The 53,957-nt window shown below is 44.8% G+C and overlaps 4 protein-coding genes across 5 annotated transcripts; all 4 read right to left on the reverse strand.

The window, feature by feature from the left end:
* Positions 1–878: 878 nt before the first annotated feature.
* On the reverse strand, positions 879–35,193 carry LOC121618215 (signal-induced proliferation-associated 1-like protein 1). Its single transcript, XM_041953575.1, has 21 exons — positions 35,030–35,193; positions 16,360–18,078; positions 16,124–16,254; positions 14,855–15,043; positions 14,513–14,687; positions 13,500–13,603; positions 13,064–13,221; positions 9,000–9,579; positions 7,667–7,941; positions 7,302–7,559; positions 7,050–7,193; positions 6,815–6,957; positions 6,649–6,731; positions 6,103–6,521; positions 4,934–5,158; positions 4,460–4,622; positions 3,655–3,856; positions 3,212–3,361; positions 2,897–3,014; positions 2,529–2,607; positions 879–2,315 (listed from the first exon to the last, which is right to left on the reverse strand). The coding sequence occupies exons 2-21, from the start codon at positions 17,849–17,851 to the stop codon at positions 2,172–2,174; spliced, it is 5,232 nt and encodes a 1,743-aa protein (XP_041809509.1). The 5' UTR covers positions 17,852–18,078; positions 35,030–35,193; the 3' UTR covers positions 879–2,171.
* Positions 35,194–37,222: 2,029 nt separating this feature from the next.
* Positions 37,223–38,405, reverse strand: gpx2 (glutathione peroxidase 2). Its single transcript, XM_041953343.1, has 2 exons — positions 38,184–38,405; positions 37,223–37,576 (listed from the first exon to the last, which is right to left on the reverse strand). The coding sequence occupies exons 1-2, from the start codon at positions 38,403–38,405 to the stop codon at positions 37,223–37,225; spliced, it is 576 nt and encodes a 191-aa protein (XP_041809277.1).
* A 619-nt stretch (positions 38,406–39,024) lies between these two features.
* On the reverse strand, positions 39,025–44,298 carry LOC121618705 (ras-related protein Rab-15-like). Its single transcript, XM_041954266.1, has 7 exons — positions 44,124–44,298; positions 41,280–41,340; positions 41,132–41,192; positions 40,960–41,037; positions 40,680–40,769; positions 40,019–40,084; positions 39,025–39,916 (listed from the first exon to the last, which is right to left on the reverse strand). The coding sequence occupies exons 1-7, from the start codon at positions 44,245–44,247 to the stop codon at positions 39,758–39,760; spliced, it is 639 nt and encodes a 212-aa protein (XP_041810200.1). The 5' UTR covers positions 44,248–44,298; the 3' UTR covers positions 39,025–39,757.
* A 1,502-nt stretch (positions 44,299–45,800) lies between these two features.
* On the reverse strand, positions 45,801–50,756 carry LOC121618181 (protein max-like). Of its 2 annotated transcripts, none has more exons than XM_041953523.1 (4): positions 50,600–50,756; positions 47,805–47,912; positions 47,163–47,286; positions 45,801–47,044 (listed from the first exon to the last, which is right to left on the reverse strand). In XM_041953523.1, the coding sequence occupies exons 1-4, from the start codon at positions 50,633–50,635 to the stop codon at positions 46,860–46,862; spliced, it is 453 nt and encodes a 150-aa protein (XP_041809457.1). In that variant the 5' UTR covers positions 50,636–50,756; the 3' UTR covers positions 45,801–46,859. The 2 variants fall into 2 exon arrangements, with proteins under 2 accessions (XP_041809457.1, XP_041809456.1); XM_041953522.1 differs by having other exon boundaries at positions 47,163–47,301.
* Positions 50,757–53,957: the final 3,201 nt, after the last annotated feature.

Below are 53,957 nucleotides of genomic sequence, written 5' to 3' on the forward strand. Positions count from 1 at the left end.
AACTATGCCAGACAACACGCTCCAGCCACATCTTGGATCCGTAATCGTCCACGTCTTCACCCTGGCGTCTCGCAGGTTATCCTCATCAATCAATCTGTCTGGTCTAGGCTCGTGTCTGTCTGGGCGGCTGCCTTGTGTAATCATGCCTAAGTGGAAAAACAGCAGTTCTCCGTTAATCGCAATAGAGCAGCAGGCGGCCATCTCCTGCCAGGCCGCTGACAGGTATCCATTTACTCTTAAAGCCACCTCAGAGGGCCCCTGCAGTTGCATTACTTTTCCTGCGTTTGTCTTGTTAAAACACACACAGGAAGTATTCACGGTGTGTCCAAAGACCACTCTGTGAGACCGAGTGTAATTCAACAAAATATCTTTAATAGATATAAACATTTTTACACATCACAGCTCAATGGAAACAGAATCACATGCTGTCACACATGTTAAGAATGAAGGTGCAGGGGCGGTCTGCTGTGCTAGGGGCCTGGGACCCGGTCTTTGTCCCTCCTTATCCCCTGTTTATCTTTCTCATCGGTCCTGTCACTCTCCACTATATCCTAGCCGACAAAGCAGAAATACATCAAAAATAATCTTAGAAAAAAAGAATGAAGGTGCAAATTCTGATGAATATCAAATTCTCTTTATATACAGTTGCACAGTATCGAGTACAAAAGGAAACATTTACGAGGCTTAAATACGGACTTTAAATTTAGGCCGGGCTTACGAGCAGATTTACACTCTGCAGAAAACTCTGCAGCTGAAATTTCAGGATCTACATTATCTTACCATGTAATCATATGTGGAAAAGTACCGATTGAATCTATCGAGAGAATCGAGGATCTGATTGAGGCCTTTGAGCATGCTATGGATGGAGGAGGGGGTCAGTTCCATGTAGCATTTTACATGTTGTCAACACTAGGTGGCACTGTCAGTCAATCCACTGCAGCAGGAGAAACGGTGACGTCTTTCAAAAACACATGATAAGAATTAGTATTTTGGATCAAAAGTTAGCGTCGTCCTGATTTAAAGGATATAATATATTCTCTCATATAGGAGACTGATCACAATAAGTACATGCAGATCTCTAACTGCATACGGCTGTTTTTTTCTTTTCTTGGCCATCATCTTTGTCATAAATACTCTTTGCATACATATCATATTCAGGGCAGAGGTGAGAAAATAAATGTTCACATCATATATTTACAATAATCTGAATAAATGACACTGAACTGTCAATCTCTATCTTTACGGCACCCATATTGTTATGTGTTTTTTTTTTTTTACAATATAGATTCTTTTAATCAGCTGTGACCAGTAGTCCTATACAAGTTTTACTTGCTTTTAACCCCTTGAGTAACTTGCACAATCTTATTACATAGGCAGTACAGACAGGCACTTGACCTTACAGTGTTTACAGTTATGTGCTACGCAAAGAGTCTCTCTGTCTGTGTCTGCTGCTACTGGAAAAGCATCATGTCCTGTGGGGGATTACATCTCCCATCGTCTCGTATAGCTTCTTTTCTTTTGGTTAGTAATGGAAAATAATCAGTGTTGTTATCGCTGAATGATTTGGAAAAACGGAAGAATAAGTAAACAAGCAACTAACTAAACACACGTCGCTTAATTCTTAGAGAGAGTCGACCTCTGTCAGAGGAATACGGGACTGTTTTCATCAGCTCCTGCATAATATGAACACGCTTTAAATCGTGTTGGAGCTTTTTAATTGGAAATCTGCTCACTCGTAATTAGGTTAGCTCGGGAGCTAAAAGGGGACAGTAACTTCCAATCCCTTTAGGTTAGTTTCAACATCTTGCTGTCTCCGACATGCAGGGATACCAACAATCCATTCAACTGGAAACAAAGCATATTTGTGATTTTAAAGGAAGGGAGAGCATGCTGATCAAAACTGACAGTCGCACCACTGCTCTCTCTCTTCCATTCTCCTGTTCTTTGCCAAAAATGATGCAGTTTTTCATGGTGTTTGTACCACAGATCCACGAGGCTGAGGGAGGGTGACATCTGAGTCCAGGTTGGCACTGGTTTGTAAAAGCCCAAGAGAAGCAGTTCATGTTGGGGGTTAGTTTTTCCGATGTATGTGCAAAACTGAACAACCAAGTTTCAGGTCAGTTTGAGTAGTGGTCAAACTCCTAAAGTAGAGCAGTCAGCGGCTGCGTGCGTCAGTTCATGTCGATGGTGTTAAAGACCCACTCTGTGAACTTCTTGAGCTTGGCTGAGGCGCTGTAGGACTCCTCCAGGAGACGCTGGTTGTCCTCTCTCAGGCTCTGGATCTGAGCCTGCAGTGACGCCTTGGCATCCTTCTCCTGGTGGCGACAACGACTTTGTGAGCAGTCTGATCTTAGATCTTAACATTAAGACAATTTAAAAGGTTGATTTATCACATACTGTCAATCTAAAGCTGTGTGTTTGTTATATAGGTTTCGTGTAATTCAATTTTACGTTGCGTTCAATGTTCAGAGCTTCTCCCTCGTCTGAGCCTGCACTGCATCCATCTGAGAAGCTCTGCCGTTACTCACCTTCTTCAAGTCCTCCTGCAGCAGCTTCACCATTGACTCCAGCTGGCTGACCTTCCCCATCAGGCAGGCCGGAGTCTCTCTTTAAATAAAAAGGAAAACCAGGACATTAGCTGGAACAAACACTGAAACTTTAGAGTGAAGCAATGGTTAAAGCTCAGTCAGAAGTTTCCTTTTTCAAGCCCTAATGTTTTTACTTCACTGAAACACTGTAGTTGAGGATGTTACTCAACCAGAGGGGAGGATGACTTTGTGGTATCAGCTGCAGTCATGTTTAATTAAACTGGAGTCTGCAGGGTCTTCCCTGGCACAGTGCTGGACACTGAATTACAGCAAGCACTGGTCCCAGGCCATGACCCGAGGCCTCTTACCCAGGCGATGGCTGTCTCAGCGGAGCTGCCTGAGGCTCAGCCTGCTGGGGGCTGGTGGCTGCTGCGCTCTCGGCCATGGAGCTCTCCTCTTGGGCTGCTAGGAAGACCAGCCTCTGCTCTGAATAAGAAACAATTAAAAGACGTCTCATTAGACCTGGAGAGAGAACAAATACAGGCTAACAGTGCCCCCTTCTGGTGACAATAAAGATGGCAGTTGGGTCTTTTTGCCACACCTTTTAACTGAAAAGTATACAAGCAATTAACCTTCACTTCCAATGATTTCAAGGAGGAAATTAAAGAACGATGTGTGCCTACCCTCAAAGGCCTTGGCAGCGTCTACCAGGTGGGCCCAGTCCAGTGGGCCATCTGCCCCAGTGTCAGGCAGGGGCATGAGCACGGGGTCCTGCAGCTGCTGCCTGTTCCTCTCCTGCTCCAGCTCTGAGCTCTCTGGGGCTGACAGGTCTCCTGGGAAGGGGAACAGCAAAGTAAAACACTGCACAGTTTGTGTATCTGTTCTCCCATGACAGAAAAATACAGACATTTTGCAACCATAAAAATTTAATTGAAGGTAATATATATTTCAAGCATCTATTACAGATGAAGATTACAAACCTTATTATCTGGAGATTTACTGTGTATTGCAACTCAAATGATCCTCCTTTACTACTTTTGTTATAACTGCAGACAAAAGGTCCACAAAACCATATGTATCACACTCCCACCTCCTCTGTGATTAGTTATAAATACTGAAGATTCACCCAGAGATTTATGTGACGCTCGCCGGTTTGGTCCATGGCGAGTGGTGGGTGAGCGTGGCATGGTGGAGCAGCTGAACAGAAGGTCGGTGGGCGTGTCACGCTGTCCGCTGGACGATGGCTCCCTCTGACCTCCATAAATGCTCTCATCTGACAGGGTTCTCTGGAGGGAGCGACGAGTGGGCGGCGGACCCGGAAACAATGGCTTCAGATACGGAGGGAAGCAGACGGGACTCAGGTAAGACAAAGGGGGAAACACTGCACATGGCATTTAACTGGAAGAATCACTTTCAAACAAACGCTAACTAAACAAGAATATTATTATGGTATGTCAGTGGCAGCAAACTTTTTTCTAAGACTGACCACACAGCCCTGGTTGACCTCAATCGACTCTATTGTCATGTTCCAAATAGCTTCTTATCAATGGATCATGAACACATGCCTGCTTTACACTATCAACTATATAAAACTGGATAATCTTACAATATTTTATCTACCTATATCAACTGTTTATCCATTAGTTTTAACACAGTTTAAAGTATTTATTCATTAATTTTAGCTGACTATCTTAAAACTGTTTATCCATTATTTCTAGCTAGTATTTCAACGTCTGTGTTACCAGTGACTCATCTTATTGTAAATATAGTAAAGATCAGCATCACACCAATTTGTAATCCCCTTAACACTCATGTGTGGATTTATTTTTTTAATCAAATCCTAATGGGGTGCACCTGCTCAGGAATCAATGCACTGTTACGGGTGTTACTAGCATTAGTAAAGACATTCAGGCTGACGTCTTCCTCAGTACCTTCTCTTCACTCGTAGTGGGCGGAGGGCTGTCAAGTGTGATGAGCTTCTTCAAGTCTTCTTCCAGGCTGGACTTGGCTGTGTGCCGTTGGGGCGACTGGGAGCCCCGGAGATTAGCCCTGAGCTGCGGCTGACCACCCAGCAGACCGTCACTCTGGTGTCGTCTGGAGTAAAAACGAGGTTTCACTTAATCCAAGTAACACACATTACATATATATAAAATCAGGAAGCAAACCCAGCAGCACCACATGGTGGCAGTGTTGGCCAGATTAGCATAAACCCTGACATTAGGCGAGCAGGCAGCAGGCCAAAATATGACAAATATTCATTCCTCTCTCTAGTCTCTGAAACATCAACACCACTGACAGCAGGACACATTTCTATACTGGATGATCATTTTCACAACATGCAGCGCTGCAGGAGACACAGTCCTAAACATTCACAGATGTTTAATAAAAACTGTTCCCCATCTTACTTGCGAGTGCTGCCAAAGTCCACAGAGTTGACGGTTCCCCCTGGTTTCCTCCAGCCAATCAGATACTTGGAGGTGGCTCCTTGACGCGGGTAGAAACTCTTGCCCCCTGGGGACTGGCAGTTCTGGGACGTGGGTGAGGTGGCTGCAGCACCGGCCTCGTCCTGCGGTGACGTGGAGCTGCAGCCCTGGCCCATCGGACTCCCTGAGTGGCCAGAACTGAGTGTGCTGGAGGAAGGAGGAGGGAGGTGAGACATGCGTATGGTTTAAAGAAGGCTATTTATGTAATAATAAAATATACAAGCAGAAAGAGCAGATTAAGTGCCTGAAAAAGTGGCAGTACAGTACTATTCATTTTGTTGTTTTAATTGCATTTTGTTCTTTGTTCAATTAACATGACTGATGATGCATCACTATGTGTAATTTGACTGAAAATGAATTCCCCCAGATGGCCACTTTCCTTCTAGTTCAAAGTGTCAACATATTTTAGCAGTTGCATTGAGACTGTTTGCATAAATAAACTGAGCATAAACACATTAGTTAACCTGTTCCATCACTACATATCCTTCTGTCTCTGCAGACGGGATCAACTGATGAATTTATAGATTAAAAAATAGGACACAGTGTCCTTGCTCTCCATTTCTTCAAATAACATTCCTCCGTAGTTTGACATAAAAGCTCGAATTTTCAAACAGCAAGTTTCGTGTCTGTGTGCAAGCGCACAGGCGCGTGCACATGCTATAAAACAAAGCTGCCAATGTACAGGTCTGGTGGAGCTGAGTTATTTCTGGTTGAGTGAAGAAGAGAGGGAGGAAAGCTTCAGTTGATTCAAAGGAAGAGGGATTTAGAAGAGGGGAAACAGTGCTGAGCTCACAGTCTGCATTTCTAGCAACTTCAAGCACTTCTTTTCTATCATGGGCACCCGGAGATGGAGATACATACAAATGGAAACCTCCACCCCTTCCCCCCACACACACACGCGCACACACAGTTATTTCATTCTTCCTCTCTCCTTTGTTAATGCCAAACCGCAGAGCTTTGGACTTTTCCATCTGGGATGGTACAGGATATATCTGGACTACAATGAATCACTGTCTGTTTAATGAAACACTGATGCCGGGGCATAAATTCCTCAGCTGCCTACAGCTGACTATAACAGAACAGCAGCACACCTGGAGTGGGAGGCGCCATCACTCAGGCTGTAGGAGCCGCTATCAGGAACTAAAGGAAAGGCTGACGGGCTCTTTGCTGGGATCTCACTGCCTCCAGTGGCCACAAGAGAGTCTGGAGGTGGAGGTGGAGTGTCTGTGGCCCTCTGGCTGCCTGCTGGGTCATCCTGCCATGGGATTTTGTCTTTAGCCCCGAAGGCGCCAGTGGAGGAAGCCGTGCTGCTTTGCGTGGCAGTGAAGGAGGCAGCGTCGATGCCACTGTCGGTGGAGGTGCCCTGAAGATAGCCGTTGAGCTCAAGATCACTTCGCACTCCCGACCGCGAGCCCACTTCGTACCACTTCTCATCGCTGTGGGCGGAGCTGGAGGCGTTGCTCGAGAGCGTGTTGCTGCTTGACTGGCTGGATGAATACGGAGCATCCGGCTATTCAGAGATGAGGACTCACATTAGCACCGTCACCAAGTTTTCACAGAGCATATTCCACAAAAGCACGATCGTAACTTGCCATCAAATAGGAGTGAGGAAAATGATTCGCAACATCCCGACTCACCTTCGTGCTTTTGTTGGGAGACATGTGGCTGCTCTGCTCTGACGGCTGGAGTCGAGGCATCACCGCCTTGGAAACCACAGTGTCTGCAGGAAGCACAGCGGCACAGTATTTGTCATGTTTTACTCAATGCTTTGACCACAAGAACAGAGTTTGGAGTTCCTCTTACCTGCGTTGGTTTTAGCCGATTCCCCCTCCCCAGTTCGGGACCATCCCACACCCGATCCCACACCGGCTTTGATCCCATTTAGCCCCTCACCAGCCACCTGCCGCGCAGATGACACAGGGGACTGGCAGTTGTTGTTATTAAACCTAGAGGGGGGATGAGGAGGATCACCTATGTATCCAGGTAGTGCAGCGGGCCAATTTAGCCTATGTAACTCATAGTGAGGGGCAGAACTTACCCATCAGGCATGGACTTCTGCCTCCAGTGGCCGGAGCTCATGGTGTCTGTATAGGAGAGGCTGGAAGGGGAGCTTGTGTTGTGCAGCGTGCGGCCCATCACAATGGAGCAGGCGAGGGCGTAGTTGTCGTTCCCTGGTGAATATCTGCGATACAAAAGTACGTCATGAAAGACAGACCGTATACTGCAGCCTGACAGCGGCGTGTTGAGTGTGTCTGCAGGTTTCATAGCAGCATTATGTCTATTTTGTGACCTTTTGGGATTGAGGGGCCGCCCGTCGCTGGACACACTTCGGGGAATAGCAGAAGAGTTGCGGTCACTGAAGTCTGGAGGCGGGGCCTTGATCAGCGTTCCCCCTGTGCCAGCAGGGCGTGTTTGAGGGCTGGATGAGGTGCGTGGCCACTTGGTATTGTTGTTGGTGGGGCGGAAGGGGAACTTTAACTCGTAGGGCATGCCCTCCTTGTGGTTCTTGTAATCCACTAGCGGCATGTGGTAGATTTCTGAGCAGCCTCTGTTGGCACATGAAGCGTTCACACTCAGAATGTAAAAAAAGCCACAATAAAAAGCAAAGAGCATGAAGTTTCCCTTACAGCTGTTGATCATCTATATCCACTCTACCTGCGTGGTGTGGAGTCCTCGTGAGGGGGAATGATGACCACCTTGACAGTAACAGAGGTTCTGAGCAGGTCGATCATCTGCTCGTGAGACAGAGAGGCCACAGCCACCTTGCAAATCTCCACCAATCGGCTGCCCTGCCTGAGCCCGGCCTGCCAGGCGTAACCATAGGGCTCCACCTCAGCAACAATGCCCTCAAAGTTGACATGGAAGCCCAGCTGGCCAAGGGCGTTACGGCGCAGGGTCATCTCCGTGGTAAGACTGCCCTTGGTCAACAGCTACAGAACAGGTAGAGTGAGGAAAAATTGCATAATCAATAAAACAAACAATTCCTTGAGATTAAAAAAAAAACAGGTAAACTAATACAGTATATATCTTTTAAAATGCATCTGACACAAGATCTAATCCCAGCCAGGCGGAGGCACATATTTCAATCACATTCTATGAATACTAAGCACTTTTTTTTCGGTAAGCTTCCGTGATAACAGACACCCTGTCTAGCTCTTCCTCCACCTCTGGGAAGTTAATTGAAAAGTAAATAGTAGTTAGTTGAGCACCCGGAGCAAATCCCAGAAGAACAGAGCTCCAATTAGCCACAGAACTGAAACACGTCATGATGCCCACAACAAAAGCCACGGAAGAAAAACACATGCCTGCTTTACAGCGAAGGCCACGTGCCAGAACTGGTAGCAGGCAACAGTAAATCTTTACTTCTTCACTGTTTACCACCAACCAGAACTGCAAAGTCACAAGAAGGATCAAATGGCCAAACAAAAGGCACTGCCTTACCGCCACATATACACCACACTGAAACCCTCAGTAATGATATCATGTCACAAATTACCATGTATTATGCTTAGCATGACTTATAATGATAGAGTCAACACAACAGCTGTGGCTTTTTAGTGACTGTGTAATTTGAGGCTTTACCCTTATGCTGCTATAATAACATCAACAATACATAGATCTTATTTTTTTCTGTTGTCATGGAAGTGGACAGATGGAATATTATGGCCTGGCAGTCACTGGTAACAATACTGAAAAACTTCACTAAGCACCTTTTAGCTACATACTTGATCACTGGGGATATTCCAAAAGGCCTTGACCTTTGATTTAGACATGTGTGTTTACTCTGCTGTTTCAGTCAGTGTTATCTATATTGGATAAGTTTTCCAGATAATGCATTCAGAGAGTCACATGTGCACGCACTGCAGCATTCATTACGAGCTGTTTGTCAGAGATGGGGTGTTTGGCTCAGTGTAACCTCTGATAGCTACAGCAGATGGCGTGTGCTAATGAGATGTACTGTTGTAGACAGTCGTGGTGCCCCACTGACCTCCAGTCTTTTGACAACCTCTCCAAAGTCTTCTGTGTTGTTATTGATGGAGCGCAGTGATACACTCTCACCACGCTCGTAGTAGATCTTCATGGAGACGGGGCTCCCCGTTGACCAACCAATCACATCGCGCGTGGCGCAGTTAAACACGACCGCCTTGGCCTCCTGATCCAACAGGATGATGAAGTCATTTGAAATGGCCAACAGGCATTCGCGTTCAGCGCCAGCGACCTGATCTTCGGCGTGAACCTGCCAGGTCACGGCCCCCAGGCTCCGAAGCTCCGCCCCGCTGTATGGACGCACCTTCTCCCGTCGTTTATGCGCCAATGAAATGAAGGGAAACTTCCCGGTGGGTTCTACTGGAGTGCTGGTCACATGACGCTCCGCCAAGTCCCGCAGATACTCCTGCCGTGTGCGTGTGGCCATGGCGCCAAACTTATCTGACTTGTGGGCTGCGTTCTCAGCGTTGATGACTTTGCCCAACAGGAAGTCCCTGAAGACAGTGGACTTGGGGAAGGTCACGCCCTTGGGGATCGGCGGGCCAAAGGAGGGAACGTCCTGGGAACGGGTGACAGCCACACTGCGGACAGAAAAAAAGACAGGAAGCGTTTGAGGTCACTGCTATAGTATGAAAAAACACATCGATCCATAACTGTAAACCACTGAACATACGGTTTGTTTGACTCTGTCCTAAAACAACATAAACATAAATTCTTGCAGAAATAAAGAGGAAAACAAAAAAAGATTCAGCACAGTATGGGATATGTGTATATGTGAAGGCAAATACAAATAAAATGAAACAAGTAAGATGTTATTCATAAAACTAAAAGATACACCTAAAACAGAATTTTTTGTGCCAGGATGGTCCTTTAACTGGGAAAAAAAGAAGCTACATTACAAGGTCAAACAGCACATGGGCTTGTAAAAAAAAAAAAAAAAAAAAAAAGCACAGTGGTCTCCACTGTTTTTCTTTCCATAGTCTCCTCTGAGGTATTGTTGCCTTTGACCCGTTTCACTTGTAAGTATAAAGGAGGGCGTCAGGATTCCTACAGGCAAGCCTCTCCTATTGTTACCCTCTACTGCTCCTATTCCATTTGAACACAATGGCTGCCCTTGAGTTGAATTACTAGAAATTAGTGACAAGGTGCAGGTGATGCTGTCTCATACCTGTTGTTCATGAGAAAATGGGCTCACTGTAAAACAAATTCAGCAAAGTGTGCTTTCCAACACGCTGGGATTAATTTAACATGCAGAAAGAACTGCTTGGTTTGTCAGATCAGTTGGTAGCATATTTGCACCTGCTCGGCTGTGCAATGTCTGCTGTGAAGCATGAAGGTTATATGGAGGTTATACATGCATATATACATACAGTCAGTTGCGTATACACTAAAAGCCCATGAGAGTGAGAAAACAGAGACATGGTGTGGGATAAGCTGAAGTGACAGTTCTGACAAGTCTCCATCCAGTCCATTAAACAGATAACACAACCATCGCCTGTAGCAGAAATGTTGCAAACCATGCCTGACTAAACCCAGCGTATAAATACTATACATCCAATCACAGCTGACGGGCCCGCTCCCAGTGCTGACACCCTGCCTCTCTCTGCTACACCACGGTATGGAGAGGCAGTGCTGCGGCCAGAGCTAGCAAGCACAAGCGGCTATGCTTCCTAAACAAAGGTCTAGTTATGCAATCTGCCTTGCTGGCCCCGTGTGACTTTGAGGCAGCGGTTGAAAGCAGCAGATTAGCACCCCGCTGGCCCCAGGCCACTTACTCCTCTAATGCTCCAGTCTGGCTCAATATGACCTGAGAAGCATTATCCAAATCTCAGCAGCAGGCAACAACAGGCTATTAATAACTGGATGACTCAACAAATCATAACATGCTCTTTATTAATAGAGATTAGAGAAGTAAAGACACCCCATTATTGACATAGTTTTTGTTAAGACAGTCACATGAAATGATGACAAAGATCAAAACAAACAATCTCTTCGTGGGAAATGAAGTTTCGAGCTAGCATCTGCATGTGCGTAACAATCTGTGTGATGTGTGTTTATGTTTGCACATGTGTCACTAGCGATCATCTGAAATCCACAGAGCTTGGCATCCGAGTCAAACCACTCTGCGTGGTTTTCACTAAACCGACAAACCACAGCTGCAAACATCAAACAGAACATGTAACGTACCTCCTGGTTTCACCAAAAAGAAGCCATGCCCTTCAGAGCACTGCTGCACAGCATCCTGAATTTGAATTTGTTGCGATCAATGCAAAGCGACAAAGATTTCCCGAGTCAAAGATAACTCGATTCTGTTCTGTAGTTACAATCCGACACTCGAGATATACCGCCCAGAGTGGTGCAGCCGATCCTCGTATCCTGTGTTCTCTTGTCTGGAACCAGAATTTTTTCCAAACCATCAGGGAAAAGCATCCATGGAAAGACTTGTGACCAACAGTCAGGAGTGAAGTCTTAGCATATGGTGCTTCAATCCACAGAACATGAGTAGGAGCCAAAGGCTGGGAGTGTGTGAGTGTCTCTGGGTGGGGTAGCTAGATTGTCCTCAAGGATTCTGGGTCCCGCTCCTCTCCATTTCATCCATAAGGCAAACCAGCAACACCAGCATTTCACCCTTTCACCTCTCCCACAGCATAAACAAAAAAAATGCCCCCTTTAGGCGAAAAGCAAGCTTTACGGTGTCCACTAGCCGACAGGGACGGAGTAGCCGGTCAGAAAAAAAGGAACTTGCCAAAGAGACGAACAGAAGGGCTAGAAATAAATGAGCCCAAATCTGACGCGGGTGTGAGCTGAGAGACAGAAGGCTGGCCTGACCCGTCCGCTCCTGAGGTGGACTCTGTGAGCTCTGAGCGAGTCTCTCAGCCCTCAACAATCCTCCCTGCTCACATGCATGTCCGGGTGAAGAGAGCACTTCATGTGCATGGCGCTAACTCCTTCAGACCATTCCGGCTCACGCTGCCCAAAGGCAAAGTGGCAGGCAGGGAGAGGAGGAGGAGGAGTAGGAGGAGGAGGAGGGGGGAGGCTTGTGTTATATGAGTGTGTGAAGAGTGAGCCTTTGAGTGAATTAGTGTGCACGGGGAAAAAGTGCACGTATGTGTGCGTAACTGTGCGCAAGTGAGCATGAGAAAGAGGTAAAAAAAAAAGAATGAGAGTGACAGCGAGCAACTATGTGTGTATAATATCTGTGTATGCAGAGCAGGGAGAGTGTGTGTGCAGCGGGGTAGCGATGCAGAAATGTGAACTGTGCCACAGAGTTGCAGCCTGATCATCTTGAGGCCAAGACTCAGCCAGCGGAGGGGAAGAGGAGATCTCCCATCAGCTCGACAGCTACTGCAGGGCTAATCTATTCTATGTGAGCGTAATCAAACAAATTCATACTCGCGCAGACATGCCGAAGACACGAACGCACACAATCCAGAAAAAAAGTCACGGTCACGCAACAGGCTTTTATGTTTGACCCATGCCTTCCAGTCAGTGCTTTTGTCTTAATGCTGCTGTGGCTACCTGCATTAAAACAACACCGCTGGTAACAGTGAGAGTGGTGCGGAGCTTTTAAGGGGACCCGTAAAAAGGGTCCAGTTCTGTACTGAGATGAGAACTTAAAACAAGATTTCTATTCAACATTCCTGCTGGGTTTGGTCAGTCTGGCCTACTTAAAATTATAATGAGTCTCCGTAGTCTCCAGATACGGTCATATATATTCATAGCTGGTGGGCTAACCTTAACCTCAGTGTCAGTTGCAGTTACACACTCAATTCTCTGACTGTAAACTGGAAGCCTTTCCAAGGCCTCTGGTAGGATGTCAGATTTTTCAAAACCTGTACTTATCCAGGAAGAGGTTTTATTCGGCACACATGCCACATGCACCACCCCTGCTTTTTCTTCCTTCCTTCCTTTATTTGACAAACACAAACCGCATAGTATGTATACATGTGTAGAAGAAGAAGAAGAAAAAAAAAAAAGACTTCCTCTGTGGTTTTCACACATTTACTGCACGCCTCCAAGCACAATCTGCTGTGTTATCTCTGCTGGTCAAATCCAAAGACCCACCTGTAGCACGTGCTGTCGGAGCAGGGATTGTGCACCCGTACGATGATGAAGACGTGCTGAAAGTGAGAGCGGATGGCCTTCGGCGTGAAGGGGTGAGCACCGGGCTCCTGGAACACGATGGTCACTATGTCGTTCCCTATGTGGCGCTTCCTCAGCAGCTAGTTGGGAAACAGTTTTAATTAGAGACATATAGGAATCTGAAAGCAAAGTCATACCCTGCACACGGTACGTTCCATTTAATAACAAAACATTGCACTTGGGATGAAAGTTGGATGGAAGTCAAATCTGATACCTGATACAAGTCATATCCTGCACTCTAAATTATACACCCTCCCCTTAAGGTTTTCTTTGGTGCATCTGTTTCCAAACCAAGAAGTTTTTCATTTCCGGATACATAACTAATGGTCTACCCAAAGGCTGGGCTCTCCATCTTTACCTGCTGTTTGTTGTTGGGTGTGTAAGGCAGCAGAGTTGACACATGGAACATGATCTCATAGTCCTTGTACGTCGTGTATAGGGAGTGAGTCCCTGTGGAATCCGCTGCAGGAGAAATAGCAAGACCCATTGTACAATCACTGCCATCCATCTCTCTCACATGTGTATACTGTGTGCAAGACAGGATGCAATTTCACTGTAGCCCAAACAACGAGACAATAGTGGACTGTGGATCAATGTCAGCCTGGATAAGATGACTGTCCAAACCAATACTCAATCAACTGTTTTAGTCAAGTGTCATCCTGTAAGGGGAGCCGTTTGCACTTTCCAGCACAACGGACGGTGTCTAAAATAGACTTTCATTCTGTGTTTCTTTGTGGTTAAGGCCATAAACCAGAGATGATTGATTTTTTTATTCAACGTCCAAATCTTTGTTTTAGTCAAGACAGAGTCCCGAAAGATTGATGCAATTACAGTAAATCTGTGCGCTCATTAGTACTGAGTGGACACACCAAATGAAAGTGTCACCAGGACAAAGCTGGTGGGAAAATATAAAGTCCAGCACAAGGAAATATTTGACCAAAAGCAAGACAAAGGAGAAAGTACAGGAACAATAAAGTAAAATGCAATTTGAAGCAGGGGAAACCCACAATGCAAACCAGGACCTGCTTTTAAAAGTCAAGCCCTTTCTTTCATTGCAAAAACTAAAGAAAAACTAACTTACAGTGCAGTAATGAAATGTTGAGGCTTCTAGATTGTATAGAGTTAAGATTAAAAGTGCTTAAATTTGTTTATTTCTGTTGGGGGACCTGTACACCCTGAAAAAAGGTCCCAATTATAAAATAATTCAAGTTTGTTTATATTACTGAATTTCTAGTATTTATCACAATGTCAAACCCCGCAAAAACAGATACATCACAATCTGGTTCACTAATGAATAAAAGCATAAATCCTGTGTGTGTGTGTGTGTGTGTGTGTGTGTGTGTGTGATCAAGAGGTGTGTTTAGTTGTTACTTTTGGTGTCCAGCTGGGCTCTGTACTTGGTGAAGCCTTTGAGGCGAACCTTGTCCCCCAGCAGTTGGAGGAACTCTTCCAGGGCAGGACCAGCCATCTCGTTGTTGTACATCTCCTCCTCGGTGCTCTGGCCGGCTCGACAGTACATCACCCCCACCTTCACTTGAAAACTCAGCTGGGGAGCAGCACAGAAGCAAATCCCAACATTTCTTTAACAGGTCACGTCAGGACAGAGGATTTCACGGAAATGTACGAAACACGAATTCCATTTCTGTACAAACTCAGATAAGTAGTTTCACAGAGGTGCAAAACGTTCTGAGAAATCCTGCTTTCTCCTCCTACCCCTTGTTCATCCAGTTTCATCAGCTGCTCGGTGACTTTGGGCGTGTTGAGGGCAAGTCTGAGGCAGGACAGATCCAGCTCAGGGAGGAGGTATTCCAGCACCTCTTTGATGGGCAGCCCTCGGGTGGTGCCGTGCTTCGAGGTGGAAGGCACAGCATCCTCCAGGACAGAACCTCGAAGGGTTGTCAGCTGAGTGGACGGAGATTACAGAGAGGAGTGTGAGAACTGAAAGAATGCATCTCAGGAATCCCTGATGTGCTTTGAACTTGCTCTTGGAGATGGAACACAGTGATAGCAAAAGACATCAAGAAAAAAAGAAGCAAGTCGCTGCAGGTTTTAAAGTAACACCATCCTCTTATCGTACTCTCACAAAAGCTGACATAAAACAGGACAATTATTAGGCCTTGGGTAAACAGAAAGTAGAAGTGAGGAAGAGGAGGTGGGAGGCTTGTCCGAGTATTCTGTGTACACAGAGTGTGCATTGTGCTGGGCTCTGGGAGTGAACTCACTCACTCGGCTATCATAAGCAGCTGGAACGAGCCAAGACTTTCTCTCCTACAAGCTTGAGGCTGTGCAGGGACCGTGTTTACAATGGACCTGTGTTCCCCATGTTTGGAAGGTAGGATATGGGGTGGGGGTCTTGTGGTGCTTTGGTCTAAAGTGCGGGGGTTTAATCATATGCACCTGTCCTACTTCAGCCCACAACAAACAGCCTCAGGCAGGTGCCTTAACCTCTGTCTGGGAATGTCCGTCCATATAATAAATCCTAAACCAAACACAGAAGACTGGGAGCCAACATTGCAACTGAATGTGACATGTCTGTCTATTTTTTACTGAAACACAGAAGTAAAGCTCTCCGCACAGTGGTTTGAGGTTGTTGGGCACTGACAGGCCTTGGAGGCTGGAAGATGAGTGCACTTCCTGAAGTTTCCTCACACACTGCTGATATTGGGAGACAGCTGAATGGCCCAAGGGCTGGTTGCATAACAGGAAAAGAGGGCTGAGACTGGTTTTACCTCGAGCTGGTCTTTCTAGTATTGAACTATACACACCTTCTATGCAGATAAACAGGATATAGGATCCAAGCAAGCGTGTCCAACTGTCTCATAACACAGAAGCGACAACAAAATGAATGTCTTTTCTCATCAAAATCAAAATCCCAAATTTGTGAGTGCAAAAATAATAACTGCATCGCGAGCAGAAGGATTTATGTGATGTGGTGCTAAAGTTGAGGTTGTGGTCTTGGAGGGACAGGACACTATGGCTAACCTCGCTGGTTCTGAAGATGAGACGGTAATTATACTGCTGGCCGTGCTCCTTGTCCTCCTCCAGCTTCTCCCTGCGCAAGCTCACTGCCACTGGACCCAGCGCCTCGTCTATCCCAAAGTAGTTCCAGTGCTCTGAGGTGGAGGAGAAATGTGCAGAATGAAAAAAAAAAACATCTTTTGGGGAATATCAAACATTCATATGCTAATAAGTACAGAAGTACAAAAAAATATTCTTACCCCTTAGGTAGAAGAACTTTCTATAGTAGTAGGCTCCCAGGTCCACATGCTCCACAATGTATTGTTTGCCCTTTTCGCTGAGCGTACTTGGGCCTTCCTTTGGTCCCTCTAGCACCGCTACTCCAGCATTTGTGCAGTGCGTGCTCACAGATGTTTCATACATGTTAACTTGCCCACTCAGGGTCCCTGAGCCACCGTTGCCTGCTCCATCACTCACAAGCCCATGATACCCTGCCCCACCCGCTCCCAGTCTGCGCCTCCCATTGCCATCGGCACCTATCTCATTGCGGAAGCAGGGGCAACTTAGTAGCATTTCGTTGCTCTGCTCATCCCCGGCGTCCAGACCAGGACTGTCCCTAGAGTTTAGCTCTTCCTGGCTGCCACTCGGGGAGCTGTAAGGCAGGCTGTGTGTGGACGAGAGGGTGGAGGTAGCCGAGGCTACAGCAGCAGCAGATGCCCCTGTGGTGGTGTTTTTCCTCTTGCCTGCAATCTGCCGCAACTGAGCAACTTCGTTGAGGTCAAACAGCATGCTTTGAACATCATAGTGGGCGAAGCCTTTCTGACACACCCAGGGCTTGAGAGGTGGGCCCATGTCGTCTGTCCGACTGTCCTCTATGTCAGACCCCGCTCTGGGGGAGTCCGACTCACCTCGCACGTTCCGAAGTTTACGGAATATAGACTCACCCCCCGTCTCAGATTTAGTTCTCCTCTTTGGGGGCTTATCTCTGTCCTTGGCTTTAGGAAGCTGGCTGTCTGTGGCTTCCTCCTGAAGATCAGTGCTGGCCTGCTTGGACCCAACATTCAGCATGTCCTCCAGTTTCTCTGGAGCAGGACTACGCTGGTCAACTTTGTCCCCCTGGTAGCCTTTAAGCATTTCAAAGAAGCTCTCTCCATATGCTCCGTGCTGATCTATTGAGGAGGTGCTACCATATTCGCGATGAAGAGGGGACAGTTTGGCTCCCGACGGTGGACCCCAGTCTTCTCCACTGTCTCCACTGCCTTCCATCTCGCTGATAGTCATGTCACTGTTGCTGCGCTGACGGATGCGTCTCTGTCGTGGGTTTCTGTGTGCGGGACCTCGGTAGTCTCCTGGGGCTAGGTAACGGGTGTCCGGGCTGTAGTTGTTAGCCGGGGCCTGGGTTCGATTCTTGAGAGTGTTGTGGATGTTACGCAGCATTGACGAGTCCTGAGGGCTCATTATGGAGCCTAACTTAATGTGACTTTTCCCGGCAGAGGGCATACTCGCGTTCTCAGGCTCTGTAGTTGAGTTCCACACAACCCCCGCAATGTCTTTTCTTGGGGGCCAGTCAGCCACCCGAGCCCGTACACCCATTTTAGGCACTCCTGTGCTCACAGTGGCGTGGACATTGTCTGTGCGGGTTGGCACAGCCCCTCCATTGGCCATACGGAGGTGGCGGGTGTAAAGCCCATCAGTGGTGGGGATGGAACCCCCAACAGTGCGCTCCATGGATGGGCGCTTCAGGCTGGTCATGACACCAGTGCCAAAGGCTAAAGGCACTCAGCAGGGAGACATGTTTGCCTCTGGGATGAGATGCTGCTCCCTGACTTCATTAGCAGGTTGATTGTCTGGATCAACAAATGAAGAGGCAAAAAAAGGGAAGGGGCAAGCCCACCTCTTCAGCACTCAAGCCTGCATACTGCTTCCTCAACTGTGTCGACACTGCCGCTTGGCACTTCTCTTACTCTGGACGTACAGTTCTGAAAAGAAAAGAAACATCAGTTAGTACATACAGTGATAGCACGCAATCACAAACACATCTGTTTCCGGACTCACCCAACTTTCCCTTACACAAGTAAGACATAAATAAGAGAAACCAAGATGGTAGCAGGTCTTCAATTAATGAGTTGTTGAAATAAGATCCTGAATATAGGAATACCAGATGACTTTACACTTGATTGGCTTTGATCAGTGCCACTCCCCTTGACATGGAAGAAAGCACAAAGGTAATTACATTGTCACTTCTTATTCTTAATCTATATAAGTAAATATATTTACTTTTTTTTTTACTACTCCTAAAATCCTTCATATTTAATACACATCTAGCACATCTAAAATTGCAAGAGCGATTAAACAATGTGGGTTTAAGGCATCTAGTAAAAAAAACTATGGTATCTGTCTCCCAACAGCAGGTAGAACCTCTCCTATGAAAATGTGTGAGGCCATCTTTACAAATATGCAAACGCTTACTCTCTGTAGAAAGTGAGAGATATATAGATGGAAACCAGAATGTGTGTGATTTTTCTTCCTCTGACAGCTTTTCATGAGCCAGTGAAAAGTCACTGACATGTTCAATTTCAGATAAGGGGCCTACTTTTCAAACCAATTTCAGAATAAGCATAGAGGGGCAAACATGAAAGCTCAGCCAAACTCAAAATGAGTTCAACAATGTGTGTCCAAACAACACAATGCTTTTGCCCGAATCAGTTAAATTATGTGAGAGGTAAAGATGACCTAATTGGCAATTTAATAAACCTGTTCAGGACTTATGTCATGACTAAGATTACATAAAAGTAAGGAGCAAATCATCTGTATCTATGAACTTCAATCTCTGCAGCTGGCATGCCTCTAAACAGCCCTCTGTCGCTGACTCTTGACCTGTCTGACGTCTCTTCGTGTGCCCCATGAGCAGGCAACATTAGTGAATCGTGGTGCCAAGTTGCAGTTTTCCTGGTCAAACATCCCAAGTTGCACATCAAAAAGCAAAGTGGCCCTTTGAAAGTCATCTGAGAAGTGAGTGATGATCCTCTGCCTGACAAATCGGGCCAATTTGGCAGTGAGACACTGGGGGAGATTAAGGCTCCACTCTCAGTCAGCCCCGCCTGGCTGTGGCTGTGATCACATTAGCCACAAGCAATCAGTGCAGTGTGACAGGCCTACAGCACAGGCACCTTCACACTACATCCCAACACCAGGCCCGACTTTTTGCTAAATAAGAAAGAGGACATTCACCTTTGCTCTAAACAAGAAAAGTAATCATGGATCGAGGATTTTTTTAAGTTAGAAAAATGCAAAGGAGTGCACAATACCACGCGACCAACAACATTACCACAGTGACACAGTCAACTGAGAGATGGGTCAAATGTTCCGTCGACAATGCAGTTTGTTTGATAAAATCAACATCAATATACAAGTCAGGAAAAGCGTGCAAATGTGTGTAAAATCTCAAGGCTCTGGAGATGATTCAGTTTACAGAGTGCCTGAGGCAAAGTATCCCTAGTCAGCTTTTCTTCAACAAACCTCCAAACCTTTGTAGATTATGCAGCAGAGACTCTCTCTGCCAGCCCAATACTGAGCAAAAGCAAGCAGCAGAAGATCTTGCAGGCAAAAGTTGGGATGCTGCATAACATGTAAATAAAAACAGAATGCAATTTTTTGCAAACAAACTGTGTTTACTGACAGCAGTTTTATGAAGTGTTCCTGAGCCCAATATCATCATACCAATCATGATACTACTACTTTCCCAGTCTTTTATTGCTGCTGTCCCAACTTGTTTGAAACATGTTGCTGCATCAAATTCAGAATAAGCAGATATTTACAAAAATCAATGAAGTCAATGAGGTAAAACATTAAAAATATTGTCTTTATACTGTTCAATTGAGAACATGTCAAAGAGGATTAGCAAAGTATCATATCCTGTTGCACACAGCATACCAACTTTTTAGGAATCGGGGTTGCAGTCCAATAGTGTGTTGAGCTGTTATTTGGTTTGCAGTAAAATTATGCTCCTACTTACGCCACTTTTCTGAACCACAAACATACAGCAGTAGTGAACAAGGTCCACAAGAAATTAATTTTAGTGGGTGTCATATGGAGTCTAATATCTTAACAACAGTCTGATAATAAACTGATAGGAGCAAAATGACACCATCAAATGAAATGGACTGGACAATCTTCAGATTTAAATCCAGGATCTAACCACTTCATGGCTACATGATAGGAACTCTTCAGCCAGAGGAAATTTAAATAAGATGAAAGCAAATATTTCCACTGTGATCTTTCATCTGTCACATAGGGAAGGTTTCCAACTACACACTCCTCTAATGAATGGGCACTTATTCTTCAGGGCATGGGAGTGAAGTGTGTGGAGCAGATTAATAAAAACTCATTAAGTAATTAAAAAAAATCCCGTAATTTGTGTCCTACTAATGTCCTGAATATAAGAGAAAATAGTCAGGGAATGTCATTAAACTTCAGGTCCTGTCCCTGAGTGTTGGGCCTCATTCCCACATGCTGCTGAGTGTCCACAGGGACTGACAGAAGAATAGAAGTAACACACATGCACACAAACACACACACACGCACGTCCCAGAAAACAGGCCTCCAAGCCGGTCTCTGACAGACATGCAGGCGGACGACCGGCTTCAGGATAAAGAGTGTGGCACAGAGACTGAAGCGGTGCATCTTGTGTACGTTTGTGTGACTGAGACAAGCTGAAAGTGCAGGAGACACTCAGGGGCAAGCTAGGAAAGGCATAATAAAAGACCCACAGTAACCCAGTTTTTTTCTATCCTCAACTGCAGAATTAAACAGAGCATTTTTTTTATTAGTCTGTGAGACATGTCCAGACAGCTTGAGCCTGTTGACTAAATGAGGTTAACTTCCTGTAATTGGGGCTCTGACCTCCCAGCTGGTTGGTCAGGCCTGCCGAGAGATGAGCAAGGTGGCGGCACGGACGCAGACGGAGGCCTGCTGGTATCAGGGCACACCCCGAAGGTGCTGCAATTTGTTGTTCTGGTAGTGGGGACGAGTCTAGACACAGAGCACTGCGCTCTGACAGAGCAACATGCACCTGTGACAACTCAGCCTGCGTGTGTTACAGGTGACTCAGACAACACAGCCCTTCCGGATCTTGTAACAGAACGCACACACATACACAGACATGGAATTACAGGTGGAAGACAGACAGCAGTCAGTCAGCAGGATGACGAATCAGAAACATGAACACGAGCCTTTTAAAATCTGACTCACGAAAATCAGAGCGACTAAAAGAAAAAGTCCTGAGTCATCATCAAGAGGCAGCATGGAGGGGACGCACTGTTGCTGAGCTGGCTTGGCTTGCTGTTGTCCCAGAGAGAAAGGACGGCACGCTGGAGTTGAAAGACTCTTCGGCCCGGGTCTCCAAACAGAGGGGGAATGAAGTTTCCCAGTAGACTGGGCAAGTGTCTCCAAAATCGAGACAAAGGAGCCGAAGGATTGCCCTACGAGCTTGTAATTACTGCGTGCTTCAATGGGGCTGAGGGGCTGTTTGGCTGACACTACTGGCTTTCAAACAGGCACCCTACCATTTAGCCCATTGGCTCTCCCTGTCTCCTAATCTCTCCCTGTTCTAAGGGCTGACTGGGCTGTTGGGCAGCAGGCACAAAGGTCCCTCTGTCCTGGCTTGGGCAAGACTGGGGCCTCATTCCAACATAGGGAAGTCTTTGAAAACTGTCTGGCAAGGGAACCTCACTATGGCTGTGTACATGAGGCCTGCCAGAAAAACCAAATTAATTAGATGCAAAGGGAACTGGAGAACAGATGAAGCAAACACTGAACCAGAATTTGGAAACAAGGGACAACAGAAGCATCAAAGAACTAGAGGGATACATTTGTGATGAGGACAGGAAGGCAGAGGAACGGCTCAACGGGACAGGGAGAGGCTTACAACAAAAACCAGAAAACGATCAGTGTTGAATGTGTCTGTAAGAGAATTATATCAGGATCATTTGTCTGTTCTGTAATCCATGGACTCACCGTTGCAACACATATCTGAGTCATAAACCTGACAGATGACAGAGATTAGGGGAAGTAACACGGGAAACCCCTTGTTTTTTCTGCAGAAGTGTGTATACACGACAAGAAAGCAGCAACCAAAGATGGCAGTTCAACCTCAAACTCTTCCACAGTGGGTGAACTTTCTGACAAAGCTGCTCGCCATCATTTTGAGCAGTGAGGGGGTAAACTGGGGTCCCTGAACATCCACAGAGGTGTAGCCAAACCATGGCTGCTTTTAGGAACAGCAGATGCACAGGAAGCACAACCCTGATTCCAAAAAAGCTGGGACGCTGTGCAAAATATACAAAAAACAGAATGCAGTCATTTGAAAACAAACTCGTGTTCACTGACAACTGTTTCACAATTTGTTCCTGAGCCCATGAAGTAACATCCCTTATACGATCATGTGTTGACAAAGTGTTGAACCTCGCTCCGTCCTCGCTCGTGAACGACTGAGCCTTTCGATGATGCTCCTTTCATACCCAATCAATCGTTACATTAAATATGTTTGCCTTGTACTGTTTTCAGTATCTGTCCAAATGGATCAACAAGTTGTCACATTCTGTTTTTATGTTACACAGCATCCGGACGTTTTTGGAATCCGGCTTGTGAAAAAGCATCTCTACCACTCCCATGCCTCCGTGCCCGTTGTTTTTAGTCTTTCCCCGTCTGCTCCCTCCTCCTGTATGTGCATCTGGCTGTAAACCAGGCACAAACCTGCCCGTCTGATTGAGCAAACCTGAGAACCTGACACCTTCAGAGACAAACAGGCAGGCCTGCTGGCAGACAAACGATACCAGCGCCACCCAACCGCGAGCCGAGATCCTGGAATTCCACCAATTTCAGCGAAGGAAGTGATGAACGTCTGAGGAGGGGGGGGAGAGAAGTAGGGCATGTTCAGGCAAACTCTTTGAGAGAAGTGCAACACTGACTGCCCAAGTGATAGTCTGTTATAAAACACTTTAATGTCTGCTGTGACTTCACAACTACTGGCTTGTCTTCTGTATTTGCAGTCAACTTCTACTGGGAGCTGTTATCTCTGAAATACCAGCTCTGGATCAAGTGGCATACCACGACGACACGAGAGCTGAACCGACGGATTGCTCAGCTGACCGCACATGCAATGCAAACGCCACGTGTGGTTGGAGCACTTCAAAAACCGGTGGCAGCGCATCGACATCCATCATCACCATTGTTGTGTGATGTGCTGCCGCTCTGCCCTATCTCTGGGGCCCCTCGCTATCACTGCAGCACAGTTCAGTGAGTAATGGGCATAGCTAACCACTGGCAAAGTGAATTTCACTCCCAGCCTTACACAAGAAGACAGTTCTGGACGAGCGCCAGTATATATTCATTGCCATTATCTCCAGCGGGGTGTCCTCGGTCCTTCCTCGCTCCTTATCTAGAACGTACTCCGCCAGGATTTCACATATTACGTGGGAGAGAAAGCAGGATAAATAGACACTTGAAACACTTGACATAGTTTAGTTAGCAGTGGTAAACCCATTCCTATTCCCAGTGTCATTATCTGGGTGGGCTGTGAGTTTGACAATGAGCCTTTCTCCAACTCCATGAGGGCCATTTACCTCCAAAAGAAAAAAAATACTGCTAGGTGGTCTGCTCGTCGGGAGTAAAGGGGGGTCACTACGTCTTACACTCTAATCTATCAGCTGCCCGGTCAAAAACAAAAGGATGAAGAAAGTCCACAGTATTAATCAGGCTTGTATTCAATTGATTTAAAGTCCATAAAACCACAAGCAAGAGTCTACACACAAGTTTTACAACTTCATGGTCCATAAATGCATTAATCTACAGAGACCGAGCCAGAGTTGGTTTAGTGCCTCATCTTTGACGTGAGGTTTGAGAAGGCTCAGGTTTAAGCTCGTCAGCTTTTAAAAGCTCCACGTTGTAAAGAGCAATGGAGGGGAAGCAGTATGCTGCTGCCTGAAGAGGAATGTAAAAAATTCTAATGAGGTGGCTGCCTGGCTGCTGAACTGCAGCAGTTGGGAGCTGAGTTTTAAAAGTGGAAGTCTGCTCCAGGCTGCACTTTGCTTTTCTCTGCCCGCCTCCAACCCGAGGACACCATAAGAGGGACGGTGAGCTCCTGATGCACATGGACAGGTACGCGCAGACACAAACACGACAACGCAAAACCCTGGAAACAAAACACCCAATCCAACAGAAACTACAGGAGCACAAACCAGTCGATTTGGCGCAGAAGAATAAACTCTGGGAAACTCATGGGACGGCAGCTATTTTTGAATAAGACAAACCAAACTGCCTTGTGTTTCTGCAGACATCAAAGACAGAACTTCTCTGTCCCTCGCCAGCTCAAAGAGATGCTATTTCTGCAATACCTGTCTCAAACTAAGGTTAGCTTTTCTTGGAAATCACATGCTTGAAATCCATGTTATAGCCTCTGTGTAGATACCAATCAGGGCTTCTGAGAACAAAAGGCTACTTATCTCCCTATTCTGTCTTAAAGTAACTGATGAGAAATGTACGGTGCGTGCAAAAAAAAACAAGACGGTCATGTTTAAATTAAATATTCAAAGAAAAACTTTCAATCACCACCACTGCAGAGAGTCAGTCCGGCTTGGTTGGGTGCCAAATAACACCCAGCAGGCAGCGTTCGCAAGCCAGTGAGGGATTACATCCATGTTGCCTAACAGAAGAAACCGCCTGTGCCTTTTAACTCTCTAAACCATACTCTTTGTTCTTCTTAATCTTTTTATAAGGTCGTGAAGAAAGAAATAACACCCAACATCTACCATGTCTTACCTCTACTGTAAACTCTGCCATACCCACGGCTGTTTAACAAACACCATATCTCAAATTCTGGTGCACCTCTAGAGTTAAGTATAGTAGTAGTAGTTGTGTGTGGTGAAACGTAGCTACAAACACTTACCTGCTACAGCAGTCTGGTGGAAATGGGTTGAGCACATTAAGTGGCACTACACTGATGGAGCACCATAAAGATAGCAGTCAAGTTTGTGGGGGCATCGTGCCAAAAACTGATGATAAAGCCCAAAGTCCACCCTGTCAACTGCCACTCAAACAGACTCTCACCTGCAGGTGCTTCATGAGGACATTCACATTATAATCACTGCCATTCGGCCATTGTTACACGTACACCTCCTGAAGGGAAGAGGCAGGGCCGTGTAGATTAAATACAAATGCACGCCCCTCAAGCTCATTTTGAGCTTTTGTTTACATCTTTGCTAATATATGAATGTGAGTTTGTCTCGCTACTTTGCTGCTGGACACAGAATGATCAGTGTCCTCAGTCGCCCGGAGTTTCAACACATCAGGAGGCTGCTGAGGTTCACTGGAACGCACACTTTGACATCAGGAGCTTCAAAAAACATCCAGAGAAGTTTAATATGACAATTCCCCCTCAAATCCTGCCCCCACGCAGAAAACATACAGTCAACCGTTTCCACACAGGCGCGCTGCCAAACGGTGGAGCTTTTCCGAGCAACCTGCTGCGCCATTTCCTCCAGGTGAAAGAGATTTCTATGAGAATGTTTCCCTGTGACATCTGAGAGAGAAAGATTTGGATTTCAAAGTAACCCACAGCTCCTGGAAAGAGTCTTCCACCTACTGTTTCTACTGACAGCTCCAATAAGAGGCTGTAAGGTGACTCCTGACTTGGCAGTCACACGTTTGAATTTAACAACTGCGGCTTTATTGCTATTATACTGGGATATTTCCACCTGTCACACTGTAGTTAAAAAATGCAGCCATTATTTGTGTATGACAAAATTTTGCCTTGCTGCACTGAGCAACCAGGTCTCTTAGATTAACCCCACTGCAATGGGAGCATTTCCCAGCAGTGCGCCTTGTTAAACAGGGCAGTGTGGGCTGGGGCAGAGAGGTGTTTATAGGGGCACTCAGTTTCTCTGTTAAACCAAGACGAGGCAAACATGCCCAGGGGTGAACAAGACTGTTACGCAGGTACCACAAATGCAGAACATCAGTTGTTTCAAAACACATCTTTGCGTGTCTGGCAGCAAATTTCATTGGTCAACGTAACACATTTCTTCACATGTAACCAAATGAAGCAACTTATGGTGAGAGATGTCCAAAAACAACAGACACTAAAGAGCAAACTGAACCCGAGACTGTTCTCTGACTCCTCTGTGTGCCGCGCCTTGAAGCTGAAGATGAGCACACTCAGATGTGGTGAGAGATATGTCGGTCACATCCACATCCAGCAGAGAAAACATGTGCATTTCATACAAGCTCAAGGAAGTTCAATCATCCGTTATTTGATGAACACAAAGAGGAGCACACAAATGCGGCACAATCTGTTGCTAACAAGCAAGCCGGTTGAGCTGAAAAGTCCAGTTGCCAACTTGCTAAATGCTGAAACAAGTTGAATGAAGAACAACTGCAAGCTCTGTGGTGTTTTTCTCATGTGAGAGGGGATTCTCACATCTCAGCATAATGAAAACCAAGTACAGATCCTGTCCGTCAGACTCGTCTCTCAGCCCTGATGCCATTCACCTGTCAAAGATGACCACAGAGACGTTTGACCCAAAACCGGTTGCTGACCTGTGGATGGAGGCAGCTAATCTGAGACCCAACCAGCGACTGGGAGGTGCATCTACCATGCAGGAAGCTGGAGCAAGAGGACATGCGTTTATTTAGACTGCGCCATGTGTGGTCTGAGCACCAGACACCACCTCCTGGTCCTCACCTGAGAACCTGACTAAAAAGGTTTCGTGCAGGCCTGAATACGCCTTTCGTAGAACCTGAGCAGCAGCGAGCCGACGTGTTACAAAACAAATACTCCCAGCTCAGCGTGGGGCTGGCACACGCCTCTTTGTGTGCTCAAGTGTGTGTGTTGGGATGCAGCAGTTTCCATCAGTTGAGGATTAAAATAGACGGGATGCGGGAGTAGCAGAAGTATAATTAACAGTGTTGTTGCAAGGAGGAGGGCTGAGTGAATAGTTTGTGTTTTGCCGTCTATAATTCAGCCTCTCCACGTGCCAGAAGAGGGGGGATGGGGCTCAGCCAGGGGGCCCGGCAAACACTTCCAAGTCTGCTCTTACTTCATTCTCAGATCACAGCCACTCATGAGCAAAACAAATCAGAGGAAGCCCGCAGTGCTGCTCGCACATCATATGTACAGCATGTTCAGATTCATTTTGACTGCTCCACTAGATCAATGTCACGTCACTGCCCGTAGCTGCAGAGCTGTGGAGCTGCAGGAGAGCCTGAGTGGGAATAAACAGAGTGGGTCATCAGACGTCAATCAAAATGTCAATTAGATGATGGTGTTTTGATTGTGCGGGGGCTGGTGCCGGAGATGAGATGCGTCAGTGGGGGCCTCCAGTGGCCGCACACGCCGAGTGCCACGGGAGCCACGCTGCCTGCATGTGTTTGCCCGTCAGTCGGTATTGGTCACTCGCCTGATGCAAGTCCTTGCTGGGCCCGAGCCAACACAGCCATTTACAGCTGTGGCCCATGGCAGTGGAAGCAAAATGGAGGCAGTCAATAATATTCCTGAAAATAATCATGCTTAGGCAGGCCTTTGGAGTACTTCATGCTCTTTATTCTCCCTGGTTTCCTGATCGTTTCGGGCGTTGAACCTCCGGGTGCACATTATGTGGGGTTGCTTGGACCATACATTCGTCCATGTCTGCATTTCTCTATTTTAAACAGTGAAAAGCGAATGAGATTGTATTTATGTGCATGAGTAAGTTGAAGTGTGGGCTTGGCGTGATGACAGGGCCAGGGCTAGAGCAGTTAGATCATCATGTAGAACCGTGTGTGAGCAGCAAGGTCAGTCGGCAGCAGCCTGACGGATTCTCACAGCAGAGGTGTCAATATGACAGATGCCTGTGATGTTTGGAAGTCATCCACTGGCCTGTCCTCTCGCATCCTCTGCCTGATTACACAGGTAGCAAACAAGCCAGACCACGGGGGACGACGAGGGAAGAATTACGATGAGATCGCCCTTACCGCAACAAAGTAAATAACATTTTAATTCATCGCAAACTCAGAAATAATCAAGCGAGAGAAAATCAAAGCCTATGCGCCCGTGCGATAACACTGTATCTGTTGCAAAAACACAGACACAATAACTGCGTGCTCAGATCAGATAACAGCCCAACAGGAAAAAAGAATAAAACACTGTCCGCAACAAAGAAACAGAGAGCTCTCCAGGATCTTGAAACCCACAATAGGAACTCATTGTGTTGTTGACATTGTATTTTAAGAATGGAACACTGCAGGAATGACATGTTCGTCTTCATTTTGACGGGGCTGTCTGGACAGGTTACAACGAGGTGATGTTATGGAAGAAGAGCAGATGTTTGATTAGGCAGTCTGGGAAGGGTCAGGACCCTGCTGAGCAAACATGAGAAACATGAGCTTCACTACAGCAGCAGCAGCAACCACGGGCTATTTAAAGGGCCCCTAGAGGACAACATCAAATCTATCATAAGATGCTCTGCACATCCTTTGGGGTTCATTTTCATCAGTCAAACTGATCTATCAATCGATCAACAGCTGCTTGGCCAACAAATACACCTCTGCAGCAATCAGGGTAAAGCCCAACAACTAATTTGATTGCACAGATGAATAGGTGCAGCCTTAAGGATTCCCCACAGACTAATATCAGCAGCAGAGGAACATGAGAGCGCTCTGAAGAAACAACAGAATCCTTAGAGCAGCAGTCGAAAGGAAAACACAGCCAGCCATCCTGGAAGGCCGGAGTCAAGGTGAAAGCTTGATTAATACCCCCTCACAATGGCCAAATAGCTACTGTGCTGCCACCAGACATTAACTCTGTGCCTGGTGCACACGATGTACTGTACAGTTTTATAATTAACTCTTAGTTTGCAAGAATAGAGGCAGAAAGACAAGAATAGGATCTTGCCAAGTAAGCAATTTAACAAGGTGGGCTGCAGCGCTGGGGACAGAGGAAAGGCTTCGGTATGAGTCGACATGAAGGCCAGTGCAGTGAAGAAGGGCTCATTATCCTCACAGAAAACCTCAGGGGGATTCTGTGCCATGTCTCTGGAGAAGACTGGCTGGCTGAGTTGTCCCCTACAAACTTGGAGGGCAGCCTAGTTCCACAGTTGTGGACTCAGTGGGAAGCTCAGGTGTGCCTCAGTCATCAGCGTTATTTGTCAGAAATGGCAGGTTGTCTCTAAACATACCGTTCTGCATGCGGAGAGGCTTGATGAGGACACAAAATGCACAACAACAGCGCCGCAAAGTAACACACGTAAACCATTTCCAGTCATTGATTTTGGCGCGCGGCCAGCACATAGCCCAGTACGCTTCCAGTCCAATTATAAACAGTCAGGCCGCAGAGTTAATCAATTCATACAGAGTCATTTGGACTACGATAAGTCAGCTAGTATTGCATAACAGTGGTGCCCTGCTAAATCACAGTCCGTGCCAGGAAATCTCAAACCTCCACAGCGTGCTGCTGCTGGCCTGCACTGCACTGCACTGCACTGCACTGCACTGGGACACTACAGGCAGCTCTGCAACTGTGGTCTGTCATGCTCCCGAGCCAGTCCTGTGCAGGCCACATCTCATTTTAAGCAGCAGTCCAGGGTGCAGTGTTTTCAATACTTCACTTTCCACTAAACTAAGAAAAAAAACACAAAAAGCAAAAAAATTAACATCTATTAATCAGACATTAGACAGCTGTGCCAGTGATTCTTGTGTTTTAGTCTTGCTTCATAGATACAGAATGAGGCAGAACGCAATTAACACGACACCCCCTCCACCCCACCCCACCCCACCCCTTTGTCCCCCCGGCTGGCAATAATCAGGACGTTGCATCCCCACAAGTCACAGAGGAGGAAAGCATGCAAGTCTTGACTGGAGCTCTCTGCGGGCCCCTCCAGAGTGTTTGCCTAACTACTGTGGGGCATTTTAACACCTGAGTTAGGGTCTGTTAAAAACCAGGCAAAAGGTGAACTGCCAGGGCACGACAGCCAACCAGGATGTGTGCAGGTGCACAGCTACTGGTGACTTTCTGCTAATCAGCATTCGGGGCAGGCATGAGTAATATGTAAACAGAGGCAGCAACGCCACTTTACCTCCTCTAACAGTGACGATAACTGTGGGAGATACAAACAAACTTTTACAGTTTAACCCTGGAAGAAGCAGTTAATAGTTCTATGTAGTCAAAATATGGAGTTTCCTAACAATGTCCAATGTCAAGAGCTGCTATATGCATGCAATATGCAAGTACATGCCCATCACATGAAAGTAGGTTGAACAATTAATTGAAATATTATTAGTAAAAAATTGATTCGAGTAAAAAACACATGATCATTTTTAGATGTGTTTCAGTGAAAATGAAATGCAAAGATTACCGCCCCCACTAAAATCATTACAATCACAACATCTGTCAAAATAATCGTATGATTTTTGTGTGCATGTCGTTCAGTCCCACATGACAGCTTTCAGTTTCAGCGTATTTCTCATGGAGCAGTGCTGTAGTCGGTGTATCCAGGAATACATCAATGAAACCCACAGGAAACAGGCAGCGAGAGAGGAAAGGCTGGGAAAGCAGCCATGTTTGTTATTAACTGGCCCTATCTGCCCTTTGCACCTGGAGCAACACGGAAAAAGAGGCTAATTCATGAGACAGTGTACTGTTCAACACCGTACAGCCTAATGATTATCAATATTGAGTTATTTCTGTTCTGTTGAAGGCTGGGGTAATAGCACATAGCTGCCTGGATAATGACAGTGGGAGTTTTTCCTCCAGACTTCACTCAGTCCACCTGAGACTTCTATTTGTTTACGAAGTCATCTGAATCTAGTAAAGGAAGTCTTTGGTTCACAGTGGTCTCATTCTTCCCTCTCAGCTATACTAGGAGCAAAAGCAGGAACTCACAGGGTGGAAAAGGATTCCCTGGTTCCAAAGCAAAGGATGTGGAATTTTGGAGCAATCTGAGGAGGGATTTTTTTGGGAGTTTCAGTGCAGGAAACAAAGCAAACACACAAACTACAGCAAGACTGCTTTTAATATTTCATAGACCTTTGAACAAAGGGTGTACAGGAGGAAACCTCGCGCGGTGTTACATTGCGCCAGCATTCCTGTTTTCCTGCATATCACACGGCGAATCTGCTCCAATAGGTAACAAAAACAGTTGCAACCATGAAGGGGAATGAGGACAAGCTGAACAGACCTGTCTGCGCATTGAGATCTGTTTTGAGCTCAGCCATGACCAAGCCCTCGCGCATTCCTGCCTGCTTCTCAGATTTCTGTCCACAGGAGGGACAACAGCAGAACCTCTGTGGTTTCTGTGTATGTGGAATTATTTTCCACCGCTGCCCACACAGGCTCCGCATGGGGCACGGGCCTGTAACTCCGCTTGATGTTTTGATTCTTCTCCGAGCAGAGCTCTGTAATCCGCTCCAGAGAGAGTGTGCAGGCCAAACAGAGAGACACTGTAGCAACTGGCAGACATGTCCAGACAACGCTGAGCACGTCATCGCCGTGTGGCAGTGGAGATAGCCCGCGGCAACACATCATCATCATCATCAGAATACCAGATTTCAATATGGAAAGTTTTTTCCCCCCTTCTCTCACTTGAAGGTCTTTTAACTAAGTGGTTGTTTGTCAAACAGTTTTCATTTTTTCTCCCCCCGTCTTCCGATCTCAGCGCCATGTCGTACTATTTTCGGCACGCATGAGGTTCGATTGGAGCAGAAAAGGGGAATTACACAGCGTCTGATCTCTGCATGACTGTGGGTTTTGGTTTAGGGTTGAAAGTTGGAGGCAGGATGTCCGAAACCAGTCACAGCGATGTTACTTTAGTTCAGGAGCGTACAGCGTGAGTGATGGACCACCAGAACGAAACCCTCCTGTCAGTCAGGTGTGGTCCAGATCAGAATCAATAGCAACACTTTGCACCTGCCCCACTAGTAAACTCCCTCAGCGTCCGTGAGGCTGACAGAAGCTCCCGCGTGGATAATTACAGTGTCCGAACTGCTGTGCATGTTTTGCGAGGTCAGAATTCCCCAAACTTTGTGGCAGGTGGGGTGAAAAGGGGGGGAATTTTCCTTTGTCTGCATGCATTTACTCTGTGACAGTGCGCTGAAAGGGGATTACATCATCACTATTGTAGCTTCCGAGCCCTCTGCTTTCCTCCATTGGCTGGTATACAGTGGACCGTCCGATCCAGACAAAGACGGAGCATTCCAACAGTTTAGCAAGCAGGAAACGCAGCCCCGTAGTCACACCTCATTACAGTCAAACTCATCGACCCCCTCAGTCACCAGCGAAAAAGACAATGACACGGAAAACGGCGCTGGTGGCTCTATCATCATCAAGTCATTTGACTTCTGACTATGGGCTGACTAATACTGGTCAGACACATCACTCATGTCAAAACTGACACAGCTTCCCGTTTTTTCTAAAACAAGTGATACATCTCAAGCTATTACTAAAGGCTGTGACAAACCTCATGAATACATGACTCAATTCACCGTCTGTCAAAGAATAAACAAGGGGGAAGAAACTGGCCTTGTAGCTGACATTGGTCATGTTGGTGCACCAGGTCGTCCAGGGCCATATCGCAAGGTCTGCTCAGTTTGTCTGTCAGCAGTAACAGGCAGTTAAAGGTAGCAGGGGCGCAGGCTCAACAGCAGCCAGTCAGGCGGTGCTGCGCATTTCCAAAAGGTGAGATCAACAAGGTACAGAAATGATGTCACCTTAAAACTTTGTGAGGGTAACAGAAGCAGCACATCACTGCGAGAAGAGCGTGGTCGAGACCTACTTCAGACATTTAGATTGCGACACTATGAAAGAGTAACGCACTTTGAACTTGAGAATTAATCAGAACAATAATCTCATTATTCATTATAAAATGTAAACAGCTATTTTAAGCATTTCATGATGGCCACTTAGCATAATTGCAGCACACACACATTCAAGAGTGGCAAATTATAACGCAGTACAATGCTCCTCTTGTTGTTGTCTTTTATCTTTGCTCGAGCTATTCCCTCCGAGCCGAATCGCAAGAGACAAAAGAAACATAAGCTCAAGTTAGCAACAGGAAGCATCCCTCAGTGTATGTGTGGGCACGTTTGAAAGACTCCACGACAAATGAAGCACAATAACAATTGTTATTGTAATGTCAGAAGTATGATGCGTGAAAGTGAAAATAGAAACGCCGTCCTTCAGTAATGAACCAGGGGGTGGATTATTTATGTTGATGGGAAACGTGAGAAGCAGTGGCTCTTTTCTAAACGAACGATCATGTTTAGAGTTTGCATGCAGATGCATTTTGATGAGAACCTCACAAAAGACCCTCATCTTTGGATTTGTGTTGTCAGTGTTTCTTATATGGGCTTTGGCTCCTAAATGAGACGTTTTAAGGCCCACACAGTACTGTCGTATCTTAACCTTGAATGGAGTTTTTGTCAGCGGCATAACACAGACTTGTTGGCCCAATGTGGCGTTTCTGATTAAAACACTTTGTGCATGCTTTCTCCAATAGTGATACAAAGCTGCTGCACTTGCATTGGATTCACTCTCTATAGGAAACCCCATCAGAGAAAGCAAGGGGCAGTCCAGTGTGAATAATAGCCCCGTTTTGAACAAGCAAACGGGACAAAGCTGAGATTAGACCCACTCGTAAAAATGGCAATGCAGCTGTATGATCAGTCACGCCGACCGCGGGTCAGTTAAGCCTATCAAGAATGCTAAAAATCCTTGATCCCTGCCCAAAGCTGAACTCCAAAGCTTCCCTTTTTTTCACCTGACTCATGCCAAGTTATCCAACTCCCAAAAAGCACTGCCACTGGAGCAGGCACCATGATTCAGTTAGCTGAGGAGCTCCCTGCTTTGCAGTTTCCTACCTGCATAGTTGCAACTGGTTTGCTACAGCTGATATTTTGTAAATATGCTCATTTTGGACACAATACTGTTGGAACTTTGAAAGGTTAACGCAGTTTCCTGGTTGGCAGTTACCTTGTTGCACTGCTTTGCCAGCTCTCTCCCATTCTGTCATGCTGCCACCACTGTAATGATCTGCATCCTCTATTCCAAAACAGTCTCTACGTGCCCAAAGTGGACACAAAACGCTGGTTTTGTGCACATTCTGCACATTTCATTGCATAAATCAACAAAATGAGTGACTGCTTGAGCATTATGTGATCAAAATCCCACGGGGGGCACGACTAGCAGACATACCTGATGTACAGAATTTCACATGGCATACTGATTAGGCGGAATGCAATGAGCTTGGTCTTATCTGTTCAACAAGATGATGCACCAGGCTGTACACAAACCAGAGCTCTCAGGGCCACACAGATGTGACACAAGGAAATCACCTGCCTGAAATCCCTGTTCGTGTGGCAACAACACGGGGTCCACCACGCTGAAAAACACTGGTTTTCGGATGGTGACAGTTACACAAGGGGACACACACACACACACACACACATATCCAATGTGTGGTGGTGTACTGTAGTGTGCATGATACCACCTGTGAATCGTCTCCCCACAGCAGTGCTGGGAACAATGCCCTTGACATATGCAGCGACGCAGCGGGCACGTATATTTGATAGTCGGGCAGGAACGTCTCGTACAGAGTCCACTTCGTCTACCACCAAATCCTGAAAAAACACAGAGGCACTGATTGCGCACTGGCACCACACTGCACCTCCACACGGCACAAAGATGTGCTTTGTCCACAGACAGCCGACAGATGTTGTGTGTGGGCACCTTGAACCGCGAACAACACCCCGCGCAGAGCAGCACTACGCTCCCGACTCACCTTTCCCCCCTCTCTGCCTCGAGCTTTTGGATGTCACACAACGCGCAGCGGCTTTTCCTCCTTTTGTTTCAACTCGTAACAAGGTCCCGTAAGTCCGAAACGCAAACTGCGCAGCGCTCTTCCTTACCTCCGCGGGAAACGTCTTCGCTCCGGCCCGAACCGAAAACGCCCCGGCCGCTTCCTCCGAAAGGCAACTTGGAAGTTTGATAGAAAGTTACGGCTTCGCCTCGCTGCGCTATGCAGTTGCTGGAGGGATGAGATCATTCAGGCAGCCTCCCCTCTCTCTCTCCCTCTCTGCCCCTCTCTCTCTCTCGCTCTCTCTGCCCCGGAGTCTCGCGAGAAGCCTTAGTGGGGAAAGCAAACGTTTCCGTGGCAACAGCGCTCACCTGTAGTGGCCAGACAGAGAGGGGGGAGGGGGGAAAAGAAGAGCTCTCACACACCACCTGAAAAACATGGTTTGTAAACTATGAAAGCTAATGCGAGGCAGCTAAAACCGCCCAGTTTTCACTCTCACGTCCTTTTCTCTGTAGGTCCAGTGGCATGATGAAGGTGACAAAGTGCCCTCCAGAGCGCACCCCTGCCACTTTACTCCTGTAGCTATGCTTAAAGTTTGGTCAAATTTTTACAGACATTATTTTGGGTGTTTCGGCTTTATTTTGCGTGTTTGTTTGTTTGTTTTTTTTATTTTTTGTTCTTCTCACTCACAGTAAAGCCATTTAACTGCAGACAGGACCCATTTACCCTCTAGTTCATGTAAAACCTTTGACCAACTGTTGCAAATGTCCTGTTAACTAATAATTTGGTAAAATTAGATATCATACACTGCCTATTATACTAATATAGTGCATGCTTTTATGTTTAGCTAATATTGCTGGAGTTACTGCACATGCAGGGTTATTTAGACCAACATACATCCACATCAAAATGATTCCCCAGAAATGAAGGTGGAAATTGTGTCACATTTGACACAAATCCACATGTGCTGAGATAGTTCTTTGTTGTTTTCATCCATTACATAAGTTTGAAGTATTCAACTGAGTGATTCATCGCTCCAGCGTAAATGATCTTTGGTGGTGTTTTTTTCTGCAAGCTGTGTGTGCAGGGGAGCAGTGCAGAGGGTGGAGGAGAGGCCCCTGGCATTCCTCCTCCAATATTTGCTGCTTCTAATTGCAACATTACTCACCTGAATGCCAACCACAGACCGGTGGACCTGTGGGAAATATATTTATCAAATGCCCTCATGTATTGTGACAACACAAATATTTTAATGTGATATGCAAAGACAGCGAGTAAGGCTATCTCCAAACAGAATTAAAACAGTGCCTGGTGACTGAGTGTTTCACTGTTCATCCCGCAGCAACCTGCCCAACACATCAGGGCACTGCCTGGCCTGTGTAGCCTGTGGTTCTGACATCATCGGCTGATGTGAGCGGATGCGCATAAAATCCACTGCTAATCTGCAGACCGTGCAAACAATTCATACAAAATCTGGATAAGAGCTCATTACACAGTGGCAAGGTCGATGCTTTCCTAAATGCATGATTTAGGACTCGTCTTCGGGTTTCACTGTGGTGTTAAAGCATCCCTGCAGTTGTATTGGGCTACGTATCAGCAGATCTCACTTGGAAATGTATGGCTTGAATGAATTTAACATATAAAGAATGAATCAGCAGGTTGGAGGAGGCATAATGCAGAGGAATTTCCTGTGAGCTGTTTTAGTGTGCTGTGACAACATGCATTATAATTCAACATCCCTCCCACTGTATTTCCAGCCTCATAACTATGCTCCCACAGAGCTGTTTCAGACATGACAACATCTATACTCGTCAACCCTGCATCAGAGGCACACATCTTTACAGCAGGTGCCTCACTGCATATATGGTCCAGTTAAAAACAGACACAGCAGTGACACAGCATATTGGTTTTTAGGGTTTTTATTCCAGTGCAAACATTTTATGAGTGTGTGTGTGTGGGGTGAATGTCAATTCATAAAAGCATGACAGAAGTTATGTTAGCATGAGCGACTCGGCAGCACCATCTGCTGGCCGGGCTAGCATAGGGCAAGAAACATAAGGACATGCAAGGGACTGTTTTTCAAGTGATAAACCCACATTTGTTTAATCTTGTAACTATACCACAAATGTCTTTAACGTTTATTAAATTTACTCCTCCACTACTCTTAAGCACTTACAAGGCCTCAGATAATATTCCCTCAGCTTTTCAGAATATCACCCTCATTTAATAAGGCTTAAAAGTGTGGAGGACAGCACATCAGCTTTGACTGTGATGGATGAGAAGTGATTAAGAGGTGGAGGCTATTTTAGGTCTTGGTTAGTCTTAACAGTCTTTGAATGTCAGGCTCGATGTCGATGGTGGGGAACTTTCTGCTGTATCTTTTAAAGGGCTCTCCCTCTGGCCCGATGAGGAATTTCTCAAAGTTCCAAGAGACGTCGTTCCTGTTGATGGGACTCCAAATCAGAAATTTGGGGTCCTGCATTAGGGAGTTGGGGTCGTCATCGGGATAGGGTAGCTTGTCTTTAAGATAGGCAAAGACCGGATGTGTGTTTGTTCCGTTGACGGCACACTTCTCAAACATGGTGAAGTTAGGCTGAAAGCCTCCACCTGGACGCACATGCTGCAAGGAATTCAGGATCTCGCCATTGGAGCAGTTCTCCTGCAAAACACAAGCATTCATTTCCATATTGTCCAGCTGTTTGATACTCCACAGCGATACGGTAACAGCTTTAAGGCTCAGGGTTTGCTGCTGATGACAGGAATTAAGCTGATTACACTGCAGCAAACAAAATCACTCTGTGTAAGAGTGTCAGGCAGATACTTAAAATGTAACTGCTGTATCAAAGCTCAAGTGCTAGCTACAGCTTGCACACTGTGCAATTATGGTGCTGTACTGAATTACTATATGATTGGATACAATGGGAATCACTGGGTAAAGAAACTGTTCATTTTCAGAGTGAAACTTGAAGCTAGGATAGAGCGAGAGAGCTAAAGATCCTGTTTAAAGGTCTCTAATAATGGACTGAAACTGACTTTGATTATCTGGTTGAATTCAGGTGTAGATTCCAATTAGAAAAAAAATCAATTGAAAGCACCAAATTTGGTGAATTTTTGTGTTAATAGGTGAATTGGTACAGCAGGTGTGACATGAATAATAAAACGTCATTGGCAAATAATGTAATTTTATATGACATCTGGCCTCCGTCAAGACCACATATTACAAGGTCACACCGACTTGCCTGAGGAAATGACGCTGCTCAACTAACCTGATATCCAAACTGATTACAAGGAAAGCCCAGGACCACCAGCCGATGGGGGTACTTGCTCTGAAGCTGGTTGAGCTCGCTGAAGTCCCGGGCGGTGGTGCCTCAGAGCGAGGCCACATTCTCGATGAGCACCACCCGTCCCCTGAACACGTTGAAATCCACCGAGTCTCCCTCCAGCGTGGTGGCCCTCAGGTCGTAGAACGTCTTGGCGATGAACGTCATCTCGACTCCTGTGCTTCCTCACTGGAGGCAGACCTACGGCTGACTGTATCCAACTGCCTGGTCACCTGACCCACTGAGGACAGAAAGCTGCCTTTCATGGGTGTCAAATGGCTCTGCAAGAAGCTGATCTACACCTGATACACAATCCTCTTTTCACGTTTCAGATAGATTGATGTAGCTGATTATAAAAACACACACGTACATGAAGTAGCTGTTGCATGATTTACAATGTGTGTTGTGCAGTTTAGGTTCAGCTTTGACAAGTGTTCAGATTCTGGAGTCCTAATTCAATGAATGTGCTGTTAATTATTATCTTGTCAAAATGTGATTATCAGCCTGATGTGCTCATTTCAAAGAGTGTCTTTGAGGGAAATAACATGTATTCAGCATCATTGTTTCTCTATGACATGTATCTGTTTTCTCAGTCATCAAAAATTGAACACCTGATCACCTGTCTTTCACAGCAGCTGATGAAAAATAAATGAACCAATGGTCTGAACTCTCCGTGCACCTAACTTTGCTCTCCAATCCAAATTTAGTGACTCAGCAAAGCTCAGACACCCAATGAATTAGTTTTAAATATGACAATTTCAATTTATTAACTTATACATAGCTCGATTTTTTTGCAACATCCGTCAGTTTCAAACATTAGATTAAAATTGCATTTCTATGGCACCTCAGCAGACCCTGAAAACATTATTTTAAGCAGCACTAACGCAGCTTAAACGCATAACATGCATGAGGGCATGGCAGTCACATTCATAAAACAAACTGTACATACATTCAGCATGGTGAATAACATGTACTGCATTCATAAAGGTCACTGAAAATGGCACAACCCTGTCTCCTTTGAGGAAATAAGGTCATTGTGTAAATGAATCCATCCCTGCTTGGTTTGAGTTTCGACTTGTGAATAATTCAGCTGTGTCCTCTGGCCACCTTGTTGCAGCATACATGCTTATTGCAACTTAAGAAACATATTTCTTTGACATGTATGCACAAGTTCCCAGTTAATTTGTAGATTGGTACCCTGCGGATCAAATTTTTAAAAAGTAACAAGAAAGGAAAGATGATGGAATACAGTGATTTGATTAAATAGTGCATTTTACCAGGGGAAATGAAGAGATGATGTGTAGTGATAGTTTTGCCGGAGCAAATGGACACAGAGCTGCCTTCATGCAGTGCAGATACACTCCTCACTGGCTACAGAGTTCAGTGATCATGCAACAAAGTTGGCCCTCTGCTGGTGGCTGCTGCTAACTGCACTCACTACCACCTAACTTCACTGACTTCGCCGCAAGTCACAGCAGGACTTGGACAAGGCAGAACAAATGTCTTTAGCTTGAGGGCCTCTAACAGGCGCAGGTCTTCCGGCTGCTGTCGGCGGCATCTTCACTGCCCTTCTCTTCCTCCAAAGCGACCTTCTCCAGATAATCATCCAGAGATCCCAGCAAGGTGTCCAAGTCTCTCTTGTGAGCCTGCAGCACCAGTTCTGCCACTCGAGTGAAGGACTGAAGGAAGGAGGAAGTGGAAAAATAAACACACAGATAGCGTCAGAGGAGCGTCGCAGGCAGTTCCTGGCAATATTTTCTATTGCGACAGACACGTCCTACCTCGTTGATGTTACTGCTGGTGGAGGCACTGGTCTCGAAGAACTCCATCCCATAGGTTTCTGCTAGCTGCAAGATGCAGTTGGATGTGTTCAGAAATGAGTACAACAAAGGTTTTTCGTGGCTTTAGTCAGACTTCAAGCACAGGGTTTAGGAGACTCAGTGGTCCACTTTTACACATGATACAGAAACAGACACCGTAGTCATTCATACTCATATCCATGTCTGTTTTCATCCACCATGTATAGATTTGTGCAGTCTTGCACCATCACCAACCTTCACGTTTTGTGTGAGCTAAGAAAGCAGGCCTGAAAGCTACAATGCAGTTAATGCAGTATTTATGTACCATAGGTTGAGAAACACTTGCTAAACTTGCTTATACTTGTATAATTGAGAAGTAACAATAAAGAAATCTTGATCTGGATGAGACTTAGCTGTGTATCCTTTAGAAATGTCTCCTTACTGTTTAATCCCAGAGCTATTTTGAGGTAAACCTGGTCACTTTATGTCACTGAATGCATAGCGGAACATTGGAAACAATGATCTACTGAGAACTATTGGATGCTACAAAATCCTACACAGTACATTATCATTTAACAAGTAGGTTATGTGCAACAAACCAGAATAAAACGAAATAAAACCACAAAATAAGGTCCCATCAAACCTTGCTTCCTTGGTCCTTTGTCACCTGCCTCCTGTGCTCCTCATCAGACTTGTTTCCTACCAAAATCCTCTGCACCATGTCTGGGGCATACTGCAAAGAAGACCAACAAAAACACAGGCCAGCAGCACAAAGATAAGGGACTTCATCATCTTGTCACTCACACTAAGCCAGTGGGTGTGCAGCAAGCATAAGCAGTGCACTGAGAGGTAATACAAAGACTGGGTCACTGTGAAGGGCGACAAGTGCAGAGCAGTGAAATAGAGAGTGCTTATGGCCGTACTTCATCCACATCGCTGGCCCACTTCGCTAGGTGCTGAAAGGACGGCTTGTTCGTGATGTCGTATACAAAGATGATACCCTGGACGAGAACCCACAGGAGAGAACAATTAAAGAATGAATGCTACAGGAGCCCGTGAAGGCAACTTGACTCCTGCGCTTGTTGGAGGGATCACCTGCGCCCGCCTGTAGTACTGCTTGGTAATGGTCTGGTAACGCTCCTGACCAGCCGTGTCCCTGCACAAAAGAAGGCACATCAGCAGGAGAATATGCGCGTCAGCATGCTGGCAGTGCAGTAGAATTATACAAAGAAACTTTACTTACCATATCTGTACTCGCACCTTGATTCCATCTATTTCTAGTGTTTTCATTTTAAAATCAACTCCTAAAAAAAGAGGAAAAATAACTTTTTATTTCACAGAAAGCACAACACGACCGAATCGATCTGCGACGCTTTAAGCGACTGTGACAAAATGGTGAAAAACCCTGCTTTGTGGGCTTTTGTGTGCTTTTGCGAGCACTTCATGAGTGTAGCTCAGGGACACCATTATCCCTGATGAATTGTATCTGAGGCACTGCACAGTGTCAACTTTTAAATCACTGTGCCTCCACAAGGGGGGCTGCAACTGACGTGGTGTTTCCTCCGCTAGGTAACAGGACAAGGGAGCTCAGAAATGTGACAAGAGAGCTGTGGCTGCCAACAACAGGAGAGTGTCAGCTGAGGTCACTATATCAAAGACATGGTACTGTGTATGTTCTTACATTGATTCACTTTTTATGCTGCCACTCTAAAAAAAGACATTCATTTCCATCCTTCATGCTAATTTATACAGATACTTAAGTGTATACACTGTAGTATTCTATCATAATTAAGGTTATTAATCCTAAACTATACTGGCCTACAAAGGCAGTAAGTATTGGCCAAAATTGAGCTATAAACTGTATCTGAACTTCTGTCATCTATTTAACTATAGAAAAAAATATTTTGCAAAAGAAATTTGTAATTTTTTACATTTGTGGGAACCAAACAGACGTAAAAACCAAACCAAAATGCATTTACCGCACTGTGGCTTCGACAGCTAGCCGGACGGCTAAAGGAAGACGGTTGCATCAAGTGAAAGCTAGCTTGTGAGATAGCCGTGGCTAGCCTAAGCTAAAGCTAAAGCTAAGTGTAGCTATTGATCAACTTGTAGTTGTTGTCTGTAAATGAGACTGGTCCATTCTGATGACTTGACATTTTGGTTATTCAGTTTGTTATTCCACATCAATCATCTAAGGCAGAAGCTAAGCTAATTTAAGATGGAGACGGAAAAAAAATCCCCAGCTAGGTATAAATCCTGCTAAAGGTTGCTAGCTCATACACATTTTTTAACTAGTGAGGTTCATGTGATTTGATGTTGTAAAGGTATATTTAAATTACGTCCTTCATATATATATATACACACACACACACACACACACACACACACACACTTATATATTCTATAAGATGTGGACTTAATCAAACTGAACTTAATTTTCTTAAACAAACTAATTCTAATGGACAAGAAAGCTGAGGAAACACGTTTTGCTGGTAGACACTGAAGTTTTCAGTGAAGATTATGTAACGGCAGATTTAGGAATCGTGTGTTTCAGGGAAAAATAATCAACCTAAGAAGACATGAAATGAAAGCATTACAACCTTTCTATCTGTTTTACAGTTTGCAGCCCAGCCTGAAAACTTGAATCCCTTTTTTCTGCATATACTGCATACACAATATACTACTATACTACACAATATGTGGCATATTATTTTCAATACTGCTTAATTCACTGCTTATTTTCCCCTACTGTCGTCCACACTAACCCGACTACTCAATGAATCTTTCGGTATAAAGGCACGCCCATCACACTCTGGTAAAGCCCAGGGCAAGATAAGATAATCCTTAACTAACATCTCCAAATTGCTTGTTTTGTCTGACTAACAGTCCAAAAACAGGTTTTCAGTCTTGTGTCACATTAGACATAGAAATGCAGCAAATCCTCAGAATAGGGAGGCTGTAAAAAGACAGTGTTTGGCATTAGTGCTTGGAAAATAAACTTAGATGGCGGCATGAGTTAATAATGAAAAATCATAAAGACAATGTCTCCGTTCTATTTAAGTGTCCCACTGAGCCACAGTAGTGTGACAGGGACCCTGTTCACAAAATAGCTGCAGGTGAATTTCCTGCCAATCGACTAATCAATGAGTTGACTAATCGTTTCACCTCCATCACATTATTCTATCCTACACACCTGTTGCTCTACTTCCTCTGGCTCTGAAGGATCTAAAATAGTGAGTGGCTCCATTGGTTGGCAGAGGCTGTATAGCCGTACAGTCTGGTCTGAATACGGGTCTTCTCCTGGAGATGCACCTGCTGTATATCCCAGTAAAATCATGCTCTCACTGTGCTCCTTTGTTTACTGTTGATGGGGCTGCTCCTGGATCAGTCCACAGAAAACATCCTTACTGTAGGGCTGTGTGTGCTGTTTGGCTTAACAAGAGACTTGTCACCCACCCAGCACGCTCTCCTGAGATGCAGCTCTCCAGCATGGGCTCCACAATCCTCACATCCTGAGCCCTCCACCCTGCAGCACTTTATTTTAACACTGGCAACAAACTATACAGGCTCCCATGGAAAGGACAACAGCTCATCCATTTATCTCAACGTCATCAGTCGTCTAATCAGGGACAGAGGCATGTGTGTATCAGTCCACAAGTTTCATTTGTAATTAAAAAGAGGATCACACATCACACACTTTGAGAGCAGAGAAAGTGATGTTTACTTCCTGTGGACCTTCCTCTCCATTGTGCCACTTCACCTCTAATGGCCATATCTCCACTGGAAAACGGTTTAATTTTTGCACAGCCATGATCAGTGCAGCTTTCCTACTACTGACATGTTTTTCAGCCAGTTTCAGGGCTGTTATTACCCGAAGCAGTTTGTACTAATCCTGCTAGCTAAGTAGGCCTGCTGATACACTCTGAATTAAAGGGAAATTACAGGAAATCGTGCTTCTGTATTCCTGCATTCATTCTGTTAACAAAAATAATAAATAAATAAACAGTATCCACTGCTGTTCAAGCTGCCGCTAACACACAGCCACATGATGAGTTTCTGAAAGTGAAGAACTTGTTGGGTGGCTTACCGATGGTGGAGATATGCGCAGGATCAAATTCACTCTCCGTGAACCTGCGCAACATGCAGGTCTTCCCAACCCCCGAGTCTCCGAGCAGGAGCAGCCTGAACAACACGTCGTACTGCTTGGCCATGACCAGAAACTAAGCTGCAGAGGAAAGCATGACTCTTCCATGTAGCTCCCGGCTGATGCCTTCACCTCACAGTTGCAGTGTGATGCCTCTACGGCCCCTCGGAAACTTGCAGCCGCGTGAATTGTAAACACAAGAAGAGCTTGTTGGAACTCACGACAACGTTTCAAGCCTGACCAAGTGTCTTACTTTTTTGTTTTTTAAATAAATATAGCAAATTATTTTATGGTTCGTTTTAGCGAGTGAGAACACTGTAGAAACCTCAACACTTGTGATTAGCTTACTTGTATTTCATCCGCACAACATTTTAAAAGCATCACCTTAGCCTTTTGTTTTGTCACGGCCTCCGTACTTTCTCCTACAAAATCTTTACATTGTGTCATATCGGGCAGAATATTACAGGTGTATTTTACGTTTCTACGTGTTTAATATTTCCTACGACTCCAGAAGGCATCGCGCAACCTGCATCCTTGTAGAGGCAGCCTCCTCCAGGAGGAGCGTCAGCTGCGACGCGTCAAACTGACCTCAAGCCAAGTTCAATATTTAAACTATTAATACTTACATAACCCTGCTCACCTAATGACATTTAACCCACCACCAGAGACGGTTTTTTTCTTCTATACTTCAAAAACAACAACAAAGCCTATTTTCTTTTTTTCATTTAACTCATCCAGGTCATGGAACTAGAGCTTCACACAGCCGACTGGACTTGTTTGAGGTTCTAGAAGACTCTCATCCAAGAGGCACTTTCAAATACTAAATCTTTAATTTTTTGCATATGCACTATCAAATCTTAAAATATTTAGTCTACAATTGTCAGAATCAGACTTTGAAATTTCCAACATATGAAATCCCTCAATGTGAAGTGTTTTTCATGTCATGTAATGTCCCAAAGTTCCTGAAATATTACTCAGGATATGACCTCACCTCACCTGTTTGTGAGTCATTAAAAACAGGTCCTGTGGACCCTCCTTTCCATTGTTATTGTGACCTCTTTTTCCTGGGGCCAAACTTCTATTAGGAAAGGTATTATTTTATCATAACCAGTGTTTTTCAGTCAGTCTCAGAGCTGTTTCATGTCATGTAATACCCCAAAGTTCATGAAATATTAGTGAGGATATTACCTCTGTGTCTTCACTGGTAGCCTGAATACAGGTACCTGCCTCCCGATGCTCTTGTGAATTAAAACGAAATATCTGAAACTGAGGAATAAAGCTAAGACATCTTTATCATCTGTTTGTACCACTGATGCCCTAAGTAATGTATGGTGATCTAGAAACATTTAAGAGGTTATCATTTCAGAATATTTTCCCTCCTAATTGTTGTAAATCAGACAAGTTTCTTAAAATTTGATTAAAAACACATTGATTAAAACTTATTCATTCAGCTGGGGTTGAAAATTAATTTCCTCACTCAGCTGTTTCCCTTCAACGCCAAACACAGAAACAGTGGTTTAATAATTACTTACTTGCTTTAAAATAATAGTAATTCAAGAAGCTTAATGTGCAAATCATGAGATGTTATGAAAAACAGGTTGAGTCACAAATACATCCCAAAAGGATAAAATAGTTTTATTTATAGTCTCATAATAAAGGTATGCCTTAACTTGCAAGACAACCGTTGGCAGTATGTACAACATACCTGTAATTTCCATGGAATGGAACAAACAAATATTGATCACGTACACACTAATTTATCTCTGCAAAAAGGAGGAAAAAAGAAATGTTCCTAGCACAGGCAAATATTTCGAGGGAAAGGCTTTTCTTTGCAGAGCTGACACCATTTAAGAGTATACAGTGTTATATACGTCACACTGAAATGGACTTCATTAACAAAAATAAAGGTCACTGCCCTTTAACTGCATTGCGTAACATTCAGTATCCATAAGGGGATTTTTTCATACCCACATTTTATTTGATAATAATAAAAATAGAGGAAAATAAAGTTGAACCTGTGGAAAATACACTAAAGCAGAAGGTCAACTTGCTCATCCTCCAGTGTTCTCTGGAAAATCTCAAGCCAAATATGAGGGATATCAGACATAAAGGTGAGAAATCAATTCCGGTGCATCACTATAAATAGAGGGATTCATTTGCACAAACATTTTCAAACACAAAAATTTCAGCCACCTACACTGAATAAGGGGGGGTTGCAACTTGCATAACAGCCTTTTTTTTTTTTTCAAAAGCAACTTCACATTCTTCTCTGGAAAAGTATGAATATTAAAAAGGTAAACTATCTCTAATTATCATTTTGTCAATGGTTTGTCAATGTTTTATGTAGCTTTACTAAAGACTCATACCTTGTCATCTCCACATTTGATTCTGAATGGTTATCATGAGGTTTGAAAAGCATAAAGTCCTTCAAAACTGCAGAGCTGCCTCACTTCGGGGGTCTTAAAAGTTGTTGCTGGGCCACAAAAGGAGTGACAGGATGCTTGCCAGGAGGAAAAAGGAAGGTAGAAGCGTTTTATACATGATAGCACCTCTCTCACACAGTCTCCGCCTTGTCTCCTGGACTGGCGTAAGAAGGCAGGACCGAGTGCGGACAGGTAGGAGGAGTCGGGGGCTGGTGGGCAAAAAGAGTCTGTTTGAAGAACAGGGGTCGACCTGGGTCTAGCTGGGCTCCACGCGCAGCTTCTTTCTGTTGGGCGGCTCCTCGGGCTCTGATTCAGAGCTGGAGTCAGACCCGCCGTCGAAGGCGGACACCGCGCTCCCTTTGCGGTTTGTGTACAAGCTGCTGTCAGAAGAGTAGTTTGTCTGGAGCTGAGTGTTCCCCTTGGCCTTCTCCAGTGCACGAACTGCAGCAGCATCACCCACACAGAAAGACAAACACACTAGTAAACACCACCCTCATCAAATTCTGCATGTTGCTTCACTTTGAAATAGAAAGACACCGACAACATGTCCTCCGCTCACCCTGCTGCTCCAACAGTGCATTCTGCTTCTTTAAGTCGTCGATGTCTTGCTGGTGGGTATGGTTTTTTCGCCTCATGTACTGGATGTACTCCGTGGCTTTGTCTAGAATCTGTGCTCGGGAAGCCTGTTTGACAGAGTTCTGTCAGCAAAAATTTCAGAGAGCCATGGGACAATGCTGCAGTGTCTATATGTTCAGGTAAAACATGGCATTCTCTCTCTAAACACACAGTCACAGTGTTATATGTGAACATTGCAAATAGATTTTAGTCTGTATGATAAAGTAAGAGTAAAAAACAGAACTATTCCAGAAGTTAGCAACCTTTGGTACATGTGCTAATACTGACATGTTGCAGAATAGTTTTTAGCATAAAAGACAGACAAAAAACAAAAAGATCAGAGAACCTGCATTTTCACCTGCTGCTCATCTCTACCAGCGAAACGCAGCTCTCCTGTACTTTGTATTGCTTGTGCTGATAGTCTCCAGGTAAGCACACAGTTCTCATGGTTGACAAAAGTGCTTTGCAGGTGCACAACCAAATAACACTTTTAGACAATATAGTGAAGGAAAGAAAAACAGGGCCCAAACAAAAACGATTTTCTTGCTTTGTCATGGAATGTAGAAAATGATTATTTTCCTCTCACCTTCTCCCCTTGTAATGCAGGCACAGAATCTCGTAAACCGTGAAAGCTGTCTTTAATGTGGTCCCTGCGTTTGCGCTCAAGCGCATTGTGATGTGCTCGCTTGTCTGCCTGTGAAGGGACATGCAACGTGTACACTTAAAACACAGGTCATACATACAGCCTTGAGTCCGAAAATGCTGTGATGCTGGTTGAAACGTAAATAAAACAGAATGCAATCATTTGTAAACTAAATGTTTTTACTGACAAGTTTTCTGAAGTGTTCCTGAGCCCATGTAGTAACATCCTTTCTACAATCATGTGTTCACAAAGTGGTAAAGCTCCCTTCATCCTTGCTTGTGAGTGACTGAGCCTTTCCAGGACGCCCCTTTCATACCATATCATGATACTATCACCTCTTAACAATCAACATGTTTACCTGCGGAATGATCCAAACAGGTGTTCTTGAAGCGTCCCACAACTTTCCCAGTGTTTTGTTGCTTGTTTGAAACATATTGCCACATCATATTCAGAATAATCAAATATTAACAGCAATCAATGTAGTCGTTGAGGTCAAACATTAAACATATTGTCTTGTCATGTTTCAACACAGCGTCCCAACTTTTTTGGACTTGGGGTGGTACAGAAACACACCAGATAAGACCCAGTTAGTCACAAGAAAGTTTGTGACTTGATAACCATGTGATTTCTAACATATAAGTAAAAGGCAGGGGAATTTTAAAGCTGCAATATAAAAGTGTGGCAGCTTTAAATTGCATGTATATTGAATAAGTCACAGTCATATCTTTCACAGAGCCCTGGTGTGTACATGTGCACATCTAATTTTCCTGATCTGTTACAGCAGGAACCTCTGTTGTAGGTACAATATTTACAGGGATGAGATCTATTTACAGAATCTCAGGTGAAGGTGTGCTGTTTGCTTTAAGTTGCTTAAAGGGCATTTACAGTTCACTTGTTCAGCACCTGCTGTAGCTTTACAGAAGTCAGTCAGCTCAAGCTTAAGGCTGGATGCTGTTTCGAGGAGACTGCTCATTGAGATGATTGGAAAGCGTTGGGACAGGATGCACTCCAAGTTAAGGATCAGAGGACAACACTGAAAATACCTGTCTGGCCTAAAGTCTTGTTAATTATCAAACATGACAACAAGAACACAGTGTTCTGTCTTGTGAAACCTTGCAACAATACAGTTAGAATAACTAGTTACAGTTTGTCTGACACTGATTACAAATGTAAAAGCAAAGTGAAAAAATATCCTTTCGTATAAAAGTGTTGCCACTGAAATATAAACTTGTCTTTCTATCATGTTTTAACTATCCTGTCACATTAGAAACGGTGAACAGTGTAGGCTTAACAGGCCTACCAGTACATGCACACTTAGGCCCGAGGAGAATCCAAAGCTGGAGATCCCAGCTTAATCAAATGGGGGAGGGGAATCCATGGCTCTGAGAAATATGTGACCAGATCGAGGATCTGACACGATTTCAGACACATACTCAATTAAATCCCCACAGCACATTTAATGGGCAATTAATGTAGCTGGACTGTACACCATTAGGAATTAAATTAGCATGTGCACTATGTCTAATGTTGCATTTGACACGTATATGATTCAAATTAAACATAAACTCCCACAACAGCACTGGAGTCTTGCTGTAGGAGAACGTATTCGGAAAGGTTCAGAGGGCTGCAGGGCAATAACAGACGACCTTGGCAAGCCCTAATCGGCAAATCATAAAAACATGAGCACAGCCGTCTCTTGTGTCCTGTATGCACTGCGGTCAAGCGAGTCGTCGTTGGGTTTTGTTGCGCACCCATTTCTGCAATTACGGTACTGCGGCCAAAATGGACGTGTAAACACTCTGTACTGACGATTAGTACAACGTTAACTACAACCCTGACATGAAAATGTCCAATCTGACTTTCCCCTTTGACTTTTCTCCAGAGCAGTACAGTGTAATGACCGTACGTGGTCACATCAGGGGACTTTCAGCTTAACCTCTCAAAGGAAAGTGTTTTATGAGTTCAAATACCAAGGCAATAAGCCTTGGGTGTTACAATGCAATGTAACTTGAGGTGTGACTTTTCCTTCTCCGAAGTTTACAGTAGCATGACATTTTCCCATTTTTATAGTACAACAGTCAAGGGTGGAATAGGGAGAAATCCACGTGGATCGCAGCAAACCTATTATAGAAACGCTGTATCATATTTTTGAAACAAAAACAAAACGGGAGTTTCCTATGCATTACAACGCCTATTCACAGTGGAGCTGCATTAATAATTAAAGATTTTTAATATGTATCTCATATCTATGACATTTTCTAGAATACGCATTCATGATCCGATTTGTTGTATAGTATATTCTTATTAGGTAAGTGAAATGTGACACATTTATCGCAGTTTCCCTTGCACAACAAGACCTCGGCGACAAATCTTTTACGCAACTTTTGGCCGCGCCGAGCACCGGTACCGTAATTGTACGGGTAGAGGCGAAATTCCAATTGTCCGCTGCTTAACAGGGTTTTCGTAAACGACGGCTCACTTGACCGCAGTAAAACCACACACCTTATTCACCAGACTAATGTACTCGAGTTTGATTTACAAGCCACCCAGCCAGTACTCCAAAAGCACTTTTATTTTAAGAATTTTGTCTCTATTTATCGTAACAGGACATGTTTACCAAGAAACACAGCTAGCTAGCTAGCTAGCCCAATCAGGTAGCGTAGGTTGACAGGAATGTTAAAGTTGCTGTTTGGCTAACAATTTGGCTAGCTACTCGTAGAGGAAACTAAACCACGTACATCGCTGTCGACTTCGATGTCATCGTTTTCGCTCATTCTTCGGTAAAAGGTATGAAAAAGAAAACAAACAGCTGTCAAAACAAAGTGCAGCGACAACTGGAGGCAAATAACAAAATCTAGCACGGAGCTTTGCTACATCAGATACATGACGATCAACGGTTTCTCTACACGTGATTCGCCTACACATGGACGGGAAAACACACATAGCGCATGCGCAACAGAATGAGACCTTCTGGGTAATGGAGTAATTCGTCAACACTCAGCCAAGTTTGCACTGCTGCTCATCCTGGAATTTGAACTACATTCCCACAAGCCCACGGGATTGGACGCGCCCACCAAAATATACCGTTATGTCTTGCAAGTTGCAACAACAGCAGCCTCCTGATATACAGTGTTGATACTCAGGTGGATCTTATTTTATCTAGTTCTGGATTATATAGTTGTATAATATATAAGAAACAGCCTTTCATTAAATTGTCATCAATAAATCAGTGATGCCTTAAACATATCCAATCACATTTGGTGTAACATATTCTCCAGAGATATATCTTTCCTGCAGACGAGATTCACCTGTGTCAAGGACCAGCATGCATTGTGCTGCTGTTTAAGTGGTCATTGTCAGCAGGGTAGTGCGCTACAATAACTAGGCTCTTCTCTCAGCATATGATTATGAGGCCAGATGGTGGCCTGGCTCATTTGCCTGCCCTCCCCCACTCACCATCCATGGCTGTGCACTTGCCTCCATAGGACCTTTAAATAGCTTCTGCAGCAGGACAGAATGGTTTAACCTGCTGCAGCACTATAAATATGAACTCCGTCAGCAGGGTTTGCATTGTCTAATTTGATTATGACACAGATAATTAGTCGTTATTTTACTTTAAAGCAAGATTAACACCTACTGTGTGATGTTTATGTGTGCACTATACATCATTTCATATTTTAGTCAATATTTAGACAACAGAGGGTGCAGTACTGTATGTGTACTGCTATTACCTGTAATTCACCAGAAATTTTAAAAAAGTGTGGCCATTCAAAGCACAAAATTATATTATATATTATTATTATACGACGAAGGGATGATCCAAGGTTCCACAGGGAAAGCAGACTGGCAGGGTGCAGACAAGAGCAGGTGAGCTTGGTACACCTGGGCACCAACACAAATGGAATGTCAGACAGACTGGTCAAAAATAGTTAGCAAAGTGATGGAGAAATGTCTCCCTCTTTTCCCTTCATATATAACAGTGAATTTTAACAGGACATCGCTCTGTTTTTAGCTGCTGTTTGCCTGCACTGTGTACAAAAAGAATGGAGTTCAATTTTAGGATGTAAACTGTTGCGCTCTGAGTGCACATCAGCAGAGGACAGTGGACTAAGATACAGTTGCAGCAGCACATATGTGAGTGTGAGCAACAACATATTACCCAGCAATCATCATCACATCTGTACATGACATGAATACCAGAGAAAATATGAAAATAACCATTCAGTTGAATCGTTTTTTATGGTTTCTTCATAGTTTTTATGGTACATGTAGAATAAGGTTTTAATTTTTTTTATAGACTGCTTGCTACTGAAGTTTTTTCGATAAAGTTACTGACAACATGGCAGAGGTGGTTGTGCACATTTGAGGCTGTATAATCTCTCATTAAAAAAAAACACACTAAAGGCAAGGTTAGAAGATAATGAATAGGAGGAATTTCAAGCATTTTCACCACAGGGGCCGCTTGTGGTACTGGCCCATATACAGCATGGACCACATTGGCTGCACTGTCTATAGCTGCTCCCCTGGTTACAGGTAGGTGAGGGTCAAAACAGGAAAAGTACTGAGACTCTAAATCCAGATACAGATATAACTCACGCTGACAGGAATGCTTGTCACAAAGGAAAGAAGACTTACTGAGAAAGACTGAGGGGAAAACACGGGCTAAAATACACAAGGGAGGCCTACTAATGAGACACGGGTGAAACAATCGCCAGGGTGGGAAAGCACGGGAAGTAAAGCAAAAGATGACACAGGAGGTTTTACTGCTTGCTTTCTGTCTGTTGTTTGATTTTATTGTCACTTGGAAAAGTGTCTCAAACCAATGTCCTACACAGCTGTTTTGTTCTATTATACTTTCTTACACACATTTATTTAATCAAGACTTTTATGTATGTGGAAGAGGGAAGTTAACATAACTTAGGCAGTGTTTCCCGCAACAGATTCTAGTGAATGTCAGCACGTGAGGAGCATTGAGCTTTGGGTCTAATCAGCCATGCTTCAGAGATTAGGGCAGCAACATTTGAGCCTTGTCTAAGATATCTGATGTGTAGTTGTAAATAAAAGGTCTCGGTGTACAAAGGCCCCCCAGTCTGACAATAAAAGAAGGCCCCTTTTGAAAAGACTGATAACTGTGCCAAGCAAACGGAATTCTCTGCCTGGTTGCATATTATTAACTGAAGGTTTGTTTACACATTCAAATGAGGCCAAATGAATAAAAAGTGCCTCTTTAGAGGTATGGCGGCAATTACATTCTTTTCACATTATCAAGCCCGCCATTGCCAGACTTTCCCACAGCACCCTGAAAAAGAGGAACTAAGGGAACAGCTCACTGTGGATGGAGGTCACTTCCAGTGAGCGGAGAAATAGCTGGATTCACCGGAATTCTGTCTAGCGCATGAAAACGAAAACAGCTCCACAGAAATATGGTTTTGAGTTTTTTTGTGGAGTCAACTGCCGTGCTTACACTTACCATGTTGTCATTAGTCCCATGTGACAGAGAGGGGAGGGCAGGGAGTCCAAACACAGAGGAAAGAGGTTAGACACAAGAACGTGAGGGGAGCTGGAAACAAGTGCATGAGGGAGATCAGTGAAGCTGCAGAAGCTGGCCTGAAGTTGGGGTAAGAAAGCAACTTTATTTCTTCGCCTGTCATTACAAAATCTTAAAGTAAAGGGTGACACTAGTACTATTTATTCTTATTATTATCAGCAATTTCCATGAAAAGACCAACACAAAAAAAGGAAAAAAATACAATTCAGGTTTTGTGTGCTGTGTAACCATGCGGTGCAACAGCATGGCCCTTTATGTGTTTATTAGTTTAGGCATGAAAGCATACGCTGTATCAGGAGGAAATAATTGGGAAGACATGTTGGGAATGTCTCCTATTGCTTTTGTTCAGTGGATTGTGAACAGCTGATATCAGGCAGCGAGCACAGATACTGAGAGTGTAAGGGTGAGGAAAAGAAGCCCCTCTGCTGCCTGTAAGGTTGTGTTGAGGCTTTTGGGTTCAATTTGCCCCACAGACACACAACAGAGTGGTTCTTCAAATAAACATGTAGCATTCAGGCTAACTAGAGGGGCAAAGAGGGCACAGGCAC

Source organism: Chelmon rostratus, chromosome 15 (assembly GCF_017976325.1).
Source record: "Chelmon rostratus isolate fCheRos1 chromosome 15, fCheRos1.pri, whole genome shotgun sequence".
In the NCBI taxonomy this organism is placed as follows: domain Eukaryota; kingdom Metazoa; phylum Chordata; class Actinopteri; order Chaetodontiformes; family Chaetodontidae; genus Chelmon; species Chelmon rostratus.

What these genes read in the sequence shown, in the direction of transcription:
- LOC121618215 (XM_041953575.1), bottom strand. Translation starts at nt 17,851, where the DNA reads ATGACCAGCCTGAAGCGCCCATCCATGGAGCGCACTGTTGGGGGTTCC. An exon ending in TCATCTTCAGAACCAGCGAG is followed by an intron (nt 15,044 to 16,123) that starts GTTAGCCATAGT and finishes CCGTCCACTCAG; the next exon opens with CTGACAACCCTTCGAGGTTC. An exon ending in CTCCCAACAAAAGCACGAAG is followed by an intron (nt 6,522 to 6,648) that starts GTGAGTCGGGAT and finishes ATCTCTGAATAG; the next exon opens with CCGGATGCTCCGTATTCATC.
- LOC121618705 (XM_041954266.1), bottom strand. Translation starts at nt 44,247, where the DNA reads ATGGCCAAGCAGTACGACGTGTTGTTCAGGCTGCTCCTGCTCGGAGAC. An exon ending in AGTACTACAGGCGGGCGCAG is followed by an intron (nt 41,038 to 41,131) that starts GTGATCCCTCCA and finishes GTTCTCGTCCAG; the next exon opens with GGTATCATCTTTGTATACGA. An exon ending in CCAGCAGTAACATCAACGAG is followed by an intron (nt 39,917 to 40,018) that starts GTAGGACGTGTC and finishes TCCTTCCTTCAG; the next exon opens with TCCTTCACTCGAGTGGCAGA.
- LOC121618181 (XM_041953522.1), bottom strand. Translation starts at nt 50,635, where the DNA reads ATGAGCGAAAACGATGACATCGAAGTCGACAGCGAT. An exon ending in ACATCGAAGTCGACAGCGAT is followed by an intron (nt 47,913 to 50,599) that starts GTACGTGGTTTA and finishes GTCCCTTCACAG; the next exon opens with GCAGACAAGCGAGCACATCA. An exon ending in CTGCATTACAAGGGGAGAAG is followed by an intron (nt 47,302 to 47,804) that starts GTGAGAGGAAAA and finishes TTTTGCTGACAG; the next exon opens with AACTCTGTCAAACAGGCTTC.